Source organism: Gossypium hirsutum, chromosome D10 (genome assembly GCF_007990345.1).
Source record: "Gossypium hirsutum isolate 1008001.06 chromosome D10, Gossypium_hirsutum_v2.1, whole genome shotgun sequence".
Lineage (NCBI taxonomy): Eukaryota > Viridiplantae > Streptophyta > Magnoliopsida > Malvales > Malvaceae > Gossypium > Gossypium hirsutum.
Window position 1 is genome coordinate 46,205,510 of NC_053446.1, and position 72,089 is coordinate 46,277,598.

The 72,089-nt window shown below is 32.8% G+C and overlaps 2 protein-coding genes across 2 annotated transcripts; both read left to right on the plus strand.

Annotated features, from left to right (window-relative positions):
- The first annotated feature begins 348 nt into the window (after positions 1 to 348).
- Positions 349 to 2,119, plus strand: LOC107914949 (ammonium transporter 1 member 1). The gene has a single exon (XM_016844019.2). It carries the CDS (start codon positions 547 to 549, stop codon positions 2,002 to 2,004), a length of 1,458 nt encoding a protein of 485 aa, XP_016699508.1. The 5' UTR covers positions 349 to 546; the 3' UTR covers positions 2,005 to 2,119.
- Positions 2,120 to 25,920: 23,801 nt separating this feature from the next.
- On the plus strand, positions 25,921 to 28,034 carry LOC107914950 (ammonium transporter 1 member 1). The gene has a single exon (XM_016844020.2). The coding sequence runs from the start codon at positions 26,241 to 26,243 to the stop codon at positions 27,669 to 27,671; it is 1,431 nt and encodes a 476-aa protein (XP_016699509.1). The 5' UTR covers positions 25,921 to 26,240; the 3' UTR covers positions 27,672 to 28,034.
- Positions 28,035 to 72,089: the final 44,055 nt, after the last annotated feature.

Here is a 72,089-nt window from a genome sequence, read left to right on the forward strand (position 1 = left end):
CTCCCTAGGCATATATAAGGGAGGTAGGCCCCTAGCCCCCAAAATTGAAAAATTATAATTCTAGCCTCTAAATGATCAAATTATAAATTAATACCAGAGAAACTTATATTTTAACACCAAAATTTAAAAAAAAATTTAATTTAATCCCTTAAAATATAAAATAATAAAATCTAGATTTAACATATAGTTTAATTTTCAACCATAAAAAAGAAATTTGGAATAAAATCTGATTATAGTGACTACATTTCTTAACAATAAAATGTATGGTAGATTGATATTAAGATAATTTGGAAAACCAAACTAAGAGAAGACATTGGGGTACTAATGCCTGCAAAATTAAATAATTATAAAGTATTTTTACTTTTTATATAACTGTTTTTTCATTACAACAACCAGACACACAAATAATTTTATTTGAAAAGTCTTCATTTCTCCCAAAAAGTCCTCTTTGTAAATTAACATCGCTCCATTCCCTTGCCCGCCTGTAACCCTCTCCGTCTTTCTCTCTGTATTTCCTTTCATTCACTTACCTTTTCCTTTTTGGCCATGGCTACTTGTTCAGCGGACTTAGCTCCGCTTCTTGGCCCCAACGCCACCGCCGCAGCCGACTACATATGCAACAAGTTCAGTGACACTTCCTTTGCCGTTGATAACACTTACCTTCTCTTCTCAGCCTACCTCGTCTTCTCCATGCAACTTGGCTTCGCCATGCTTTGCGCTGGTTCAGTGCGTGCCAAAAACACCATGAACATCATGCTTACTAACGTCCTCGACGCCGCCATTGGTGGCCTCTTTTACTACCTTTTCGGGTTTGCCTTTGCCTTTGGTTCCCCTTCCAATGGCTTCATTGGTCGCCACCACTTTGCCTTACGATCCGTTCCTTCATCTTCGTTTGATTATAGCAATTTCCTTTATCAATGGGCTTTTGCTATTGCAGCTGCTGGGATTACCAGTGGTTCCATAGCTGAAAGAACCCAATTCGTTTCTTATCTTATCTATTCCTCGTTCTTAACCGGTTTTGTTTACCCTGTTGTTTCTCATTGGTTCTGGGCGACTGACGGTTGGGCCAGCGCTTTGCGAACAGATGACTTCTTGTTTGGCAGTGGGGTTATTGACTTTGCTGGTTCGGGGGTTGTTCATGTAGTTGGTGGTGTAGCCGGTTTATGGGGTGCACTTATTGAAGGGCCAAGGATAGGCCGGTTCGACCATTCGGGTAGGTCAGTTGCCTTGCGTGGTCATAGTGCAACCCTTGTTGTTATTGGAACTTTCATGCTGTGGTTCGGTTGGTATGGGTTCAACCCCGGTTCATTCAACAAAATCTCCAGCTTTTACACCTCCGGCAACTATTATGGTCAGTGGAGTGCGGTGGGGAGAACGGCGGTGACCACCACTTTAGCAGGATGCACGGCGGCGTTGACTACCCTTTTTGGGAAAAGGATTTTGACCGGTCATTGGAATGTGACTGATGTTTGCAACGGTTTGCTTGGTGGGTTTGCTGCTATCACGGCAGGCTGCTCTGTTGTTGAACCCTGGGCTGCCATTATTTGTGGCTTTGTGGCTGCTTGGGTGTTGATCAGTTGCAACAAGTTGGCCGAGAAAGTGAAGTTCGATGATCCACTAGAAGCGGCTCAACTACATGGTGGATGTGGTGCTTGGGGAATTATTTTTACAGCTTTGTTTGCTTCGGAAAAGTATGTGAGGGAAGTTTACCCCAGCAGGCCAGTTCGATATGGGTTATTTATGGGAGGGGGAGGGAGACTGTTGGCTGCTCATATTATCCAAATTCTGGTCATTGTTGGCTGGGTGAGTGTTACAATGGGGACTTTGTTCTATTTTCTTCATAAATTTGGGCTTTTAAGGATTTCAGCTGATGATGAAATGGCTGGCATGGACCTGACAAGACATGGGGGGCTTGCTTATGTTTACCACGATGAAGATGAATCACAAAAACAGGGGACTCAGATGAGGAAAATTGAAAGCCATCCATCTCCATCTTCAGTCTAAAAACAGTGGAATTCATACTTTTCAAAAGAACAAAAAAAAAAAAGAAGTATTTTTCTAGAAATTGTGTAAGATAATTTTCCAAAAGGTGGTTGGTTCAGATTTCAGAAAATTAAAATGCTTGACTAAAAGGCAGATCAATGGTTTGATTTTTGTTATTATTATTTATTAGAATATGGCAATGTGTTGGTGAAAAAAGTCTTGGGCAGATAGTTAGAGTAGCCCATCCTGGTTTATTCAATGGAAAGATATTGTGAGAGAAATTCCCCATTGATGATGGGGCTTCTTTTTGTCTTTTTCAGTAACCGAAGTATGTCATTAATGGGCATATGACTGACTGCCTCTTGGCTATTCTCATGGCTCCCCATACCTCTTGCTAGAAAATTGGAACTTGTCGACCCTCCTGTAATGGGATTCTGTATTTATTTTGATATTTCTCCATAATCAATCATATGGAAATAGATCAAGTGATTAGTGATTAGCCAATCACACCACTTGTCATCTTATCTCACACCGAGCTGGTCAAGCTTAGAAAGGCCATTATAATACTATGTAGAGATGGGTTGTGTTTTAGTTAAGAAAAACGACAATAACACAAATTTTGTCCTCTCAATGTCTCTGCTTTACTAATCTTTTGATCAAAAAACATGTTGTAAGTATTAGGGTTTAAATTCAGTTCCAAATAATTTTATTTTCTTCCCCCAATTATATAGAAAAAAAATGATCTCTAAATACTTTCAACATCCTCACATTAGGATTTAAAGTTCTCGAGCTTTATCATTAATCAATAAAGATAAATGGTATTTGACGTGGTTGCTGATCATGGTGAAGAAAGCTTATAAATACCAAGCTGGTAGGCGTCGGAGTGTCTAAGTTGGATAGTTTGCCTTGTGTTTTATTCCATACTCTTTCAACTTTGCTTTTTGTATTGTGCAAAGAGGGATTTATACAACCTAGGTGTAACATTGGGCTGCAAATATTCATCAAGCGTAATCTTAGCTTTAGTCAATAATAGATTCGAACAAATATTGAGTGTTATTTTTCCCTTTACTTTGCTTCTTATTTCATTTTATCTTTAATATACTTTGTTTGACTCTCTTTCCTAAAAAAAAATACAGCAAAATTATTTACAATATTAAATTAAAATGAAGTGTAAACCAAAATATGTTTTTTTTATCCACGTTATGTAATCCCTCAATCTATATGTAGATTAGTGATGAGGAAAAGAAAAGGTATAAAAGCAGTGGGAATTTGATTCACCAGTACCTGAATGGTTGCTGGTCAACCATTGAACCTTTAGGCTTAAATAAAGCTCACATAGAAAAGGTAAAGGTCAATTTTAAAGGCGTTGAAGCTGACTTTCGAAAATCCTTTTTTCACCCAAATTTCTAAACACTGTATTTGAGGGAAAATTTTTGAGACTTTTAAAAGGTTAACATTTTACAATTCTTCAATTTAAAATGCTAGTTTTTCTAATTAGCCGATTTAGAAAAAAAATTAGATTATCGGAATTTTATCAATTAAAAATAATTATAAAATATAAATAATATAAAAATATTCAATATAAATATCATTATATTTGTAAAAAAATATAAATAATATAAATAAAATAAGTTTTAAGGAATATTTATTAAAACTGAAAAAAATTGAACAGTTAAATTCCCTCGAATTTTAAAACTCTTCAAGAAATTGACGTAAACAAAAAAAAATTGATTTTAGAATTTTCAAAGCCTTATACAAATGGAATTCCTCCTTCAAACAGTTCTCTTTCATTTTCTATTTATTTTTTAATTAAGAGTTTAGATTAAAAAGAAAAAATAGGGCATGCAATTTGAGAAACTATAAATTCTCTTCAAACTGGACGCTTGGTAATTCGGAGGCACAATTTGGCAGATAAGTCTCAAATTGCTTCATTTCGGACTTCGATATTTGGACTTTGATACTGTCATAATAGTATTTTGATTTTGTAAAACAAACCACACCTTAATATTTTTTATCAGGTGTGATAGCCTTTTTTATAAAATATTTTGTAAAACAAATTTTGGGTCTTTTTTTATTAAAATAATATAAAAAATTAAATACAAAATTGGTATAGAATGTAGTTTATTAGTGAGGATGGGTCATCTACTATAGTAAAATATAGTATCGCCTACAATAACGACATCGTTTAGACAAGTATGGTTATCATTATCAAATCATTAAGTCAACCCTTTTCATTTTTGTTAGCATCTTTGGTTTCCAACAGCAGCAAGCAAGGTAAGCGTTTTATTATTATTATTATTATTACTACTTTACAAAAAACATTATTTTAATTTTTTTCATCCTTAAATTTATATTATTTTTTAAATTACCCTAAATGGATGGAAAAGCTACTGTTTGTTAACTTTGCTAACGTGACAGTCTACGTGTATGGAACATTAAAAATTAATTAATTTTTAAAAATACTAAAAAAGTTATAATTTTTTTGAATTTTTAAACGTGGATGCCAAAGTTTTCCATTCATTTTGGAATGATTTGAAAAATAATGTAAGTTTAAGGGTTAAAAAAAAGCGAAAAATTAAATGGAAGACTAAAATGATTTTTTTTGTAAAATTAAAAGGCCAAATAAGTTATTATGCTTTTATTTTATTTTTTATGTTTAGCTATTATTATATTTATATGTAATATAAATATAATTACTTATTTGTTATTATAGAGTCCATAAAATTTAAAGTGGAAATTTTAAAAAAAATAATATGTAAAAAAATAATTTTAAAAAATGGGATGAGTTCGAAGTTAAATACGAAAATGGTATATATTTTTTTATAACAAAAGGTTTTGTCGGCAATGGTATTTTGGATTAATTTGTTTTAAAGTGTTATATTGTATTAATACGAGTTGTTTATTAACTTTTGTTTGTGCAAATATATCGAAAGAATGTGTAACACCTCTCACCCGACCCAGTTTTCGGGTCCAAATTACGAGATACTATAATAGTTTTCGAAGCAATTATGAACAATTAAAATTAAAATTAAACATAAATCATATAATCATAGTCATTTCAATTCATAAATACCATTTACAACCTTTATCGGGTTTTAATTGAGCTTACATATGCTCTAGAATTAACCTAGAATCAAACAAGGACCATGTTGTAACATTTGTAAAATTTCAGAACGATGTCGCAATGTGAAGGGGTTCCTCATCACAACATGACATGCTGACTTTGCCTCATTTTGATGATGGGATTCCTTGTCACGCCGTGGCATGAAGTCCAAAGCTCATCGCGACATGGACTTTATTTTTGGCTCAATTTAGGTCACTTGGTGCCTGTTTCATGTTAACCTTTCAACCTAACCATTTGGTGCATTTTGCACAATTCCAATAACATACCAAAATATCATTTTAAAACCAACTCACACCAATCGACTCAATATGTCACATTTGGCACCCAAACAAATCAATTCAACCTAATCAAACTCATTCTATTCAATCATGTCTTTTAACCATTCAAACTAACATTTTACCATTCCGTTTTATGCCCATATATGGCATTCAAACATCACAACATGTTACCAAGGCAAACACATATACACATGTAGCCTTTCTAAAATCATGTATTAGGTAAGGTTCAACTAAGTTAATATTCCAAGCTAACACATATAAACACCTATGTACAAGTCACATAACCCATTTAAAATGATCAAAAGACTATTGAGTTAGAGCTGGATAGTATGAGCTTCGAGGGGATCCAATCGACACGTTCCGTAAATCAACAATCTATACGAAAGATGGACGTTTAAAAACAAAAGTTTAGAATATGGGAAAAGTTTGAATTATCTCCCTTTATAAGTTTATGCTTTATATTATTAAAATATGAAAAATCGTTTAATTATAATATAAGGAAAGTGCCATGTGCCATTATTAAAATATGAAAAATCGTTTAAGTATAATATAAGGAAAGTGCCATGTGCCATTAAAAAAGAATGCCACATGTTATTAAAAAAAGTCATCCACATTAATGGGAACTTAATACCTTGTGATATAATATATATGATGTATTATTATATTAAATTATTTAAATATTTCATATATTATATTAAATGAGAATAATTTATATTAGGATGATCCTAAAAACTAAAGTTTTTAAGCACTAATCAAATTTTGCCACATCATCAAAATTTAAAGAAAGAAAATTATTATACACCCATCCATATTCAACCTACTCGTCAGAGTCTCTATTTATAGCCATAAAAAGTATAAATGAGTAGAGATCTACTTCTAATTACTATTAGAATTTAAAATACATCAAAATTTATCTTGATCTTGATGGACATCCATTTAATAAGATATTCATAACACTCCCCATTGGATGTCCATTGGTAGATAATGTGTCTCATTAAAACCTTACTAAGATAAAAACCCTGTGGAAAAAAATTTCTAGTGAAGGAAAAAGAGTACATATATCTATAATACGCATAATATGCTGCCTCATTAAAAACCTTACTAGGAAAACCCAATGGGACAAAACATTGGTTAAGGAAAAAAGAGTACATCGCATATTTACTCTCCCTCATAAAAACATCACATTATATCTCATATTCTACGTATTCAATCTTGAATAATAGTTTTTCAAATTATTATTTAAATGTATTGCTAAGCATTTATATCACCATTCTTTTGAAAGTCATGAGTGATGGAAAATTTTGGGAAAATATATTTTGATCTCTTCAAGAGTTTCAACAATAATCATAGGAAACTTTAATCATAATTCTTCTATAAAAATATAAATAGGTATTTTGGATCATTTTATTATCCTCCTTTAACTACTATTCACTTAGTCAAATTTACCACATATGTTGAAATTATTTCAATTCATATAAATGAACAATTTCTCGAGAATTTCAATATGCTTCTATACAGTGATTTATAAAAAGTTGTAATAACAACTATTAGACGCAAGTTAAATATTTTATGAACTGTCAGTTTAATAATATAGCTAAAGTTTATTACATCCACCACAAAAGAATATTGTATCTTTTCATAATCAATGCTAAGACTTAACGAAAAACTTCATATTTTTATTCCGCTTTTGCAAAACTACTTCATTTGTACATTCACTAGCTTTATACCTTTAGATATTTGGACTACTAGTCTAAAAAATCCACGAATTTAATTGTACTCGAGTTGCTCTTTCTATTTTGAACAATCTATTCCATATCTATATTTATCAATATATTTTATTCATGATCCTCCTTTTATTTCATTATTTCAACAATAATATTGTATACAAAACCATTGTCGACCACTTTTATTATCGATTCCACATTTTCTCAAATTGACATAACTTATCGAGATCTCTTATTTTCACTATTTTAATCTTCAGTTTCAAGTACCTGACTCTCTTCTGGAGTTTTACTTATTAGGTACGTCTTGGGTCTCTTCTAGAGAACCCGTCTTCACTATATGACCATCTAGATTTACAGCAAAATAGGTCTTTAGCGGCATTTTTTTGTCTTTATAGTAGTGCTTAAAACATCAAAGCACCGTAAAAAACACCGCTTTAGATAGTGCCGCTAAAATTTACGGCGTTTATGTTGTAAAACACCGCAAGAGAGTCGAGCATGTTGTGGAGTTTGTAGCTAGAAGCGTCGCAAAAGATCATGTTCTGTAGCAGCGTTTGTAGTAAAAGCGCCACTAAAGATCATGTTCTATAGCGGTGTTTGTGGGAAAACACCACTAACATTAACAGATTTTACCAATCCATTTTATTTCATATAGAACCCGGATTTCCAACATATTTTTCTGTAACTTCAAATCCAACAACAAACTTCAAATCTAAATGATACTATCACGAAAGAAATATGTATATGATCTAAATTAATAACTGAAATAAAAAATATATTCAAAAGTTATATTGTTAAGATATTCTCACAATAAGAAAACAAAAGTTTAAGATGGCGGATTTTGCGATTGATTCTATTGAAACATCTTCATCATATTTTGAAGCTGTAGCTAGAGTTCGTCATATTTTCTTGTTGCCTCTATTGTCCTTGCTGCTGCCTCTGCTTCTCTTGATACTGCCTCTGCTTTAAGTTAAGCAATTTTCTCAACTGTGCTCGCTTGCATCTAAGCCTTCTGGTCTCTTAACATCTGAACTTCAACTTAAGCCTGATTCGCCGAAGGCATGTATTGCTGCGAGCTGGATTCAAAATATTGGGTTGGGCTAATGAAAGATCCTTGAAATCAAACCCGACCATACCTTTCAGGACCCAAAACTTCAGTAATAACTCGGTTATCAATATTGTCCAGATTAACAGAACTACCACTTGAAGCCGTAGCTTCATACCCCACCCTTTTATCCTTTAGTTTCTCCTAATAAATCAATTATGGAGTTAGAAACGAAATATATAATCAAGCAAATGCAACATAACGAAATATATTATTTGCATTACAAACAACGAATTAAACCATTATCATTAAACATGATAAATATTTAAAATAATTCAAATTTTTATTAAGTAAATATACCATAATTTCTGCAGCTTTAATAGTCATATGATATCCATCTTTCTTTCCATGTGTAATGTCAAAAAGTTGAAGGCATCCAACTTTTTTACCAGACGACAATTCCTACAATATAGTAAAAAATATTATTTAGTAGAAAGTAATTAATATTTGACACAATTAATAAATTCAAAATACCTCGTCATCAGCTACACAAACAAAACTTTTCGTCCCAGCTGTGTGCATAAATTTTGTTTTTGCCTACTTATAGTTCCAACTCGCTCACGATCCTACATTATGAAATTATTATTACGTATATAGTAAATACTATAAACTGAAATAATTATAAGAGTTTAGAACTACGTAATACCTCCCCTTTATTTGAATTCCAAAATCTAACTGCATCTTCCCATTGGTACCTCAGCATTCCCAGCGGGACATTTCACAATTTCTCTTCGAGGCTTAGATTTTTCTTAAAATATTCCTTTTTAAAGTACATTTATGGTCTCTCCATTTCTTTGCTAATGCTTTCTTCACATAATTATCCGAGACCTCTAAAGCAAATCTCTCCTGCAAATAACACAAGTTTAGAAAGTAAATATAAACGAAAATTAAACCAAAGTATTATAAATTACATTCACATTATTACCAATATTATCCAGAGCATGATTATTGTTACTATTAGGCATATGATGCCATGACTCGTAGTTGATTGGCAACAAATCGTCATTTTGTGCTATAATGCTCCAGTATCCTACTAAAACTCGAGCTTCTGATCCAATAGGTTGACCATGATTGTTTCTAGATACTTTGACATGCTCCACAGAATTTAGATTGTATAAATCCTTTAATAGCGTACGTCCTCGAGTTTTGCACCTCCCACCATTTTCAGCTAAAAATTTGAATATGATAATATAAGAATTTGAAACAAAAATTAATAATAAAAGTCAACATGCATGTAACTTAAAGTTAATATTACTTTGAATTTCTACAGGTTCGTTAACTGTATTTGGAACATTCGAAAATCCAATAACAGTTTGTTGATCACTATTTGTTTCTTCTGAATTTGGAGGAATTTTAATAGCATTTAGATCTCAAAATCTTCTTCTAGGAATTTTATCTGCAATACATATAAAATAGTTGAAATATTAGTAACTAATTGCAACAATAATATTAGGCATATTATTTTTGCAAGTTATAAACTAATAGGAATTTTGAAATGCATATAAGTAATAAATTTACCACAACCAAATCAAATAAACAAGCAATTTCAAATTTTAATTCAATTAAATTAAAACATGTAAGTAATAAGAGGTACTTACAAATGCAATTAAGGAGAGCTTAAAATGGAGTTGTTTGATTAGGCAATTCAAATGAGCCTATCGAATACTTCTTTTGTAGGGATCCAATTCACTATTTTAATAAAAAAAACATAATAAATAAATGATAATATAAATTGACATTAATATATATTAATTCATGTCATTTAAATTTATTGAATTCTAAGTAGTTAGATGCGTATGCAAAATTGCAAATTGGTGAATGCATAGTGGACTTAAGTTTTGCACATGTACTTGAGATGCTGCACTCAAATCTGAACTCTTCTCAACTATTAATTTAGAATAAAAAAATAATGCACTCTCAAAAGGCTTCCAATTATATTAAGCTATGTTACTCGGACTCCGATGTAAGTGACATAGGTGATTTCAATTTTTTTAAAAAGTTACATATATTTGGAGTGCTTAGGGAAGATCATATCACTACACTCCCCAGACCAATGTTCGGACATGCGTCAAGACATGGATGTTAGGTATAGATGCTTTAAGAAAAAATGATTAGCCGGAGCAGCATTATTTAACTTCCAACCAAATAAAAAAGGCAGAACAAAAACGTATTAAGTTTAAACAAAATATGGAAATTGGATAATTTAGTAAACATTATACCTAACATCTTAATTATCTAATTAAATCAACTGCATAAGCTCGTGTTCAAGAAAGCAGCAAAATAAGAAAGTAGAGAGGAAGAATTATTACATGTTGTAAAGTTTATTCATTATTTGAATTATTCGTGTAACATCACCACCACAACTTCAACCTCCTGTTTGCCTTCTTTAAAGTATTGAACAGTTGGCTGTATCCAAAGATGAAGATCTAGTGATGGAACAAAGAATCTGTTCGTACAAAGAATGGAAAAGACTCTTGGAAACTTAATATGCCAAGCTAAAATTATCTTATTTTAACAATAAAATTGCAACGGTAGACATATAACAAGCACTTAAAATCTAGTTTGGTAATTGAGATGCCCAAAATACTTCAAAAAGTTAACAAGATGAAACTTATAATTAACATTGACCACTGTTATACCAAAAATTTTAATGCACATAGACATGTTATATAAGTACCATATCAAGCATAACTAATTTAAAATTACTAAAAAACCAAAACTAAGATTTCAAACTAAAACTAGATATAAAGATCATGCTTAACTGATTTCTCATCATTCAATAGAAGAGAGTAACAACAAAAAATGTTTGCCACTATATATAAATGGTAGCAAGTGCCTGGTTTGCAGTTCAAGTATTAAACAACCAATAGTTAAAAGAAATGTCATTTACCACAGTTGTGATATTTAGCTCTTTCAGTTTTCTTGCAAGGCCTTCCTGCAACATGTTGACAACATTAATTCCCGTACGTAAAACATATTGTCAGAAAGTGTTTTTGAAATGCAAAATTAATAAAGCCCAATAAAATTGTCACTCAGACTCAGAAGAGTTTCGGGCACAAATATATATATGGCACAAGTATGTTAATTTCTTTCTAAGTTTTTCCATGTATTTGGATATTAAATGGTTCTTAAAGCATCATATCCTAGTACCCATGAATTAGTCTGAGGCAGGCATAGGTGTCCGAAACATGTACTTCATGAAATAAAAATAAGAAATGGCTCGACATAGCAAGAAAATATTAAATCAATAAGAATGAATGCAATAATAAACATTCAAAAGCTTTCTCAGGTACAGTTTTGCAAAGCTTACATGTACAAATAAAATGACTTGAAAAGATAAAAATAACTTATTCCAAACAAATTTTAACAACAAACTCTACATAATATGCCATTGTATTATCAAACATTTCAATCTCAAACACGAAATAGAATCATACTAAGTTTATTGCATTTCCATAACAAATCCTTGAGCAGAGGATTGTTGAGCAGTGATGGATGGAGCAGCGTCAACGAAGGAGATGAAGATTGATGGCAAATGCACTGTCGAAAGTGATGCAGTAGATGGATGACCAGACAGATGACCAGCAGCAGACGGATGGGAAAGAAAATTTTAAGTTAGGGAATTGGGGAAAAAACTAAGTTAGAGATTTGGGGAAAATGATTTTGGGGAATAAGGGTTGGGGGTCAGCTATCAAAACGATGCCGTTTCAATAAAAATTAAAAAATATTCGCGACATTTATGAGAAAAACATCGCTATTTTTTTTAACCTTTTGCAGTATTTATGCAAAAATGCCACTATTGTTTTACCTTTTGCAGCGTTTATGCGAAAAATACCGCTATTGTTATTATACCTTTAGCGGCGTTTAGGGAAAGCGCCGCTATTTCTTTACCTTTCACGGTGTTTATGGGAAAAACGCTGTTGCTCCCATTCGTTGTACCTTTGTGGCGCGTAACATAAAATGCCGCTAAATATGTACTATTTGCAGTGCTATTTCCACAAACGCCACTATATAACGACTTATTAGGCATTTTTCGGTTAGCGCCACAAATATGTTTTTCAATACAAACGCCATTAAAAATTCAACCTTTACTGCGTTTTCGATCCAAACGCCACTAAAAACGCCGCTAAAAGCTTAATTGGCTGTAGTGATTTATTATTTTCTTCTATGAGAATTTTGATATTTGGAACTTGTAATGAGTTATCATTGTTGAACTTCTGGTTCAAATTACTCTCTTCCTTAACTCATTACAAGTTATTATTTCTCTCCCCCCTAATGTCGGGAAAATTATCAAATCAAAATAGTAATCATGAATCATGTCATAATTTGAATCTCTGATACATTCAAAACATCGAATAATACAATGAGACTTGTAATTAATTTATATTCTCAACTTTTGATGGTCACTAAACTAACTATAAATACGACAAAGGCAAGCGCACATATCGAACAATAGTATAGCTATGGTGAGTAGAGAATATCGTACCATGAGGACTAAAAGTACTAGTAAGTATTTTCTTCTTATTATTTATCCGACAAATTGGAGTGCTTGTGTTTTAATCTAAAATTACTAAATTGATTTATCTAAGAACGCAACAGAAACTGAAATGGGAAAATAATCAAAGATAACCAATGAGATAGACAATATCCAGGAAAGAATCCACCTAGACTTCACCTATTATTATGAATCTGAATTAAACAATTTATTAGCTTGTGTCTTGATCCATGAAAATCCCTAAATTATGTTAATATCTCTTTTGAGAGTAAGAACAATTGACTCTAGGTTGATTAATTGAAATTTCTTTCTAATTAAAATCCCTATTGTCGCATTAACTCGATCTGTAGATTCCCTTATTATATTTGACTCTAATCCGGTAGATTTATGTTGTCCTATTTCTAGGATTGCATGCAACTCCATTCAATTATGCTAGATCTACTCTTAAATAGGGACTTTTGCTCCACTGAAATAAACACATTAAAAATGAATTAATATTCCGAAAATATTAAAACAAGAAATAAGCATACATAATTGAGAAAAAGAATCAAGTATTTATCTCATAAAAACAAATATTAAATAAAAAGATTCATCATAGGTTTCATCCTCCCTAGGTATCTAGGGAATTTAGTTCATAATCCTGAATAGAAACATCTCAAAGTCAGAATAACCACAAGACATACGAAACTCAATAAAACTCTGAAAGAAATTTAAATAAGATCTTTGATGTTGATGGAGATCTGCTTCCGAGTTGATTCTAATAGTGTTCTTCTAGTGTTTTCTTCGATCTACTCTGATTGCCCCACTTATGTCTTCTTCTAATGGGTATTGATTAACTTTAAAATGCTCAAAAACCCTAAAATTTGGGTTTTTTCGCCTATTTGGGAAGTAGGGTGCAAAATCGACACGGGTTGGCAGATTATCGTATGTCTAGCCCGTGTGGAAATGTCCAAGCCGTGAGGATCTTGAAAACAACTCTTTTTGTCTAATTTTGGCTCGTTTTCTCTCTTTCGCTCCCAAATGTTCTCCTAAGTATAGAAACATGAATTTAAAGGATTAGGAGCATCAAATTCACCAATTTGCATAATTAATCATCCACAAATGCATTAAGAATAAGATTAAAATATGTTACCTTTATAGCTTATCAAATATCCCCACACTTAAGTGTTTGCTTGTCCTTAAGCAAAATCCTCAGCTCACATTAAAATTAATCTTTCTCAACTTGTAATTCCCATCAATAATTTCTAAAAATAATTCACAAATAATCATGCATTGGCAATTCAACTAAAAGAACACTAAAGATTCAAACAATCCAAGCTAACATTTTTAAACACGAAAACATATGTGTCTCCCCTTATCTAAGTAATTACCTTTAATTCAAAATTGACAAAAATTGACATCCTCACTAGAGATTCACTCAAATCACTCAAAGTGTTTAAGGTTCATGAATAAGCACTGAATAGTCAAACATGAAAGGTCATTACCATAGGCTTGCATGAAAATCAAATCTCCACCACTATAAAATGAGATGATACACAAATCAAAAGATCTTTAAGAGGTTGTAAAGGGGCTTAGGTTAAAGGTGTGGATAAAGGCCAAAAAAGTTGGTTATAATCGAGATCGAATTGATAAATTACCAAACTAGAAAAAAATAAACAAATGTTGAATTAAAAACAAGTGCATAAATCAAGAACTATTCAAGAATAAAAACAAGCTTCTTCTCAAAATATGAATTTAATTGTTCAAGCTCAATCAACATAGAACTAAATAAAAATCAATATTTTTTTATTTTCTCTTTTTTTTTAACTAAACAATCAGGACTAATTTAGCAAATCAAACAGAAGAGCATAGTTAAGCAACTAACTAAATCAAATCTCAACAAAATGGGTGTCGATAAAATGGGAAAAAACCTTAACGAAAAAAGAGTTATGGGTTAACATTAATGGGTAAATCAAGAAACGGTGTGTTTGGCTCAACGGGGTCACTAAGGATTAATTACAAAGGTAGGCTTTTTATGGGATAAGTGGGTTAAAACCTAAGTATCTTTATCATCTCAGTAAATCAAATCAACGGTGTAGTCTCGAAATGTATAGTCGAAGCAAGTTCTAGAATAACAAATAAATTGGCACACTCATAACCAATAATAAAATGAGCAAGAAAAATGTATGCTCTAAAGGCTCAAAATCTCACAAAAAATCATGGTTTTTGATGTCAAACTTACAAATCTCAAATTTCAAGGTAATACTTCAATTTAGGGAAACAACCTAAAAATTTTTAATTTCTGAAAATAACTTATCATGCTTGATTCTTTCATGTCTTAAATTTTAAATCAACCAATCCACAATTATCTACAAATTAATCCAAAAAACATCAACAAAAATCTCAAACTGATAAAAATTCATTCTAATGAGAAAATTACTTAAACACAAGAATAATTCAGGGATTTTCTAATAGTTATATAAATAACCTCCTCACACTTAAGATGTACATTGTCCTCAACGTACAAACAATTATAATCACAATATAAGCAAAATATCATAAGAGAGTGAGAAAATTGAAACTACCCTAAATATTGGACGAAATTGCCAAAATAGTGAAAAGAGAAATTGTAAACAAATCTAGAAGTAGTGCATGATTCTGAGCAAACTAATAAGAAAATAAATAGAAATAGTGAAGAAGATTAAAATGTTACTAACTCGATTAAGAACAATCATAAAGATAAAAATATAGTTCAAAAGATAAGAAACGAAATAAGTCTAAGAAAATAACAATAAAAGTAACTAAAAATAAAAACAAAAATAAACATAAAAAGAAAAAGAAAAAGAAAACAAATAAACTCAATGATACTCATCATCCGAGGCGTCAGTGTCGTGAGTCGTTGGCGCTAAAGAGGAGATATGGAGATTCTAATAAATCTTCTGTAATGTCGCGTCAATACTATCGAACCTCTGAAAGGAGTGCTATTTGAAGCGAGTGAACCGCTCGGAGAGGTTCTCTAAAGTAGCAATAGAAGAAACAGGACAGTGACTAGAAAGTGGAGGATGAGGTGTATCCTTGTGACGGAAAAGGGCATCATCAGTAAAGTTCTCGGGTCCATTCTGAGGGTCAGAATGATATAGTCGATACTGAGGAGAATCCACTCCATGAAGTCGCTCAATTATCCTCATGTAGGTCATACTTGATATTCCCTCTAGGGACATCTAGCCAACTAGTGTAAGCAAGGAGGACTACTCCGGTGTGTCTAGGAGACTGAACTGTTGAGTGAGTCAAGTCACATAAGGGCTTAAACAGATAGAACTCTTCCTGTTGCGCTCTGTTTGATGGTGAAAAGCAAGAGCGACGAAGTAGGTTACATGAAAACATGCCCCGTGGTCATACTCCATAGAAAATATGCATCGGAGATACCGACGACTCCGGTGCTCTCTTTCCTACCGGTCAATATGTGAGCTAAAAGGGCATGAATATACTGTAAGGCTAGAGGAAGAGAAGTCGCCTTTGAGCATCTCGCGTCATAAGGTCTCGTACCTGTCGTGAGGTCTACCCAACAAAGAGATAGTGAGTAGTGGATGTGCCGATGTAAGCGGAGGAAGTTCTCAGCACTCATGAACTCTTCAATGTATAGTCCCAAAGTAACGCTGAACTCAGGGACACTCATGTGCCGCACTGTGCCACCGACTCTGAAAGTGATGGTGCCCGACTCGTCATGGGTCGTCATTACCTGTTGTAGGGTAAATGTAGAACAAAACTCTAAAGTAAGTTCTATGTATGTGGTCTCGATGATGGAAAATAATCGGTTCCACGAGGCTGTAGCAATGATGGCGCGAACATAATTAGCTGTCTGGACCTACTCCAAGGCGATCGAATCAATACATCAGCCTAAGCCGAGTGGCCTTAGTCGAAGAAGCTGATATAAGTCAACCTAAAGACCCTGTGAAAAGCAGAGGAATGATTGTCGTGCCTTAGCAAAAGTGCCTGAAGAAGAGGTCGCGACAAAGGTCTTCCGCTTTTTTAAAGCAGGGACGGTGACTTTAGATTTTCCCCGTGTGTTCGTCATAGTGTACCTGTTAGATAGAATAAGCCAATATAAAAAAAAAACACAAACAAAAATATCACCAATTAAACAAATAGAAAGGCCGACGAATAAATGTTGAAATCAAAATATGACACGAACTATTTGCTCAAGATGAACTTAAAAAGCCAAGCTAAATAAATAGAATATCTACGCCGAAAATAATAAGAAATAATAAGCAAATTAAATAAAATAAGAAATAAAAAATGATAAGCAAAGAGAATAATAATAATAATAAAAGAAGTAAAGAAAAGAAAAGAAAAATAAATAAATAAATAAAAGAAAAGAAAAACAAAGAAAAAAGGGAAAAAGAAACTGATGGAGGTATACACGATGGTCGGTGGCTGACGCGGTGAGGGTCGGTGACAAGAACTCGGGGCTTCAACGAGGGGGGAAGAGTGTGGTGCAAAGGAGAGGACAGGATCGGGGGTGGGGTGGCTGGTTCGACGAGGGAAGGGCAAGGAACAGTGGAGGAGTGAGTGTGTGCGTGGGAAAGAGAGAAGGCTTGGAACGGTAGGGGTGCGACGCGGATGTGGGGGGTTAAGAGAAAGGTTCGATGAGGGGATGGCTAGGGTGCTCAACGATGGAGGAATGACGGCCGGAATGGAAGAAAGTGGGAAAGGCAGCTAGGGTTAGGGGTTAGTTGGGGAAGAAGACAAAACATAAAAAAAGAAAGGGCATGTGCCTAGCCCGTGTGGAAATGCCCAAGCTACGTGGATTCTGAAAATAGCTCTTTTTGTCTGATTTTGGCTTTCTCTCCTTTTGCTCCCAAATTATCTTCTAAGTATAGAAACATGAATTTAAAAGACTGGAAGCATCAAATTAACCAATTTGCATAAGTAATCATCCAAAAATGCATTAAGAATGAGATTAAAATATGTTACTTTTATAGCTTATCAACTTTCTTTAAGGAGTCAATCATTGTTGTGCGTTTTGGTGGATCAATTTGAATATATGTGCACATACAAAAGTTTAAATATGGGAAATATTTAGCTCTTGACTAAAAACCAATTGTAATAGGGAGTATTTATAGCTTATTGGCTTGATGCGTACAACACGTAAATCAACATAATCTCATGTTGAAATAGGAAATTTTGTTCTCATAAATAATGGTTTAGACATTAATCAAAGGCGTTAAATCAATAATTTCTCTAAACCATTATGGACATAAATAACAAACTTTTACAAAATTTTTTCAAACTCAATCAATAAAAGACTGAGATATAAACACATCGGAATTAACAAGATGAATTATCTGAATTGCATGATCTGAAATTAATTATTTAAACAAGCAATCTTACAAACGACAGGTTGCAAGTTGATAACACATATGTGATTATTTTATAGATGCATTTATCAAAATCATATAATATCAAAATCATCCACATGGTGGATGAATGAGCCATATTCATTTCAGAAATGCAAGACATTAAATCTCAACTTCAGCTAGTGAGTTTTTAATAAGCAATTTTCATTGAGAACAAGCAACAAATGAGAATTCTTCAAATTAAAGAATCTTTTGGTTCTTTAATAAATGTCCATATGAATTCTCAATTAATTTTCGCATCATATATGATCCAGGATGGTCTAATTGGTCACGCCAAGTAGTAAATGCATTTGTATCAGTAAACTTCTGGTTTACTTTAACATGCATTTCAATTTTACTAGTAATGTCAATATAAATTGTGACAATTTGATAATTTTACTATTATTCCTTTTACTTTGTATCCACATATAAGTACTATTGTGACATTTACTACTGGAATTGTCTAAATCTGTAATGCCCTAAAATTTTAATTTTGGGTATTGTGTGTGACACAAAATATCTATCTGTTTTAGTGGTTATGTGTTCTAAGTGTGTTTGGGAGGTCTCAAGTTCAAGCCAGGACTTGGGAAAATTTTGGTATTTTTATGAATAAGCCCTATCTTTGGTCAGTAGTGTTTTAAGTAAAAGTTGGCAAATAATTAACAGAATGGGCCTACTGGTCTAGTGGATAAGTGGAGTGTTGGTGTGAAGGAGGTCATGTGTTCGAATCTTGGCGTGGGCATTATTTTCGCTCGTGCGTCCGGGAGAGTTTGAGATGGACTAAAAATCTTAGTAGTGAATTTAGTAGGGAGTTTGATGGAGAGAAATTAGGGATTGGGGTGGTTATCAAATATTCTGTTCATTTTCCCCTTTTTTTTACTTTCCCCAAAATCCCTCCACCCTCTTGTCGTTTTTCTCTTCATTGCTGCTGAATTTCTACTCTCTTTCACCCTTCATCTTCTTGATTTTTCTTTTCCCACTCTGCCTCGTGTTGCTCCACGTTTGTCTGCGATCGTTCGGTAAGTTTTATATAAGTGATTTGTCTCTATTTGTTAACTTTCTTCTAAAGTGTTTTGTTTATGCCAATTGGGGGAGGATTCAAGGGCTCGTAATCACCAATCGGAGTCTTAGTTTGTGTTGAAATTACTGTTCATCGGTTGAAGGTAAGGTTTAGTCGCTTATAGGTTAAAACCTCAATACGAGTTCGATTTGGGATCACTTTATGTAAGATTAAATTAGTGTTATTTGTTAGCTTCAAACAAAACCAGGTGTGTACCCAAAACGCAGAAAATGAGATTCGGCAAAAAGCCGAAATTGCTTGTTATTTGGACAGCAGCAGTAAGTTAACTTTGAAAAATCATCATAAATTTGGAAATCGAATTAGAGGATGAACAAAAGATGGAATTAAAGCTTATTGAGTCTAGTTTCTCATAGAATAAATGGTGTAGGTAATGAAATTGTAAAATGTGAAATATAATAAATTTTGTGAGACAAGGTCAGAATGAGTTCGAGTTCCCCTGTTCTGACTTTGGAAAATGTTCAAAAATTGGAGAAAAATAGTTAGGTGTTAAAATTTACATGTTTAAATTATTAATGAGTCTATTTTCAATAAAAAAAATAGAACATCATCCAAATTTTCTGAGAGATGATTATTTTTTAGCAAAGAAAGGTAGAAGCTATCAGGCAATAGAACAGGAGTAAGTTTGAAGATTTTACTATACTTATTGGCTAGATAAAAAATTTTGAAAATTATATGGTAGAAAGGTATTTAAGTCTAGTTTCAAAGACATCAAGCAGATCTTAGTTTGGAATTCTGTAGCTTAAGATATAAATAAATTAGTAACAGTGACTCAAGTAGAAAACTTTGAAGGAACATATAAGTAAATAGTGAAACATATATGAATATTTAGCTAGCAGGGGTTACATTAAATGGACCAGGCGGCCAAGGCCAATTTGGGCCGAGTGGGCCACACGGGCAGACCACATGGGCGTGTGAGCCCATTTTTAGTGAATTGATTGCTAAGGTTGCACGAGTCGCCCAAGTCGATTGTGAACCTACTGTAGGGTCGATAAGCATCACTTAGACCCCTAATTGTATGAACTAATTGTTTGATTTATATATGTGTTGAGCATGATGATAGTATGCTTGTATACTGAACTGGTTATATGTACTAATGTCTTAAGATAGCATGTCATGACTTGTATGTTGCATTGCATGGGTTGGGTTAATTATATTTAGAGGAAGTGTACTGAAAGGCTCTTAAGCCTAACATACTGGCAGCTCAGCTGCAAATTATTGTTTTGTGCCGCATTCGGTACTACCTAGAGTGTAGGGATGGGTGGGTTAATTTGATCCCCATATAAAGTGTAGGGTTGGATGGAGATGGTGTGTAGAGGCTGGTTGGGTAGGAATTTGTTACCAAATACTGCATGACTGCAACTGATACTGTGATGGGCTAAAGCCCTACTGCATATTTGATACTGTACTGAGATGGGCTAAGGCCCAAACTGTTACTGACACTGAAAAAGGGCTTAGGCCCAAGACTGTTTTAACTGTGCACTATGATTTGATATTGTTTGTTTTCTGTTGGATTACACACTGAGTTTTCGTAAACTCACCCCTTTTGTTTAAATGTGCATAGGTAATCCCCAGATCTAGACGGATCGGTGAGGCAGAGGACTCGGCGGTGACCACGGTTTTGGACTTTCATGATTTTTAACCCATATTTACGATAATTGGTTTTATTTCTATTCTACTTTTACTGGCTAAGTTTTTGGGTTGTAATTGGACTTTCAGGCTATGGTTTTGGGTTATAATTATCTTTACCTTATGGATTACAACTTCTAGTAGTAGGAAACCTCGATTTTTAAAAGAAACAAATGTTTTTCTTAAACGTACGATTGTTTAATATGTTTTAAAAGATTCCGCAAACGAATAACGTTTTAAAACTATCGATTAAATGGGCAACACAATTTTGGAACTAATAATATATTAAGATAAGGAATTCAATGGAAATGGTTTAACACGATGACACGGTTTTCAAACACCCTATCATGTGACATCGCTATATCCAGCCATAACGTCTGGGTCGGGTTTGGGGTGTTACAAAATCAATGTGAAATTTATAATGCCACTAAATCAACAAAATAAATATAATTTTCAAACAATTATATAAAATATTCGCTTCAGGGAATATGCCAAAATCTACAAATATCCAAAAAAAACTATTATATTTATTGCAGACATTCATTTCAAGGAATGTGCAAAAAATAATTCAAACAATAATGTACGCATATATCATATTTCTTACCAATAGGATTATAAAGATATTATCTGCTTCAATGAATGATAAATTAATATAAATCATTGAAAATTTTGTACTAAGAATAAACATTTGGCAATATTTTGAATCATCCATCTTCTTCTTATCTATTTGCCAATAATGGCAATAGGTAATTATCATGTATTGCTACATTCATTTCGGGGAATGGAATAAAATTAGTGGAACGGATAACTCGTTATTTTATTTAGCCATAAGGAGATATGAGATCAATTCAAAATACTTTTAAAGCCCTTTTAACAAAAATTTTGCATAATCAATTAACTACCAAGAATAACTGGCTAAGTCATGTATAAAAACAAGCATAAATTAAATATATCAATAAAAGTCACATTTCAAACATAAAAATATGACATAATAAAAAACTAGTAATTTTTTCTTTCATAACCATCATCATAAACATGCTTGAAATTTAATTCAAAATCCAACCTTTCATACTCATAGAACTTTTCATTTATAGTTGCTAATGTCATTTCTCTAAATAATTAACAAATGGAATAATATAAAACATATGAACTACTACCTTTAACTATTCTTTGAACTAAATCAAATATGAATAACCATAAAATTCCTTGGTTTATTAACACAAATTTGCATATTAGATATGTTTTAATCAGATATATTATTTAATTATAAAACCTACTATAGCAACATAAATAAATCAGCTAACATTCATTTTCATAAACAAATTAGATGCTTAAAACAATATGTAACTCATGTAATCAAAATGAAAAAAGAAGACAATCTCAAATATTTAAACAATATATCAAGTTGATTTAATATTTAAAGATGTGCTTTTTTTTTTCTGCATTGAGTCTTGACTTTTCATACATAAGTTTGAGAGTAATTTATTTTCCAGTTGTACAACAGGTACATAACCAATGACTTTTCATACATAAGTTTTCTCTCTTGCAAGTTCTCATTCGTAATATTTTTCCACATAATCTGAATTGAGAACTTATTCTGAATACTATAGAGTTATGCTCACAGTTTTAAAAAAACTTGCAACTTCAGGTGCATCCAATCATAACGAGCTTTATATAGAATTATCATATTCTATTGCTCATAAATAGATATTTCACAGTCAAATATTTTGCTTTCAACCCTTTAAAGGGGATGATGACAAAAGAATATCACAAAGTTAGTAGCAATCAATTCAATTTAATAACAAGAGTAATCAATAATCTCCTTCTTTTCTCATCTTTTCAAAATAGATATTTATAACAATAGTGATTCATATGAAATATAATCTTTTATTCATTCATAATCTTAATATCATATCCATTATAATGGATATCTTTTAAAACTAATGCATTAACCATCACAAATTTTATGCTTTTTAGATATTAATATATTAGCTATTCTGGAGCTTTCAACTAATTTTGTACTATGAAATATTAGAATAATATTTGTTTGTTTCAATATCAAATAAGATAAATATTTTCTATCTGTAATGATAGAATTCATTACTACATTATTATATCATTCCTCAAAGAATATTAACAGAAACATAATATCTGGGCATACACCACTTTACCCTTTGAAGAGTTATCTTGAGAACTCTCATTGCTATCTTATTTTTTATTATGTTTTTACTTTTAGTGATTCATGATTATATCTTTTATTTTCTTTAAGTTTGCATTCACTTCAGGGAATGCAACAAATCTGATAGGACAAACTTCTAAACGCTTCCATTGATTCTATATTTCATAATCACCATCGCAAAACATACGTGGATTTCAAATCAAAATCTATCTATCATAATTAGTCGCCAATTATAATAAACATGATATAATAAATAAATCATAGTAAAATATACCTGAGATTCTTTAACATCATTGTTATCACCCTGACTACTATCACGAGCACTATTACAAATAGTAAAACAACTTTATTTTCATAATAACATTTATAATCTAATAATAAAAAATTCATATAATTAACAAAATCAAAGTTTTCTTGTAAAATGCTTGATAGTTATCCAATACACATTGTACCAAATTTCAATTCCACATATATGTTATAAAATCTTACATTGCTCTAATCAAATATTTATAAATTCAATTTAAAAGATATAATACAATAATTTCAAGCATATTTAATAACAATAATTTAATTATAAAAAATTTTAATCATCCAAATATCATACATTCTATAATTTAATAAAAGAACCTTAGTTTAAAAGAAACATTAAAGTAATAATATTTTTTTCATAAAATAATTTTACCAAAAATCAATTAATAAAGGAGAAAAACATACCATGTAAGGATTATATAATTTTTTTTGCATAAAAAGGCATAAAAATTTTTAGAGATTTATGTGTACTTGAGTGGTTAAAGGTTGTAATGATTACCTATAGTGTACAGACTTCAATTGAAATAGAGCAACTCTAGGAGGCAATCGACAACAGTAAATTTTAGGATATTTTTGTGACTTATGGAGAAAAAGAATTAAAAGATAATCGTGCTAATAACGTGTTATAAAATAAAAGACAGGAGAATAAAGAATAAAGAGAATGGGAGAGCAAAAAAAGAGCATATTTTATTGATCAATCGGAATATTTATAATGCTTCTCCAAAGTCTCTATTTATAGAGATAAGAAGTATAAATGAGTAAAGATCCACTTCTAATCACTATTAGAATTTAAAGTACATCAAAACTTATCTTTATCTTGATGGACATCTACTTAATAAGATATTCATAATAGAAACTTTAAAATTTACACAATTCTTATTACTGAAGATTCAATGAAATATAATTTTTACTTTGAAAAAATGTATAATATGAAATAGAAAACAATTTAAAATGTATAATATGAAATAGAAAACAATTTAAAATGAAAAAAAATCCACTGCCTAGAAACTAATTTTTTTAAATGAATTGCACAAAAATAAAAAATATTAACTTCAGGAAGAAAAAATATTAAAAATTGTAAAACAAGAAAAGATATTTATTTCAAAAAGCCCCGATAAATCATTGATTAGTGCGTATTTACATGATATTCATCAACTTCTGCTTAAATTCAAGGAGTGTAGGTTTGAGCATATCCCAAGATTAGCAAACAACCTTGCGCATATATTAGCAAATGAAGCGCTGAAGAGTAGTAGAGGAGCCTACCTGATCGGACGAGTCCCTGAAGCGGCAGAAATCCAAGCAGAAACTGAGAGGGCAAAAGAACCAGATTGAAGGAAGAAAGCGAGAAATGAAGGGATGAGAGTATAGAGAAGGGCAGACATCAAAGTTATTTCAGCAGCCCTAGAGTAATCTCAAGCGTCTTGGAAAAGTAAATAAAATTGAAGAGATAAGACGTTTGTAGTCTTTTAAGACTGATTGGGCAGGTAGAATAGTAAACATTTATTAGAATCAGATTTTGTTTCCTTTTTCATTTCTCTAAGAGATTTGGTTTTTCAATTTTTGTCTTTTAGTTTTCTTTTGCTGGGCTCAATTTTTTTAATTGGGCTCGTTGGTTGTTTTTTTCTAGGATATTATGTGTAACATTTATTTATTTTAAAATAAAGCTCAATCTGAAACTTATTTCAAAAAAAAAAGAAAAGATGTTTATTTATAATTTTAAAAGTGAATTATTTTAATAAATTTAATTAAGATTAAATTAAGTTGGAGAAAATAATAAATATAAATAAGTGTATAATAATATTTTGTTAAATTTAAAATTTAATGACGTGACACTATTTTATTGGTGTCTAAAAAAGTATATATAAATTATTCCCTTAAAATTTATACTTCATTCACCATTATTTAAATTTAATATAACTTAACTAATTTTTAACTTTTTACCGATGTTCAAAAAAAAAACATTTTAATTTTCAACCAATAATAGAGAATATTAAAAATTAACAAACACACATTTTTTACATCATATTTCTACCCCTCTTTACAAAAACATTTTTTAAATGGCAACAAGGAAATCAAATTCAAGATTTGGCTAATCTGGTTTGAGGTTAAAACAAGAGAAGGAAGATGGTACTTACAGTACTTTTAATTTCGTGCACTCCCAAATGACAAAAGAAAAACTTAGTGGCTGAACGTGAGCCATAAAAAAACTTTAAACCTTTCGTTCTAATGACAGGAAAGAGTTTTTGTACCGAATTATGAAAGTATTTGCCTCACTCTAGGAAGCACGGACACGGCTCATCTCTCCTCGTACGTGTGTCTGACACGGATACTTGTTGGATACACCTAGATACGTACGGGACATGCTCGAATATGTCAAAAAATAATGCGGACACGGTCCTAACACGGTGACGATGGATAGAGACATCGGATTGAAAAACCCCAGTTGAGAGTGAAAGGAGAAGCAGAGTTTTGGGCTATTTGTAAATTGATTTAAAATATTGGGTTGGATATTAAGTATTTTAACATGAAAAAATATATAAAAATATTTTTTATTGTCATTTCTTGTCTATTGGTGTCCTCATTTTTTTTAAATTATCGTATCATACCTGTATTACGTGCCCATGTCCGTGTTTCATAGGTTACCTCACTATGTTCTTCCCCAAAAATGAAAATGAAAAAGTTCTTACAAGAGTGAATTTATATCCATGCCGATGTGCAAGTCAAATGGTAATTATAAACCCGAACAATCTAGAGTTCAGACATATTTTCCAAATGCTTGAAAGTTGAGACTGATAAATGTAAAGATCCAACCCAGTCAATTGGGATAATATATTATAATGATAATGGATACCCTATTAACATCCATTGTGCTTAATTGTTCCTCAAGTTCATGATTGAGTATTTGAGTGGATATTGCTGCCCATATTAACCATAAACATGAATTTCTCTATACCATTTTAGGCGATGGGAACTTGTTCAGCGGACCTAGCTGCGCTCCTAGGCCCCAACGCCACCGCCATTGCGGCAGCTGACTACATATGCAACAAGTTCACTGACGCTTCCTTTGCCGTTGACAACACTTACCTTCTCTTCTCAGCCTACCTTAACTTCTTCATGCAACTTGGCTTCGCCATGCTTTGCGCTGGCTCAGTCCGTTCCAAAAACGCCATCAGCGTCATGCTCACTAACGTCCTCGACGCCGCCATCGCTGGCCTCTTCTATTACCTTTTCGGGTTTGCTTTTGCCTTTGGTTCCCCTTCCAATGGGGGTTTCATTGGTCGCCACAATTTTGGCTTAGAATCCATTCCTTCATCTTCCTTTGATTATAGCAATTTCCTTTATCATTGGGCTTTTGCTGTTTCAGCTGCCGGGATTGCTAGTGGCTCCATGGCTGAAAGAACCCAATTCGTTGCTTATCTTATCTATTCATCTTTTTTAACCGGTTTTGTTTACCCTGTTGTTTCTCATTGGTTTTGGGCGACTGATGGTTGGGCCACTGCTTTTCGAGTAGATAATGGCTTCCTCTTTGGTAGTGGGGTTATTGACTTTGCCGGTTCGGGGGTTGTTCATATGGTTGGTGGTGTAGCTGGTTTATGGGGTGCACTTATTGAAGGACCAAGGATAGGCCGCTTCGACTCTTCGGGCAGGTCAGTTGCCTTGCGTGACCATAATGCAACCCTTGTTGTTCTTGGAACTTTCATACTTTGGTTCGGTTGGTATGGGTTCAACCCCGGTTCATTTAACAAAATCTCCGGTTTTTACACATCTGGAAACCATTATGGGCAGTGGAGTGCGGTGGGGAGAACAGCGGTGACCACCTCTCTAGCCGGATGCACGTCGGCGTTGACTACCCTTTTTGGGAAATGGATTTTGACAAGTCATTGGGATGTGACCGATTTTTGCAGTGGTTTACTTGGTGGCTTTGCTGCTATCACAGCAGGCTGCTCTGTTGTTGAACCCTGGGCTGCCATTATCTGTGGCTTTGTGGCTGCTTTGGTGTTGATCAGTTGCAACAAGTTGGCCGAGAAAGTGAAGTACGATGATCCATTAGGAGCGGCTCAATTGCATGGTGGATGTGGGGCTTGGGGGGTTATTTTTACAGCTTTGTTTGCTTCGGAAAAGTATGTGAGGGAAGTCTACCCCAGCAGGCCGGTTCGATATGGGTTGTTTATGGGAGGTGGAGGGAGGCTGTTGGCTGCTCATATTATCCAGATTTTGGTCATTGTTGGGTGGGTGAGTGCTACAATGGGGACCCTGTTTTATTTCCTTCATAAATTTGGGCATCTGAGGGTTTCAGCTGACGATGAAATGGCCGACATGGACTTGACAAGGCAGGGGCGACTTGCTTATGTTGACCATGATGAAGATGAATCACAAAAACAGGGATTCAAATGAAGAAATTTGTTGGAACAAAAATGTGAAGAAAATTGAAAGCCTACAGTATATAATATATTCAATAAAAATAATAACATATATATTGAAAAAAATAAATCAAACTAAAAAAACATTAGGGTGCAGTGTGCAGCAGCACTTCATTCTTAATGAGCAGTCAGGTGCACGTCACTGCCTATATTTTCTTTAAGCAACATTTCAATTGGAGTTGAATGTCTTCTCAGAATAAGAATACGATAACTCGTTAAAAACAAATACGCAAATCAACAAACTGTACTTTATATTGAGTGATGGATATGGGGGCGCAGGTCTAATGGGTTGAAATTTTGAGATTTTTAAATTTGGTGTTTATATTGTATAACATTTATCTCTTAATTAAATTGTATTTTATATAATTCATCATCTTAAACCATAAGGTTATACTTTATATTAACAAAGTAATTTTTAGTTGTAATTATATAATTTTAATAATAATCAAATATTAATGTATGATGGGCTTTGAAAGATTAAATTTAGAGGCCCAATATGGACTTTAAAAGGGCTTTTCAGAATTAATTGATTTAGCCTATACCTATACATTATTAGTACAAATCTCCGGTGAAGAAAATTTCGAACACACGAACGAAACTCAAATAAAAAAAGAAGAAATACGTTAAGGCTCCAAGGTGCGTATCAAGTCACTATCTTTAAGGTTATATTCGCCCCCACCTATTTTTGGTATGCAAATGAGTTCCAAGTAAATTAACCTCGAGGATACAATGAAGCCAATGACTATTTGTGTTTTGCACTGACGAAAATAGCCCACTACACACTGAGCAATGTATGACAAAAACTCAATTTCTATAAAGGATTTCTGCAGTAATACTTTATAAAATAATCTAATAATATTAGAAAATGAAGGAATGAAAGAAATAATATTAGAATTTGTTGGTGTGTTTTCCAAATAAAATCTCATTCCTATTTATAGGAATTTTTATGTCTCTTCATAGAGACATATTTCATCAATAGGTGTCTTTCTGAATAATAATGTCTTTAAAATAAACACATAATTATTCATTTAATATTATAACTATTCAAATAATATTATTTAAATAGTTATAATTCTTTTTCAAAAAATCAAATAATATAACTTTAGATTAATTACACTTATTCATTTATAGTTATTGGAACACTATAAATATTTAAAAATGTTCCAACATACATATTAGGTTAGTGACTTTATTATATGTTGATTTGTGTCTCTTGCTAAGGAATTAATTTCCTCTGATAAGGTGCCGACATTGTCAAGAGAAAAAGAAAGGAGTTCGATGTCGAGATTGAGAGCATAGAGTAAAAAAATACATATTATATTTCTCTCGACTCTTACACAAAAGACCTCTTGATAAATATTTTTGCATAAATTATGTTATTTATTTATTTGACTTATTTTTTTCCCTAATATGTTGTTTAATATATTTCATGAGTTTGGTCTTAAGAAAAAGCGGAGAGTGCAATTCAGGATACCTAGTATTGAGAAATAAGACTAAGGCCAAATTTTTTAATTTTATTTTTGAAATTATAATTGTACAGGGCCAAATTTGCCCGGGCCCAATGTAAACAGTCCAATTACAAAAAATAATAAACTATTAGCCCAAATTTCCAATGGCCCAATGTGGCCCAAAACCCAAATCAACCCTAGCCCAAACACATAAACATTTTCAGAAAAGAAAACCTAAACCCTAATGCCTTGCGCCGCTCCCTTTGCTGCCCACGTGCCTCCGCAATGCACCCACCGCTCGAGGTCTGCTACCTTGCACCAAAATGGAAAAAAGCTAGAGCCTCCGTCTCCGTTGACCTCGCTAAAACCTTCAAACAAACCAAAAGAAACAGCAGAGAAACAGTAGCAGAAATGAAGACAAACAGTGTAAAGCATTTGGCTATAAAAGCCACAAATTCAATGTAATCAGGGGACAAATATCAAATAAAAAAACTAAGAATTCCCAAAGGTGGTTTTCTTTGCTTTGTTTTATATTTTTTTCTCTGCGAATAAAACACAAAATAAAAGGGAAAGGTTGAAAGAAAACAAACCTTCGCGTCCCGTCACCATGAACGACCGAGGTAGCCACTTCCGATGAAAAGTGGCCAAAAACTGAAAGTTTTTAACCTTTTGGATTTTTTGTGGGCATTTCGGAAATTTTGGCCTCGGATCTATGTTCAGGGGGGTCAAAAAATGATAAAAATGACCTTTTTATTTTTTTCGGGCCACCGCAGACGGCGGCGCCATCGCCGGTGATCGACGGCCACCATGGTGGTTTGGCACCAGAGTAATGGCTAGAGCCTGGAGAGGGGAAGGGATGTTGAGAGAATTTTGGGTGTTTTTTTTTTGAGAAAGAAGAAAAAAAATGAAGTTTTTTTAAAAAAATTAGGTTTAAATAAGGAAGTAAAACGACGACGTTTTGGGTTAGGAACCCAGGCGCCAAAACAATGCCGTTTAGGGTCTATCCGCGTGCGACCCGACCCGCTCCAGGGGGGATCCTTGTGTTTTCGCCTTCTGATTTATATACACCCCTGGTCCTTCTGCTTTTTTTATTGTTTGCAATCAAGTTTTTTTTTTTTTTTTAATTTTGTCTTATGATTTATTTCAATTTTCAGTTCGGTCCATATCTGAACGAAGCCGTTTTGGAGGAGAAGGGATAATTTCCCATTTAGTCTCTCCCTGTTATTCGCGTGTTCAGATTAGTCCTTCCCTTTTTACTTCTTTCTGATTTGCCCCCGAATTTTGTTTTAAAGTTCAATTTAATCCTTTTTGTTGATTTTTCTATGTTATTATTAAATTATTTATTTATTTATTTATTTATTATCATTGGTATTATTATTTTTCCTTTTATTTATTTACTTATTATTACTAAGTTATTATATTAATTAGTTTTGCATTATTATATTTCCTTATTTATTTATTTATTTATCTAAATATTTTAAATATATTTATTTTATTATGTCATTTTATTTATTTATATTCTTTCATATAATCTTTAAACTTTATATTTCTATTATTATTATTATTATTATTATCATCATCATCATCATTATTATTAATACTAATATTATTCTTAAATTGTTTTATACAATATTTATTTATTTATTTATTTCTCTAATATTAAGTCTTTAACTTTAAATTTTTAGTTTGTTATCCGTATTATTTGTTTTGTTATTTTTAGCTTGTTTATTTTATTTTATTCTTTATATTGTCATTCATATAAACGCATTTGTTATTATTCTGTTATGCATATTAACACCGTAATTTATTTTTACACTTTCACTATCAATTCGTGTTATATTAGTCTTTACCCGATACATAAATTTTTTTAAAAAATAAAGGTAATATTCCGTATTTGGAAATTCGAGAAGCCGTGCCCTTATTTATTGGGTTTCGATTTTTCTCGCGTTGAACCTAAATAACCGAATATCTTTCTAAAATTAAAATAAATGAGGTTTAAATAAAATGTAAGCTTATTCTCAAAAATACGAGGTGTCGTGTCCTAACTTACGGGATGTGACATTTTGTTACTTCGAGATAAGGAGACATTTTACACATTTTGATTTATTCGAGTAATTTTAATTAAAAATAATACAATATAAAGAGGGATCGTATTTTAAATCATTTTCGAGTTTTTAATTTTCGACACCAAGACATTAAGTAATCAACTAGGTGCCAATTTTGGGCTTATCGAGGGTGCTAATCCTTCTTCGTGCGTAACCAACTCCCGAACTCGTTTTCTATATTTTTTTAGACCGAAAAATAATGTTTTAATAAGTTAAATTATTTATTAAAATGATCAAATTGCGAGGTGATCCGATCACACCTAAGAAAAAAGATTGGTGGCAACTCCCATTTTCATTTTTAAAATAAAAGCTGACCCCTTTTTACAAAAAAAATGGTTTTGACAGTTTGACGGCTCCACTGGGGACAAAATAAAAGAGTCAAGCCATGAGTTGATTAGTTCTTGTCATTTTGTCGAAAATTGATAATTTGGGTTAAATTTATGATCATTGCATTGCATTTCATTTTTATGGTCTACATTATTTTGATGTATTTGCTGTATTGGTTCGAGTCTTTTAATCTCTGCATATTGCATCGCATATTTGGTTGACTTTACCCTTTTAAGTGGGAGTGAGAAACTATTTTCTTCGTGAGGTTTTCACCTCCGTGCAAGATAGTGGATCGTTTTCACGATATATCTGTACCTATGTCTTCGTGAGATTTTCATCTCCGTGCAGCCATAGGGAAATGTATCCTCTTGAACTGAACTTGGTCCGTATGACCTTATAATGGGTGAGGATCGAGGAATCTACCGGTTCAGGTACCCTTACTTTAGGACCAAACCACATATAATGAGCCCTAAGAGCCCACCCTAGGTAGAATCGCACCAAACCTCTAGTGGTCATCCAAATAGGTACTCTTTTTGTTATTTATGTTTTTACTGACGTGTTTTTTTTGTTTTGATTATGATTGTATTGCATTTTCATCATGAAAAAGATGTGTTGATTCACGTTCAGTTGCTAAATAGAGAGCTTGTCATGGAAAATGAATTTCTTGATAAAGTGGAAGACAATGCGATCATCCGAATAAGGTTCGAAAAAACGTAACGAGGGAAGGGTAATATTATGATGAATGAATACACGACTTTGCTTCGTTGCCCGAGGATTCAAGCTAACAAAGATTATTCGAGAGCCGTCAACGTCCCAGCTTTCTTAAAGAAGCTAACAAGTATCACGATGATGAGTGAGCAATGGGTCACAGCCTGGATCGAGCAAAAAGAAGCTAGTAGAGGCATCTCTTGGAAGAGTTCACAAGATTTGATCTTAACATACGGATATGAAGAAAAGAATCGATGTCTTCACCTGGAGTATGAGGGCAAGGTCGTATATGTATCCATTGTATATAAAGAAATTTGTTTTCTAGTAAAGTTGTTCTAATAGAATTGAATCAGAATCAACGCTTCTTTTTGCATTCATGCATTTGGATTACATTTCATCATATGAGTTAAATTTCACAAAAAGATCCTAATTAATTAGAATTATGACATTTACCCTGAAATATCGTTACAGTACACACGAAAAAACTAAAACCATGGACCAAAGATTAGAGAGATTAGAGCAAATGCAAAAGGATATGTAAGATCAGCTGCAAGAACAATTAGCAAAAATACAACAAGAGATGAGGGATCAGATGCTAGAATCCCAAAGAAGTATGATGAGCCAATTAACGCAGTTACTAGCTGAAGGGAATGAAAAAGGGAAATGCCCAGTGGTCAACAATGGGGATGATAATGAAACCCCCATATATTCCCCAAGTTTTACCCCAATAAGCGTTCAGGCCCAGCCCGACGCACATCTACGAGGGGCACCCTTTACTATCAAGCGCCAACATCAGATTAGTACCTCGACACCGATAAACTTCCATATGGGTTCAGGCTCCAACCCTGGAGACAACCCAGCAAATCCTGTTGTCCCTGACTTTGATGAATAGCCAAAATAAGGAAAACAATAGTGGAGCTCCCAAAACAACTAGAGGACCGATGCAAGTGGTTAGAAGAAAATTTTAAAGCATTGGAAAATGTTGATTACCATTGCAGGGTTGACACCAAGGATCTGAGTTTGGTCCCAAATCTAGTCCTTCTGCCGAAATTCAAGACTCTAAAATTTGAAAAGTATAACGGGACTAGCTGTCCTGAAGCTCACATCACTATGTTCTGTTGAAGGATGACAGGACACGTCAATAATGATCAACTATTAATCCACTACTTCCAGGAAAGTCTGATCGGGTCTGCAGCCAAATGGTACAACCAATTGAGCTGTGCCAAGATTCACTCATAGAAGGATTTGACACAGGCTTTCATGAAGCAATATGGCCACGTGACAGACATGGCACCCAACAGAATCACACTGTAGAATATGGAAAAAAAGCAAAATAAGAGCTTCAGGCAATATGCCCAAAGATGGAGAGAGGTGAAAACACAAGTCCAACCACTTCTTCTAGAAAAAGAAACAACAATGCTTTTTATCAACACTCTGAAAGCCCCGTTCATTAACCATATGTTGGGAAGCGCTACCATGAGCTTCTCAGATATAGTAATGTCCGGCTAGATGATTGAAAATGCGGTAAGTAGTGAGAAGATAGACGCAGGGGAAAGCGTCAAAAGATCAACCCCGAAGAGCAAGAAAAATGAAGTGAATAACCTGAGCATGTATAATAAAGGGTATTCCAAATCGGTCGCTGTAGGCCAGCCGAGGGTCATAACCACTAACTATCAAAGCACATCAAGGTAAGAATTCAACTCGAGGCCAAACACAAAAAGACTCCAGTTTATGCCCATCCCGGTGACATATCGAGAGTTGTATCAGGATCTGTTTGATGCACATGCAGTTCTACTCAGTACCCGTGCAACCTCTGTTCCCGAAATGGTACGATTCAAATGCCCAATGCGAATACCATACGGGAACAACAGGACACTCAATTGAAAACTACACTACATTTAAAAATTTAGTTGAAATGTTTATCAAGATGGGCATCGTGAAGTTTGATGATCCATCTGGACCTAATGTGGCAAGAAATGTGTTACTCAGTCATGCAGACCCAGGGGTTAACGCGATAATTGAGAATGGAGAAAAAAGAACCAAAACCAATGTTGTAGAAGTAAAAACCCCATTAAAGTGAGTTTTGAAACAAATGATAGACATGGGACTAATCATTCAGAATTTGGAGAAAAGACCAAAAGGGATGAGGAGTTACTATGAGTTCTACGCTGAAGAAGGCCATGAAATCTAGGAATGCATTGAATTTAAAGCTTTGGTGCAAAGCCTAATGGATAATAAAGAGTTGAAATTCTTTGAAGAAAGCCAAAGACCTGGAAGGAATGTTGGGGAATTTGAATGTTAACGCCGTATCCGAAGAGGGAACTAGGAAAGAAAATTTATCAGGCATTTGCCCTTACGCACCTAGAGTGTTTTGAGCAATGGGACTGTGGAAGAGATCCCTGAACTTTTTAGACCTAATTTAGAGTAATGTCCAAAACACGCTTATTGCTTTAAGCCTAGGAGCAATAAGAATTCTTTTGTGACATAGGCTTATGTCTAACATCTTTATTTCAATAAAATGCATATTTGTTTCTCACTTCGAGCAAATATTCTTTTATTGTTTCCATTTCATTCATAATCATACTATACAGATAAATATTCTTAGATTCTTTTATTCTTTGGATCTATCTTCCTCCCTATAATAGGTCTCCAGATATCAATGATATGAGCGACACTACTATTGACTTAGAACTTCCTTTTGAGTAAGATATGTGTCCAAAGGAACCTCGGGACTTTGAAAGCGACCAAGACTGTAGCTTATCTCTTGATTTGTTAATAACGGGAGAATAAGATAAGAAACAGATCTTACCTTACAAAAATCAATGAAAGCCATTGCCTTTCTCTATGTGGGGAATGAATGTCATCGAGCCAATCTAGCCGAAAGCTTCTGGCAGTCATCAATTCATCTTCGTGGTCATCGATTACTTCACTAAATGGGTGGAAGCTGCTTCATATGCCAATGTCACAAAGTCGACAGTCATCAAATTCTTGAAAAAATCATATGTTAGTATAGAATGCCAAAAAGGATCATATCTGATAATGCACTAAATTTGAACAACAGCATGATATCAGAAGTTTGTAGTCTATTCAAGATTAACACCATATCGCCCCAAAATGAACAGCGCGAAAAAACAAGAAAAAACTCTACTGGGCAATTCCTTTCACTTTGGCTTATCACGGTTTTTCCCATTGAAGTCGAGATTCCTTTTCTTTGAATCCAATCTCGATTGAAAAGAAAGTTTCAAAGTTATCTATTATGGTCAAATGCACCAAAAACAAATGATGTGAGCTCACCAAATAAGGTTTGCCCTAGAGAATTCCATGAGGGGGACCTGGTATCGAATAAGATCCTCCCTATACAAAAAGACTTCAGAGGAAGTGGATGTCAAACTAGGAAAGACCCTATGTGAAAGACCTTATTTGGAAAAGTATTGATTTTGATCGGGAGGGATAACAAGGACTTGCCTAATCCTATGAGTTCAGATTCAATCGAAAAAGAAGAAGAATAAGAGAAAAAAAAAGAAAAAGAAAAAGGAGAGTCCAAGGTGAAAACCCACAAAGGGCGCCTTGAGACCAAATGGGTTTTGAATTGAAAACTCAGGAAAGGGAAATTCAAATTTTTGATCAAAGGTGGGGCATGTAGTAGTCTTGTCCTCTCTGAATTAACAAGAAGGAGGGATGCTACATTTTGGGGCATCAACAAAGTCTTCCAGGACTTCTAAACACGTATCAAGTTCAAAGGGTCCTTGAAAAGGGTCATCGAGAAGTTTCGGGCAGAAAAGCTCATGCTACGATATCTGGGGCACCTGTTTTCATCTTATTCATTTCGTATCTTAAAAAAATTTCCTATCTTGATTAACTTATTCATTTCGAGCTTTACTCTCAATAAAATTTCATTTGTCCATTGTGATAATCTTTTTCAAGCATTTTTCATTGAAATAACGATTAATTGACTAATAATATTCAAGAAAAATGATTTTTGCATATTACTCTGAAAGCTTCTAAATAGTACGAGGACCTGAAACATGACTATTATTTAGAACTAACCGAACCTTAGGGTTGGAAACATTTGAGAAAGAATAGTCTAAATTATGGCTATTTCTTCAGGTTTTCTGTCAAAGATACCAGTTGAACAAGAAGGCAGGGTAACACATCAGTGATAGAACCTTGATGAACAACGAGCAATGACAACCCAAACTTTAAAGAGGGATCATTCTCAAAAAATGACATTCTGCATTCATGCGAATATCATTCATACATATCTAGTTAAGAGCATTTGATTAATTCTGATCATGACATCCTAATCACTAGGCATAAATAGATCCATAATATGGATTCTACAGGTCATGTTCCCCAGAGGATAGATCAGTGAAACAAAAAATTCTATACCCCTGAAGTTGCAGTGGGATGGATTGAAGTCATCATGGCGAATCTTATCTCCCTAAAGTTGTAGTGGAACAGATTAAGGCCACTAATCTTACCCCGCCTGAAGTTGCAGTGGGGCAGGTTGAAATTACAAGTCTTATCTCCTTAAAGTTGCAGTGGAACAGACTAAAGATAACAAACCTTATCTCCCTAAAGTTGCAGTGGAGTAGGTTGAAGATACAAGTCTTATCTCCCTAAAGTTGCAGCGGAGCAGACTGAAAACAGTGAATCTTATTTCCCTGGCGTTGCAGTGGAACAGATTAAAGCTACAAATTATGGCAAATCTTATCTTCCTGAAGTTGTAGTGGAGCAGATTGAAGCCACCAGTCTTATCTCCCTGAAGTTGCAGCAGAGCAGACTAAAGACAACGAATCTTATTTCCCTGGCGTTGTAGTGGAACAGATTAAAGCTACAAATTATGGCGGATCTTATCTTCCTAAAGTTGCAGTGGAGCAGATTGAAGCCACCAGCCTTATCTCCCTAAAGTTGCAGCGGAGCAAACTGAAGACAGCGAACCTTATTTCCCTGGTGTTGCAGTGGAATAGATTAAAGCTACAAATTATGGAATATCTTATCTTCCTGAAGTTCCAGTGGAGTAGATTGAAGCCACCAACCTTATCTCCCTGAAGTTGCAGCAGAGCAAACTAAAGATAGCGAGTCTTATTTCCCTGAAGTTGTAGTGGAACAGATTGACGCTATAAATTGCAGATCTTATCTCTCTGAAGTTGCAATAGAGCATATCATATTAAACCTTATCTCTCTAAAGTTGTAGTGGTGCAGGTCGAAGTTATAAGTCTTATCTCCCTGAAGTTGCAGTGGAGCAGACTAAAGACAGCTAGTCTTATCTCCCTCAAGTTGCAGTGGAGCAGACTGAAGATAGCAAATCTTATCTCTCTGAAGTTGCAGTAGAGCAGATTGAAGCCACAAATCTAATCTCCCTGAATATGTAGTGGAGCAGATTGTAGATGCGAGTCTAATCTCCCTGAAGTTACAGAGGAGTAGATCCAAACACTAATTCCTATACCATTGAAGATGCAGTGGGATGAAATGAGGCTACTTGAAGAAAAGAAACACTAAAAAAAGTCGAGATTCGGCAAGACTGGGCAAAATTGACACTTTTTTAGGTCTTTGCTCCATTCCCATTACACGACAATGAGCAAAGAGGGGCAGCTATACAAGGTCAAATTTGCTCGGGCCCAATGTAAACAGTCCAATTACAACAAAATAATAAACTATTAGCCCAAATTCCCAATGGCCCAATGTGGCCCAAAACCCAAATCAACCCTAGCCCAAACACATAAACATTTTCAGAAAAGAAAACCTAAACCCTAATGCCTTGAGTCGCTCTCTTTGCTGCCCACGTGCCTCCGCAGCGCGCCCACCGCCCGAGGTTTGCTACATTGCACCAAAACAGAAAAAATCCAGAGTCTCCATCTCCGTTGACCTCGCTAAAACCTGCAAACAAACCAAAAGAAACAACAGAGAAATAGTGGCAAAAATGAAGACAAATAGTGTAAAGCATTTGGCTATAAAAGCCACAAATTCAATGTAATCAGGGGACGAATATCAAATAAAAAAATTAAGAATTCCCAAAGTTGATTTTCTTTGCTTTGTTTTATATTTTTTTTCTCTGCGAATAAAACACAAAATAAAAGGGAAAGGTTGAAAGAAAACAAACCTTCGCGTCCCGTCACCGTGAACGACCGAGGTAGCCACTTCTGATGAAAAGTGGCAAAAAACTGAAAGTTTTTAACCTTTTGGATATTTTTTGTGGGCATTTCAGAAATTTTGGCCTCGGATCTATGTTCAGAGGGGTCAAAAAATGATAAAAATGGCCCTTTTATTTTTTTCAGGCCACCGCAGACGGCGGCGTCGTCGCCGGTGATTGGCGGCCACCATGGTGGTTCGGCACCAGAGCAATGGCCGGAGCCTGAAGAGGGGAAGGGAGGTTGAGAGAATTTTGGGTGTTTTTTGTTTTGAGAAAGAAGAAAAAAATGAAGTTTTTTTAAAAAATTAGGTTTAAATAAGGAAGTAAAACGGCGTCGTTTTGGGTTAGGAACCCAGGCGCCAAAACGACGTCGTTTAGGGCCTATCCGCGTGCGACCCGCTCCAGAGGGATCCGTGTGTTATCGCCTTCCGGGTTATTTACACCCTGGTCCTTCTGCTTTTTTTTTATTGTTTGCAATCAAGTTTTTTTTTATTTTTTAATTTTGTCCTATGATTTATTTCAATTTTCAGTTCGGTCCATATCTGAACGATGCCGTTTTGGAGGAGAAGGGAGAATTTACCATTTAGTCTCTCCCTGTTATTCGCGTATTCAGATTAATCCTTCCCTTTTTACTTCTTTCTAATTTGCCCCCGAATTTTGTTTTAAAGTTCAATTTAATCATTTTTGTTAATTTTGCTATGTTATTATTAAATTAATTAATTAATTATTATCATTAGTATTATTATTTTTCCTTTTATTTATTTACTTATTATTACTAAATTATTATATTAATTAGTTTTGCATTATTATATTTCCTTATTTATTTATTTATTTATCTAAACATTTTAAATATATTTATTTTATTATGTCATTTTATTTATTTATATTCTTTCATATAATCTTTAAACTTTAGATTATTATTATTATTATTATTGTTATTATTATTATCATCATCATCATCATCATCATTATTAATACTAATATTATTCTTAAATTGTTTTATACAATATTTATTTATTTATTTCTCTAATATTAAGTCTTTAACTTTAAATTTTTAGTTTGTTATACTTATTATTTGTTTTGTTATTTTTAGCTTGTTTATTTTATTTTGTTCTTTATATTGTCATTCATATAAACGCATTTGTTATTATTCTGTTATGCATATTAACACCGTAATTTATTTTTACACTTTTACTATCAATTCGTGTTATATTAATCTTTACCCGATACATAAATTTTTTTAAAAAATAAAGGTAATATTCCGTATTTGGAAATTCGAGAAGTCGTGCCCTAACTTACTGGGTTTCAATTTTTCTCGCGTTGAACCTAAATAACCGAATATCTTTCTAAAATTAAAATAAATGAGGTTTAAATAAAAGGTAAGCTTATTCTCAAAAATATGAGGTGCCGTGTCCTAACTTACGAGATGTGACATTTTGTTACTCGAGATAAGGAGGCATTTGACACATTTTGATTTATTCGAGTAATTTTAATTAAAAATAATACAATATAAAGAGGGATCATATTTTAAATTCTTTTCGAGTTTTTAATTTTCGACACCAAGACATTAAGTAATCAACTAGGTACAATTTTGGGTGTATCGAGGGTGCTAATCCTTCTTCGTTCATAACCAACTCCTGAACCCGTTTTCTATATTTTTGTAGGCTGAAAAATAATGTTTTAATAAATCAAATTATTTATTAAAACGATCAAATTGCGAGGTGATCCGATCACATCTAATAAAAAGGATTGGTGGCGACTCCCATTTTCGTTTTTAAAATAAAAGCCGACCCCTTTTTACAAAAAAAAATGGTTTCGACAATAATGATATTTATGAAATTTTTAGTATAGTATTAGTTATTATTTTTTGCATGTTGAAAAGAAATACTTAATTTTATAAAGTGTGAATTTGTTCTTTTAATTTTTTTTACAATTAAATCATTCGTACTTTTCAAAAAATATTAAATTGATTTGCTTGATAAGAAAAAAAATATTAAAAAAATTAACAGTTTTTTTACGTTAAAAGAAAGTTGTTCAGATTTAGAAATTTTCTAATAAAATCTTGTATATGTACCTGTATATATTCACCAACCTGTTTATGTCAATAAACACGTCATCAAACTCTACAACATTTCCAGCAAATTCTCAACTTAGAACTAGGGGTGAGCATTCGATCGAATCGAATTGAAAATTTTCGAGTTAATCGGGTTTTCGAATCTCATTTTATCATCCTAACTTTATTTGAAGTTTTCTCGAATCGAGTCGAGTGAGATGGAATTCGAATCGAATCGAATATATTTGTTCGAGTTAAATTTTAAAAAATAATTTTGGGTCCTTGTAACCATTGTCACCCATCGTAATAAAATTTATCCGCCTTAATCAATTTTTTTATTAACTTTCATCACTTCATAATTTATTTATTAATTTTTTATATATTGGTTAGCTTCTTTGCTTGCTTAGTTGTTTCAATTATCTTCAGATTCTTGTCACTATGTATTTTAGAATTAAAAAATATATTAAATGTAAAAATAAGATTTTTTAATTAAAGTTATTTTAAAAATAAAATGTGAAATTGATACCAATATAAAATTTTAACACGAATATTTTATGGCATAATTAATAATTCAATTTTAATATAAATATTCAATATGACTAAACAATTCAATAATATAAATAATATAAAATGTGAAATTTAATTTAATAATATAAATAGTAGATATAAATAAAATTATTACTATTTATGTTTAGTGATTTTTTTTGGATAATTTTGATTTTTTATTTGAGAGTAAAGGGTGAGAACTAAAAGTTTAGGGAAAAAATAAAAATTTTTAGGGAATAAAAGTTTGAGGGAAAGTAAATAGGGGGAGTAAAATTTTGGAGGGAAAATATTAAAAAAATTGGAGAGGGGAGAGTTTGGGATAGATGGGAGGTGAGATGGGAAGGAAATAAAAATTTTAGGGGAAAAGTGGGAGGGAGTAAAAATTTTGGGGGAGAATAAAAGGTTTTGAGGGTTTTTTGGAGTAAAATTTTGAGAAAAAATAAATGGGAGAGTAAAATTTTGGTGAAAAATAGATTTTGGGTAGATTGGGGGGTTAGGAGGGGAGGGGAGTAAAAGTTTTGAGGGGAAAGTGGGAAGGAGTAAAATTTTTGAGGGAAAAGTAAAAAGGTTTGGGAGTTTGGGATAAAAATGTAAAATATTATAGTTTGATATTCGAATTATTCGAGTTATTCGAATTTGAAAACTCAACTCGATTTGAGCTCAAAATTCGAAAAAAAATTCGAGTTGATTCGAATAACTCGATTAACTCGAATAACTCGATTCGTTTAACTCCAAAATTCGAATTTTTTTTCGATTTTTTCGAGTCGAATAGAGTTTTGCTCACCTCTACTTAGAACAAGTAATCATTTCACGGTGCTATACAGATCCAGTCTCTATATTGTAAAACACATATTTATTTAATGGAATAATGAATTATTTCATCTTCCAATTTTAAAAAATAAGTTAATTTTTTCTTTTTTCTTTTTTAATCATTAAATTTTTATTTTTTATCAAATCACCAAAATGAATTAAAAAACTAATGTCTATTAACTTTCTGACCTGACAATCCACATGTATGTAGGGGTGTTCAAATGGTTAACTGAACCGAATTAGTATAAATCGAATTAATCGAACTTTTTAATCCTTTAACTATTAACCAAACCGAAATGTTTTCAAAAAAAATTAACCGAACCAAAATATTTTCATTAATCCGATCGGTTAACCGAATTAACCGAAATTTATATTTTTTTTTGTTAAAACAAGTATAAAACATATAAAAAATAAATAATTTGATAATGTTCATTTGACCGAATTATCCGAATTAGTAATAGCCTAATACATATAATTTATAATATTATTTATTAAATTCGGTTAATTAGGTTAATTACCCGATTTCGAACTGAATTAACCGTTAACTAAAATTTCAAAAAACCTTTAACCGACCTCCAACCGAACTAGACCGGTTAACCAATCGATTAACTGAATTAGATCGATTCAGTCGGTCAATTCGGTTTTAACCGAAATTTGAACACCCCTACATGTATGCCAATTAACAATTAATTAATTTTTTGAAATTAAAATATTAAAAAATATATATTTTTAATAATTTTTATAGTTTTTAAAAAATATTTTTTATAGTTTTTTATTTTAAAAAATTAATTAATTGTTGATCAATGTCAACAAAGTTAACAAATGTTAACTTTTCCATCCATTGTGGGATGATTTGACAAACAACATAAATTTAAAGACTAAAAGTGATGAAAAATTAAATTGAGGTATAAAATGATTTTTTTTTTGTAAAATTGGATAGCCAAATAAGTCATTGGGCCTTTTAAAAAAAGGCTTAATTGAACAAGAGGCCTTTAAACTATGCCCTTTGTTTAAGTTAGGTACCTAAACTTTTTTTATCGAATTAGGTAAACTTTATTCTGTAACCGAAATTGGTCTTTGCTGTTACATTTGTTAAAAAAACCCATCCTAGCCAATAAAAAATCACCACATCACTACCTTATTAAAATATAATTAAATGAAAATTTTATATTAATATTAAATAAAATAATTGTATTAATATTAAATAAATAAATAAAATACTCTTGTTCTCAAAGAAACAGATCTAACAAAATAAAGAATATTAAAAACCAACCATTATTTTTACTTGGCTTAAGAGGATTGGTTGTGACAATGATGAATAACAACGATGGAGTGACTAGTGTCGATCTTGAAGGAGGAGAAATCAATGATGTGACCTGAACCAAAAAATATTAGAAAGCAAAGAGAAAAGATAGATGGAATTGAGAAGGAGAGAATAAGGAAGGAAATTGTATTAACCAAAATTGATAACTATTTCCGCTCTCAACAGCAGGTTAAAAGAGCAAAGAGAGTGTCGTTACAAAAGTTAGTTAGGCCATACAACTATGATTGTTACTCACCAAACATACCATTTCAATAAGTCTATGTGCATCGGTTCATTAATACAACACACACTTAAATACAATATTTCACCTCATTTTCATGTTTCCTACTTTCCTATTTACCCCATAACAAATACTCCCTTCTTAAAAAAGATCATTATCTTCAACGATCAAGGTGAGGAAAGTTGTTATGCAACTATTGTAATGGCTCCCAGGTGGCGTCTTTTGGAAATGTGTTGGCCCATTCCTCCAACACTTCAGTGACCGCGTGATTGCCTTTCTTGACCATATGACGTTCTAAGATTCGAACAAGTTCTTTACTCAAAGCACCATTTGTGTCGACCACTGGTAGAATAGTTTGGACTAGAACTGATCTAATATGCTTTTTCAATTAGGAGACATGGAATGTATGGTGCATACTAGAACCCTTAGGCAACTGTAAACGGTATGCCACTTGTCCCAACTTAGCTGCAATGGAAAAATGACCAAAGTACTTAAGAGATAATTTCTGATTTAGTACTCTTTTAACCAAATGTTGGCGATACGATTGCAATTTAAGGTAGACCAGCTTCCTACTCGAAATTGCCTATCACTCTTATGTCAATTTGCTAATTGTTTCATTCTATCCTTAGCCCATTCTAAATGAAACTGAAGCAATTTCTTGGTAGCTTCTCAATGCTGCAAGCTCCTGTCCACACTGGCAACTGAAGATGCTCCAACAATTTATGGCAGTGTTGAGGTGGGGGTTGGCTATAAAAAGCTTCACAAGGAGTGGTATGTATTGTTGAATGAAAGGTTGAATTATACCACCATTTAGCTAAAGGAAGCTAGAAAAACCAATCACCAGACCTTTCCCCAGCCATACATTTGAGATAATCTTCTAAGCATCGGTTGAGAAACTTGGTTTGGCCATTTGTTTCAGGGTGATAAGCAATTGAGAGGTGCAAGTTAGTCCCTACCCTCTTGAATAATTCCTGCCAAAAGGTACTAATGAATATTATATCTTGGTCTAAAACAATAGAATCAAGCATTTCATGCCATTTATAAATATGAGTCAAATACTCCTAAGCTATTATTATAGTAAAAAGGTGGGATAAGGCCGGGAAATCCCGTATTTGGTGAGGCGATCTGACCACGCTCCGGAGTGAGCGAGCCGGGGATTAAAAACATACAATTAAATATGGAAAGTGAAGTGTGATTTATGTAAGGGAACATGTCAAATTGCAATATAGTTAAATTTACAATTAAACACTTTAGAAGTGTTCCGAGGATCATACCCATCGGATTGCTAAGTTTGTGAAAATTGTTATTAAACCAATTATCTGAAAACAATTATCAATCTAATCGAGTTATGAATTAGTAGTGAAAATTTTAAATTAAGATGGTGATGCAACTAACTAAATTAAACTAAACCAAAGTTAAACTATTTGAACTTCTTGTTCTTTGTTTCAACGATGTAAGTTACTTAGCCTAGAGTTGATTGAATTGGTAATTATCAACTAAGCTAGTAATTACCCTTAATTGAGTTATTTACCACCCTTAACTAAGAATACCCTCTCAGTCTCATCCTCGCTAAGATTTACTATCTAAGATACCCTTTCGGTCTCACCGCAGAGCACAAGTTTGCTAAAGGCTTCTTCAACTGGATACCCTTTTGGTCTCATCTGTCTAAATGTTCTACTAGGGTCATCAATCCTAGTATACTAAGTTATTTAGCAAACTCAAATAAATACCCAATTTTAGATGGCTACTCGCTCAATTGATTAATTAGTTAAACAATTGATTCATGTGAAATATGCATAAAGCATAAGTTTATTCTACTATTTATACAAACAATCAATCAATTGAATTAGCGATAGAGATATAAATAAATAGAATAGGAAAGAGAATGCTCATGGATTAATCAAGGTAACAACACACGTCCGGAACAATCTCCTCTCACAATCATCTAACTCCAGAATAGAAGAATTTCGCTTAAGAAAACATAAAAGAAAACTAAACTAATGAATAACTAAAAACTGAAATCAAAAGTATGAAATCTCTAACTAGTCCCCTTAATTCTGGTTATTGTTGGACCTGATGCCTTGAGTGTAGTATATTCATTTGTAAACTTGTAATCCTTTTGAATAAATTGGTTAATAAAATAATTCGTGGATTACATTAATATAATTTGTATAATTTTCCTCATGTGGTTTTTGCATGCAAGGCAAAATAGAAGCAAATATGGGTTCAATGGTTGTTTAATGTTTAAACTAGTACTAAACGGTATTACGTGGTCAGATCGTAATACAAAAAGATAACTTGAATTAGTAGATGAACCTAAACATGTCCTTTGTCTAATAAAAAATGAGCAAACTGATTGAAAGACTAATATGCAGTCTATCAAGTCTAATTTGGGAGATGCCTTGTCTTGGGCATCAGAGCGAATGACTCCCAGAAGATATAGACATAGATGTGACTAACTGGATTGTCAGTACATCGAGTTGGACCTAAGAGGAATAAAACCTTAATCCGTTTATGGATTTATTCACTTGTGACGTTCACAGTGTGGCATATGTAAATCTTGAGTGGATGGCGGGCTATGTATGTATGACTCGTATACTTTGATGTAAGTAAAAACCTGACTTCAAATAGATAAGGAACCGAAAGTTGGTGCGTTGGGTATATAACTTCTATAGTATATAGTGTCATTCACAATAGTAGAACTCATAACTTGAGACATGGGTAAATGATATATTCTTGTTGGCATTACATGGTTGATGAAAAGTAAACATGGCCACATGTCGTTTGTCTTTGTTATGAATGACTTGATTATTATTTAATAGTAATTAACATTTAATGAAGGAAGATGTAATGGTTACCATGAGATAAAATAGGATTATATTGGGAGAACGGATTTATCCCATAGTCATTAAGGATACCCTATGAGGGTAACACACTTATGACAAGGTTATTGGATGAGCATTGATTGAGTTACTTTCATAATGGTATGCCGTTGGGGAGAGCTCAACCACGATACTATAGTGGAATGATATCGTGACTAAGTGAGGTTATAATTAATAGGCGAAAAGCTGGAACTTAATTATAAATTATTTAAGCCCAATTGCATATATCCAATCGGTCCCTTTTCTAGCTCGTTGAAACCAGAAATGAATTGCATGTTGAATCAAATGAACAAAAATGGATAGAAATGGTGAAATTGGAGAAATGGGAACCATTTGGAAATGAATTTAGTTTTCTTCAAAATGAAAATGAAAATGAAAATGACCTAGAATTGAATTTATGATTTTCGAATTAAATAAAGTTCGAAAATAGAATCTTTGGCTAGCTGCTTTTTTAATTCTCAAGCCTTTTTTAATTAAAAACCTATAGCAGTTGGAACTTTATAATTTAGTCCATGTGCCTTAATTAATCACAACTTCGGCTAAATTGTCTAACCAAATTTCAATTCATCAATATAATAACTTTGCAAATATCCCTATTTAATATTTACGAACTTGTTTTATGGAAATGAGGTCTCAAAACCATATTTTCCGACACCACTGGAAATCAGATTGTTCTAGATAATGTCCGCCTACAACATTTCTTGTATCAGCTTCTCCCTTTCATTCTTTTGAACAATTGAATATCAATATGACCTGATCTTGACCATTGAACCTTCATCCTTTAAAACCATTTTGTGATCTTGTAGCCTAAAAGGAGGCAACCTTGTAGGAGTTTGAAAAATGTCTGCATACTCCTCCAAAAGTTCTTGCAGCTCAACACTTATGTCTGCAGAAGTTGTTGATAAAGTGACTTAAGCAGAGGAAGTCATAACCATGGCACATGGTCCTAATTCCTGACCAATAGTGGAGAAACATTTTGAAGACTGAGTAGCAGTCAAAAAGTCGATGGTACCTGACATAATTCATTGCAAATTATAATGGCTTCATTGATAAAAAAAATTTGCGTGGTTAGGGATGCAAAATTCCAAATTATAGACCTCAAGGAAAGCAACCATTTTATTCCCAATACCATATCACAACCCTTCAAAGCCAGAATCATAAAATCAGTGACAAAAATGGAGCCCCGAGCCTCCCACTTGACCCCTTTACAAGTGCTACTAGTGAAAAGAAAACCACCATCTACAACTATCATTGTTAGCTGACCTTACTGCCACAGTGGAAGAGATAGTTTACCAATTAGTTTAGCATTAATGAAATTGTGGGTATTTTGTGAATCTATCAGAATAATAACCCATACAGCTCCAAGTCTGACTACAATATGCATGGTATTATGACCTTGAAAGCCTTGAAGTGTATGCAAAGACAAAATAAGAGATTGAGGTGAACTCTCTTCCAAATGAGGTTCTTCTAATTATTATGAACACTCTTGAAACTCCTCCATCTCACCATTAGAATGAGGTTCTAGCAATAACTAATACTATTGAGACTTGACACACTTATGGCCAATATGGTATTTGGCTCTACACAAAAAACACAGGCCCTTTTGCTTCTTTTCAACCATCACAGCTGAAGTCAACCCTTTAGTAAGCACCTTGAAGCTATTTGTGACAGAAGGAGAACTAATGGTAATAGGGGAAATTGGTTTTCCTAGAGAGGTAGATTGGGGTGACATAGGCAGAAATCGACATGAATTGTCAAAAATAGTGAAAAGACTCTTCTTATGGGAATTAAGAAGAATACTCTCCATTTGTCTCATAATTTGAAAGCCCTCCACTAATGATTTAAGCTTAAATAGTTGCAAATATTGATGAATCTCCAATTTCAAATTACTAGTAAAAATACTCAAGGAATATGACTTAGGCAATTGCAGCTGGTTCAATAAACTTACAAACACATCATGGTATTTCTTCACGGTTCCCTGTTGCTTCAAAGTGACTAGTTCAACCATGGGATCTCAGAAGGAGCTTGAGCCAAACCTCTTCTTCAGGCTATGGGCATAACAGGTCCATTTCAATATATGTAGCCCTTCTTGTTTTGAGTGTAAAAATGGTGCCATTCTAGTGCCCTTCCTTCAAGATGAATCATCACCGCTCAAACCTTAGCACTATCTACTACTCTTTCTGCCTCAAAGTACTACTTGAGCTTGGATCACCACCCTTGAAAATCTGACCCGTTAAATCGTGGACAATCAAGCTTGTGAGATCTATCATTGCATTCCAAAAAACTTGATTGAGACTGCATACTCGTACTCCTCATTTCTAGCGAAGGATGAGTAGTCATAGACTTTTTGGTCTGAAAATCAATAGGAACCTTCAATGGATCTTTTGGAGAAAATCCAAGTGGATCCTCTCCTAGGATCCCCTTATCCTTAACTTGAGCAATTGTATTGGTGGCAATAGGTGTTGGGTTCCTCAAATATTTGTTCGAACAGGTTGTGAAGTTTAGATCTCAACTCATATTTGAAATTGTCCTTGAACTCCTTCAACTGAGTTTTCAACTTAGCATCCCATTGTGACAGTTCACCTTGGAGCTTGGCAACCTCTTGTTGCAAAAGTCGCACATCTTTTTGTAGACGAGTAGTGACCCTATCACAGGCCATAGAGGATCGACGATGTTCTGATACCTTTGATGCGGCCCAAACTAGAAAATATTAGAAAGCAGGGAGAAAAGATAGAGGGAATTGAGAATAGGAGAGAATAAAGAAGAAAGTTGTATTAAGAAAAATTGATAGTTGTTTCCTCTCTCAACAGTAGAGAGAAAAGATATAAGGAATTGAGAAGAGGAGAGAATAATGAAGGAAATTGTATTAACCACAATTGATAATTGTTTCCCCTCTCAACAGCAGGTTAAAAGAGGAAAGAGAGTGTCGTTACAAAAGTTAGTTAGGCCATACAACTGTGACTATTACTTGCCAAATGCACCGTTTCAATAAGTCTATGCGCACTATTTCATTAATACATCACACACTTAAACACAACATTTCACCCTCATTATTCATGTTTCCTAATTTCATATTTACCCCATAACAAATGGGGAAATTTTTTGGGGGATACAAAAGGGAATTTCTTATCTGAGTTACGCCAAACAAGCAATTAGTTCATTTGTTTCATTGTTCATCTTCTTCTTCTTACATTACTGTTGTTTTCCTTTTTTACTGACTTACTATTTCAACAATCAAACTTGCTTTTGCTTTGTATATTCCATCCAAATCTAGGAAGAAACACCATCCTCAGGCCTTTTTTTTTTGACAAAACAGGTACGAGGAAAAGGGACGATGGTGGAGAGCGAGAAAGACGATGGTGGGGAAGAGTGATGGTGGAGAGACAAGGGTGATAGTATTTTTTATTTTATATAATATTAATATAAAATTTTTATTTAATTATATTTTAATGAGGTGATGCTTTTTGATTGATTGAGACGTTTTTAATAGATATAATGTTAAGAGTTAATTTCGATTATGGAATAAAGTTTAAACATCTAATTAAAAAAATTTAACTATATAATTTAAATGAAGGGTATAATTTAAGACGTCGTATTCAATCAAGCCAAAAAAAATTGTGCCAGATAACATTCATTAATTTAATCATTTGCGTTTTATTATAAGTCATAATAATTTAGGAGTCGACCAAAAAAAATTTAGACTGAAATGGGTTTCGTTTTGGGGATGTTGTCACATCAGAATTAAGCTGGCTCTAAACACCAGGATCGACTTCCAAATGAGAAACCACACGGGTTGCTAAAAATCTCCCACTGGGTGAAAAATGTGCACCCATTTCACTACAATTATATGTTTAAGATGCATCAGTGATATTTTGCAGCATACGTAAGAACATAGCGTTCACAATATGATAATATTCTTATTTGACGGTAAAAATATCATGAAAGTCTTTATATTAGAAGACAAATTGCATTCTATTTTCTTTAATAAAAAAAGGGATGAATTAATTATTATACATTAGATTAAAGAATAAATTTGTCATTCTTTTAAAAATTCTATTTATTTCTACTATTAAAAATTGATCTATGTACGTTAGCATAAGGTACACATGACACATTATGTGTAATTATCTGGTTATTCTATCAGCTACACTAGTTTTTAACTGAAAAAATAGATAAAATTTTTAACAAAGGACGAGTTTGCTTTTTAAATTTATGCCCATGGATTAATTTGTTTATTTTTTAATAAAAATGTAAAATATAATCTAACTCCTAATATAAATGTCTCCATAATACTTTTATTTTTTCCAATCATTTCCTATTGATTTCATTCGGTATTCATTGGGCGAGTGTGAAGTACTTTATCAAAATTAGGCCGTAAATAGAAAAACAGACGTGTAGATAAAAGAAGCTGACAGAGGCCTCAATCCTCAATTTCATAAAATGTTTTCATAGCATATGGAATGTTTTTATTATATATATTAGAAAGGATGTATTTCTTAAAGTATAGTGATGTTGGAACACTTTATCTAAATCTCATTCATTAAAATTAGTTCAATATTTTTTATATTTTTATGTTAATTGATGACTTATATTAAATAATTGTATGCATAATTTAATTAAGCTATAATTATTTTTCACAACAACGCAGCAATTCTTTTAACTTTTTAGATATACTACATAAATAATCACTCGATTATTTAAAATTTTGATTCGAATTTTAAAAAATATAAAGTAATCACTCTATTTTTTTTTATAAGTCCAAATTAACAGTCGGTTAATATGGCTGTTAAGTTGGTGACTTCCATTTTTGACAAATTACTTTTAATACAAATCATTTTCATGTCATATAATTTTTAAAAAATTATTAACCCAAAACAAGTTATGTATGGGTAAATAAAATAAAAAAGTTTTGGAATAGGTTAAAAAGAATCTCTGGTAAGTTAAAAAGAATCTCTGGTAAGTCAAAAAAACATGGTTACCCTGTTGCTCCCTCTTTGGTGTCGATTCAAAGCTACGGGTTGGGACGATGGTAGGATTTGGGAAAAAGTTAGTTTTTCTATTACCGGCTTTTTTTTTTTATAAAAATAACTTCAAAAAATAATTTATTACTTAATTTTTTTGATAAAATACGAATATAACCTAAAATTTATAGTAAAGGTTAGTGGAGTCAAAGTATTTGACGCCATCAACATGTCACACTAGCAATCTACATTAAAAAATAATTTATTTTTGTGAAATCATGTACAATGACACCACTTATATAAATATTAAAAAATATTGTAATTTTTAAAATTCTGAAAGGTTTAAATAATTTTACCATTTTTTGGTGAAGCCAAATGAATTGGCACCACCAAATTCTAAGACAATAACTTGTCTGTCTATTTGCCTATTGAAACAGGTAATTTTTTTTATTTTTTTATTCACGTCACTTTTTCTGATTCTTTGTCATTTGTCCTTTTCTTTTTAAGTTTTTTTATTTATTTACTTTTTAAGTTTTTTATTTGTCCTTTATTTATTTTACTTATTTGTTTTATTTATTGGTTTTATAAAATTTGAAATGTATATTTCAAATGTTTTATAGTATTATTTTTTAAAATTATAGTTAAAATTTGAAATTTTGATATTTTATAGTTCCACCACTTTACTACAAGTGTACTTTTTTTTGTTTTTTTAATATAAAAATTTAATATTTAATATTTTATTTTAGTGGAGTCATTCTTTATGGCTCCACCTCTTGGTTCTCTAGTATATATAGAATGGTGAAATTGTTGTACTTAGTAGGAGAGTTCAAAAATTCTATTGAAGATGAATAATGAGGTGTTTTTTGTATACGTTTTTTTTATGGTGAAATTGTAGAAGGTGATGTTGGTTGTGTATTTCAAGGTCGGCAAAGAGTAGGTTTGCGATTCAAAAAAAATGTGAAGCTGGCAAAAATGAAAAAGAAGATCAAGGAGAAAATAGTTATCCGTTGTGGAAGGGCGATGTTCAGATTATTTTACAAGTTTCCAATCTCTACAGATCTGTTCAAATATTGTGAGATACAACTGTTAGATGATGATGACTTGGGCACTATGATGGGAATATAGTGGTCGATTGGGAGTGAGAACCCCCAACCAGTTGAGTTATTTGTTAAGTTAGCAGACTTAGAGCCTATTGAGAATGTTAGTCCAATAAGTTAACATTGCGATTTTGACTTTGATCTTAATGTCGAATGGACAGACCAGTTAGAATGCGGAGGGACATCGTAGATACTCGAAAATCTAAATTATGGTCATATAACAACCCTACCCCCTATCCCTGTCAACAAATACATCCAGAGGTGATAATAAGCACAGAGGCAGATGTCGGAGAAATGACCAATAATGGTGAAGATTCTGATCAGGATGTTGAAGATTTTAGTGACCCTGATGTTGATGAGGTTCCGGATGATATCGGTGATGAAGGCCCGAAGAAGGTTGAAGATGTTCACGGCCCTTCATTTAGTAACTCGAGTCATGGCACTATTTTACGAAATGAACCTGGGGGCGAAATGTTGAACGTAGATCTAGATGTAGCACATGCATCCGAGTTTCCTGAGTACACCGATATAGCACATGCTCATAGATTGACGTCAAATTCACAATTGAAGGAGTTGTTCGTTGGGCAACAGTTCGAGAACAAGACAGACTGTGTGTTCGCCATCAAACAGTACAGCATGATGTTGTCGATTGATTACAAGGTTGCCAAGTCTACACCAACATTATATGTTGAAGAATGTTTGAGAGCTGGCGATGGGTGTGGTTGGCGGGTTCGGGCTGTATTTACACAAAGGACTCAACAGTGACAAATACGAAAATTAGAAGGGCGTCATACATGCACTGTCGCACGTATGTCTCAAGACTACCAGAAATTGGATGCCAAAAGTATTTGCAACTGCATCATGCCACTAGTAAAAGATAGCCTAATCATTCATGTGTTGACATTGATTGTGGACATGCAAGCTCAATTCTAGTACAGAGTGTTGTACAAGAAAGCATGGTAAGCGAAAAAAATGGCCATGCAACAATTGTACGGCGACTGGGATGAGTCATACAATAAACTTTAGGGTTGGATTTCAGTGATGGTGGAGTACGTCTTAAGAACTGTCGTGGACCTGCAAACGTTGCCTTATAGAGGCCCGAATAGACAATTGGAACTTAGGAGAAGAGTTTTCTGTCTACTGTTATGGACTTTCGATCCATGTGTTAGGGCATTCTCCCACTGCAAACTGCTAGAACATGGCTTTATGGAAAATACACGCAGATACTTCTAATTGCGGTTGCACAAGACGGAAACGGAAATGTACTACAGATTGCTTTTACCATCGTGGAGTCAGAGAACTCCGAATCGTGGGCATATTTCATTCGAAACTTGCGGAGGCATGTTTTTAGGCAAAACAACATTGGCATTATCTTCGACAGATCAAAGGGCCTTGTTGCAGTGATTTGGCAATCCGAGGTTCCGTGGAAGTTTATTTACTATATTCGTCACATCGCTGTCAACTTCCACAATGAGTACAAGAACAAAGACTGGCGCAAACGAATACTAAACATGGGTAAAAATATCGTATTTACATTCGTATTTGTAAATATTTCGAGTCCATTTCCTAATTGAGATGATAACATGTTTTATCGAAATACATACGTAGGATTCGAGCTAGAAGCACACCGATTCAGACATAAGTTGGCGAGGTTAGAGACTGATATGGAAGGGTCTAAACCTTCTCTTAGATAGTGGTTGGGTAGCATGGAGTCGTGACAATAGGCTCAATGTTTTGACAATGGGTACTGATAGGGTCATATGACAACTAACCTCGTTGAGGCCATTAACTCCGTCTTGAAGCGTACACATCACTTACCAATTTTAGCAGTTTTTCAGCCACATTTTATAGGATAACAACCTTAATTCTAAAAATGAGGTTGAAACAAGCAAAACAGTTGGAAGCAGGACACGTGCACGTTGAAAAAATCAAGGACGCCATAAAAGAGAATGCTCAAAGGGCTAGGTCGATGAGTGCAGTACTACATTCCTGAAACTTGGAAACTTTTCTAGTGACAGAGTACATCTGTCATTGGTCGAGGATCCCACCACGGTCCTACGGAGTTGATCTCCAAAATAGGCAATGTGAGTACGGGATGTTCCAAACACTACGGTACTCATGTGCGCATGTAGTTGCAGTGTATGCTACTTACAGTTTGACTATCAAACAATATATCAACGATGTGTACACACTTAAACATACGTTACGTATTTGGGGTAACGAGTTCCTCGTATTAAGGGATGTATTGACATGGGAAGTGCAACTGTTTGCATTCGAGATGCTTCTAGATCGGTCACTACGTAGGAGAGTCAAAGGTCGATCTACAACAATGAGGATTTGGAACGACATGGATATAAGAGAACAGATCAATCTAAAGCGTTACACCATATGTAAAACAGTTGGCTACAATCGAAGCAAGTGTCCCTATGGAAACGTCTATACTAGTTAATCTTCATGGTCTGAAAGAAATTAAATTTGTACCCAATGTTTGCATTTTATGGTCTTTTGGAAATAAAGTTTGTATTGTTTAGTGTTAAGATTTTATTTAAAATTAACAGTTGCAAATTTTAATACTTTAAAAAATATTATAAATTATACAAAAAAAGACTAATACATAAGTTGTGGAATTATAAACCAATACAACAAATATTACATAACACTTGAAATTTACATGACTTGAAATTGGAAAGAACCGGGAGTGGTATTGTCGTTCGGGGTATAACGATTTACAGGCCATCATTAATAGGGTGGACGTTGGGGTGCACTGTACACATCAGGAGGATCGGCAACTGGATCGAACGTGGCTTTAGGCGGGGTAGAGTACATGTTATTACCAAACATATCAAATGATATCGGTTGTTGCTCTGGGTGAAATAAACTCAAACCGCCTATGGCCAGGTGATATGAACTTGAATCGCCCATGTTGGGTGATATGAACTCAAATCGCCAATGTCCAGGTGATATGAACTCGTACTGCCCATGTCTGGGTGATATGAACTGCTCTGCGACTCATCACAAAAAGCATCAACCCATTGGTTTGATGTGTTCAAAGGTTGGTCCTCTTAGTCGGGCTCTGCCATATGTTAATCCTCTAGCTCCCCTATAGGTTGATTTCCACGTTTGTAACAGTGATCTAGTACTATCATAAGTTGTCTACCATATAATAAATGTGCCATCGAGTCATGTACCACTACATGTATTCAGTTGAGGGACTGAAGTCAAACATGCAGGAGTGCATCTCAAGCCGCCTGTCTTACTGGGCATTCCATAGTGCTACATAACATTGATGTTCCATGCTCCAATCTGTTGTATGTTTCCCCTATTTGGTCTTACCATGGACATCAGCAAATTGTTGTGGCTCGACTGACACAAATTGTCTACACCCAAATTGTTGCATAACTTGATCGCCGTTGTACCACTCGACGGTTGAGAAGTTGAGCACCGGCGTGTTAATGCACTACACATGGGATTCGGCGTGAACCCACTTAGGAATAAGGGTTAAAATGTTCGATGCAGAATACTGCATCTACAAGAACTGCACAATATAACATAATGAGTCAAGTCACATCACATGCTACAAGTGGATAAGTTAAATCAACGTTACTTAAACCATATTAATATATATTACTTTGTCTTCAGTGGATGCCTCTATCATTTAGCGGTAAATGATTAATGTTTGGCTCGTACCAATTCCCAAAGATGTGGCTCATCTGAAACCGAAACAAACACGTTAGCAGTTAAACTTGGAAAAAATATTATCCACACTTATGAGTCATTAAATGTTAAGTATAATTTTGTTTTTACCTATTTACAAGTGGCCAGGAATATGGTTGGTGCCTAACAGCCGCTAGAAACGGCATCCTATATATAGCCCGAGATTGCAGCAGACCCTAACAACAAACCATGTTAATAACCCCATGTTTTGTTGCTCGGCAAAGCTTATTGTACAATATGGCCAACACTGTCGATCCTCAGCTATAACTACCAGCACGAGAGAAATCCTTCAATAGAGGCAAGCACTTTAAGTGGATCACCCCGATTAGCTGCACAATATAGGCTCGAACAGCACACATGACCTCGTGCTCAGTGGCAGTGCTCGATAACTCCTTAAAATTTGCTCTCAACCATGCCAATGTCAAGCATGTGAAATTCTGTTCCCCATCACTAGGGGACCGTCCAAGCAATCTGTGGCATAGTACTGAAGGTTCGAACACTTTTCTTCGACCCATGACCACAGCATCGTCAACTCGTAACCTAAGTTGCATAGCGACGTCTTCTAATGTGATAGTGCACTCCCCGCACGACATAATGAAGGTGTGGGTCTCCGTACACCACCGCTCAACCAATGCGGATATTAAGTTTGCCCTTAGGTCAAACCTTTGGATCAATGCGACGTCCCCAAATCCCGCCAACTTTAAGTATGGCATGATCCTCTCGTCCCGGTCGTACTTGGGAAAATGAAACTGCGACCTCAAAACCCAATACCCATCCTGTATGGTAAAATTTTTATAAAAATATGATAAATCAATTATTTATATAATTATTTTGAAGAGTAAAATCGAAAGGTTAAGAAAACAAAAACATCACACTTATACTATACCAACATAGCCATTCTAAGTATTTTTTATTTAAGTTAAATTATATAAGTAGTAAAATATTAATAATAGAATGAAGATTTGTCGTAAAATATTAATAATAACACGTAGAAATCAAATGTGATTATTATGTCCTAATCATAGTTAAGCATTAAAACTAAAGGCAACCATATAACTACAAAAAAGTACATAAAAAAATAATAATGTCCTAAAAAAACATAGGTGGTATGGGTAAATATAAAAATAAAAAGGCTTATTTTTATTGAATCCATATCTATAATAATACATAGAGTTTTACATATAATATAAACTAGGTATATTCAAACTCAAAAATTTATTTTACATACGAGAACTTTTATAAAAATATATATAGTCACTCGTTAAAGACAAATATAACTTTTTTGTACCCCACAAATGGAACCAAGCACAGTAACAATGCAAAATTAAGCAGAAAGATCGTCATATTAAAAAATTTAATATATAAATTTATGAATGTGTTATAAATTAAAAGAAATTATAACTAGCACGTAGATATCAATTTCATGCAAAAAAGATTTTAAAAGTCATAATAACAACTAAATAGAGATCAGTTTCATGCAATCAAAACCCGTTGAGCAAAGTAGTGCTTAGCAAGAAAAAACGAGAAACTAAAATGATTTTTTATTTAATTTATAATTAATTTTACTGTTTCGTTAATCTTCGATGAAGTGTGATCCGTATTTTCTCCAAAAGACATTTTGATATATGCATAATATAAAAAAAATACATAAATTAAATATAATTAATTATTATATTACAATAACTATTAAATATAAAATTACAAAATAAAAACTATATATAACTTACTTTTTTTTTTCTCTTTTCTTCCTTCCTTCTACAAATATTTGAAGGAGACCAAACCCCACCTTCTTAAATAAGACGTTCATATTTTTTTTTCTTTTTTTTTAAAAAAATTTAACAATTAGGCTAATGACTGGTCACATTGTTGATGTCATTGACACGATGTGACTAGTTATAATATATATTTTTTATTTTCTAATATAAATTTTTACTTTTTTAATATATATTTTAAAAAGCCATAATTCTTTTAACAAATAAATCTTTTTTTTCCAATCAATTCAATTATAACTTTTTTAATAAAATATTATTTTTTTAAATTTTCAATAGAATTTTAAAAAAAATTGAATATCATTAAAACAATTTAAAAATCATAATTTAAAAATTATGTTTAAAATTAAATAAATATATATTTAAAAATTTTAAAATATACATTTAAAATTTTATAAAAAAAATAAATTTAAAAGGTCATATCTTTAAAAATAATATATTTTAAATGTTTTATATTATTAAAAAATATTTAAATTTAAAAATATATTTAAAATTTTAAAAAATAATATTATAAAACCTTTGAAATATACATTTTAAATTTTATAAAACCAATAATAAACAAATAAATAAAATAAATAAAGGAAAAATAAAAAACTTAAAAAGTAAATAAATAAAAAAACTTAAAACGAAAAAAAAATGAAAAAGGACAAAGAATCAGTAACGTGAATGAAAAAAAATAAAAAATTTACTTGTTTCAATAGGCGAATAGGCAGAGAGGCTACTGTCTTGGAATCTGGTGGCGTCAATTTATTTGACTCCACTAGAGAAAGGTAAAATTGCTTAAACCTCCCCATACGTTAAAAAATTATAGTATTTTTCTAGTATTTATAGAAGTGACGTCATTCTACATGGCTCTACTGAAAAATTAATTTTTAATGCAGATTGATAACGTGACATGTTGGTGGCTCCAAACACTTTGGCTCCACAAACTTTTACTGTAAATTTTGAATTACTTTAGTATTTTATAAAAAAATAGGTCATTTAAGTAATTAATTATTTTTATAAAAAAGCCTCAAAATTGAGATGTCAATTGGTTAGGCAAATTCGGGTATGTTGTTTATGGGTTCCGATTTGGGAAAAATAGGTTTTGTTATTTTGTAAATTTAACAGTCATATCAGCTAGCTATTAAATATTTAATGATTTTGGACTTAAAAAATAAAAGATAAATTGAGTGATATTTTGTAACTTTTTAAAGTTGGATGGCTTAATAGTGTGTATAATTGTTGGATGCAGGAGAAATAATGTGTATAGCAATTAACGTAAATGTTGGTAAAAGTTTGTTTAAAACATATTATTGAAAAATTGTTTTGGTGTTGGAAAAAAAATTATTTATTTTTTAGGTGTAAATTCTGTAAGAATAATTTAGAAATATTTATAAATTAGCATATAGTCAGGTTTTTTGTTTTATTGTGAATATGAAAATCGATTTATCGTATGTTATTAAAATTTGTGTGGAATAATGGAAATAATTAGGGTGTTGTGACGAAAACTAACAAATGCTAATGGTTGTGATTAATAAAAGAAATTTAATCTAATTAATTACATATTTTGAAGAATAAAAATGATTTTTTACATGTCATTTCACTTTTAATTAATGGTTTGGACTGATTGTAGTAAGGCTTGTGTAATATGGTAACGTTGTTCTGCCATTTTTGTTGAAATAAAAAGTTATAGTTTTATATATTGTTGTGGATATTAACTCATACAATGTTTCATAACTACCATTCTCCTTCTATATTATGGATAAAAAAATTTTGAAGGGCGAAATTAGAACAAATTTTTAAGGGGTCGAATGAAATTTTAAGTTTTTATACTCTATTTCTTTATAATTTTTAAAGGATTAAATCAAATTTTTATAATTTTAGGGGGCCCAAAGTGCAATTTTACCTTTACTAATTTAAAATTTTAAAAAATTTTAAAGGGCCTAGATAGTAATTTTTCATGATTTTCTGATTTGATAACTACCGCAATAAGTTTAAAAGTAAAAGATATGATATAAAGGTTGAAAAGTTTTCAAGTTGCGTATTTGACTTAAGATTTTAGATAAATCGAAAGAAATTTGGTATTTCAACTCAACCTAAAAGGCAAGACACATAAGTCAAAATTTAGTTCTCAAAGCAGCAAATAAATCAAACAAAATTAAACAACAAAGAACAGGTAAACTGAATGTATCAATAAATCTTGGAGCTCAAAGGTTTGATTTTGATAGGGGAATCCTTTCTTAATGTTTTCTTGTCAAATAGCCCAAACAAGAAACAAATAATTCGAAATGGAATAAGCTAAAGAAACAATGAAGTTGAATGAAAATATTAGAGATATTTGGAAAGCAAGTAGAACATAAGATTTAGGATTTTGGAAGGACCTTGGAGCTATTCTTGATGTCCAAGAAAGGTGTCAAATCAGATCTGAAATAAAAGAGAAAGCAAATTAGTAAAATGGATTAAAAGAATGAAGAAAACCACAAAGAAAATCAAGGGAAAGAGGGGCTGCAAGAAGAGAGTCCAAGATGGAGTAGATAAGGTCTCTTGAATGAAAAAAAAAATCGATCTCAACTCTAAATGATTCCCCAAATAAGTTTTGAAAATTATCACACAAAACAAATTCTTAATTTGATGTAATTCAAGCATAAGCAAGTTGTTTTGATGAATAAAGAATCGGAATAAGCATGAAAGAGAAATCTCTTGATTTTGGCGATTTCTTGACGAACAAACAATGAAGAATGCTCCTTTCTTGACTTTCAAGATCTAAAATCAACAAAAAAATATTTATGATAAGAACAAAGAAATTCGAACAGCATTGCATATTGAAGAAAGAAAAAGGATGAAAAAAGAGTGAAGATGGTTGAAGAAGATGTCTTAAGAAGCCTTAGATTGGATGAACCCACAATTTAAAAAAATATATATTAAACATAGGTTAAAAATTCACATTCGTTCTTCTTTCTTCAACCAAACCACCACTTCTAAGAAAAGAAGAAAACACTTGAAAGTTTTCACTATTAGGCAAGTAATTTCAAGTCATTTTCTTATAATTTTTATGTTTTTGAGGTCGTGGGAGCTCGATTTAGCTAGCCCATGTACTAATTTGTAAAACTATTAAATTTTTTTAAAGTTTCCATGATTGATTTCTTGAAAAAAAATAAGTGTTAAATTGATAGATTTTAAGCTTAGACGTGAAAAAGGACTAGATTGTAAAGTTTAATTGTTAGTTTTGTTCAAAAGGATCAAAGTGAATAAATTGTATAATTGATGAGAAATTTCTTAATAATAGCTAGTAGAGGGTCCTAAAAGGATGTAATTGAGATTGATTTTGAAACCAAAGCTCAAAATTGAAAGTTATGATAATTTCAGTTTTAGCGACTAAATTGAATAAAATAAAAAACTTAAGGGGCATTCAAAAAATGAAATTAAATAGGTACATGCATATCATGGAATGATGCAAAATGTTTGGTATTGATAAATTAAATTGAAAACTTGTTTAGATTGAGAATTGGATCAAACCGGTGATAATCGGGAAAAGCCAAAATTATCGATTAGTCCTTACAAATTCAATTTGTTTGCTGATTTGACTAGTTAAGTTCTTGTGGTATAATTTCATTTTAAATTGTTATGTATTTGAATTATAATTACGTGTATGTTTGGTGATAATTTGAATTGTTTATGAATTGGTACAAAAAGTGAGATATAGACTAAATTGTAATGAAATGGATATATGTGTTAAAGATGCCCATGTGAACTTAGTAAATGTTAAGATACAATTAACATGTCAATAGGTTTATATGCGTACTTGTACGAGATATGTGATTGTACGAAGATCATTATAGATTATATTGGGATCCAGCATTTGTTGCGGATCACTGAGTTTTATATGTCTCTAGGGAGACCCTGGTGTGGTTGAGGGACATATTGTTATATGATTATATGTGTGATTGCCTATAGGCTTTGCACTTCGATTCCCTGGTGTGTATTTATTGTTCAAATGAACAATCTGGTGTGGTGTAGTTACCCATGTATCTAAAATCTATTCACTAGAGTTCATCAAGCTAAATGGTTAATGGAAAGTGAAAAATGGAAATGGAATAATATGAGTTTGATATCTGGATGATTGAATGTTGTTTCGATTATGAGGTTGATATTGTAATCTTGATTTTATGTGAATTGAATTTCTATATGTTTGAGTTACCATATTAAGTGGTTGTATGTTAAACTCACCTTATTGATATGTAATTTGTTATATTTAGGCAAACTTTTCCAAGCTAAGTAGCTTGTTGTATTTGTTTGTAAAATGAGGTAAATTTTGTTGAATACCTATGAACTTACTAAGCATTCAATATGCTTACCCTATTATTTATTCCTTTCTTTGTAGATTGTTACCGTGCGGAACACATCAAGCCAGATCATTGGAAACTCACACTATTCTATCATCCAATCAGTAGCTATTTGGTGTTTTTGAGTCGAAGTGTGTTGCATAGGTGCCATGGAGTGTGTATTATGATATGTGAATATGTTTACTTATAGCAAGTTTGTTTTAACCATTGATTAGCATGTTTGAAATGGTTTTTGGATTGCAAATGGTGTCAGATTTATATGTGTTTTTATGCTAAAGATATGATATTTAAAAAAGTGTATAAATGGCATGTGAAATGGTATGAATGAAGTCGGAATGGTAACTTGGCTAAAAAGGTGATTGAGATGAAAACATATTTTAACCTTTGTAATTTGATACATGATTGTAAAATGTGGCTTAAATTTCATAGTTGACGATTATGTCTAAGGATTATAAGCCATAGGTAAGCATAAGGTGCTCAAGTTTAGGTAAGTAAAGTGTAATGACATGTTTGAATATGAACTTGGAATGGTTAAGTTTGGTATTTGGCTAGTTGGCTTGGATGATATTTGTTTGAATATATTGAAATGGATAAATTGTAATAGGTTCAACTTATATTAAATTGGTTTTGGTTAGAAGTGATTAAATTTCTTTTTTTGGATCAAAGCATAAAATGTTAGGTATGGTTGAAGGCATTGAAATAGGCACCAAATGGTTCATTTTTACAAAAAAAGATGGGCCATCTTGCGACCTCAAATTTTGGACGTCGCAACATTGTCATTACAGTGAGTGTTGTCGTGGTGAGCTTAGGCTTGTCTTCATGACGTGATCTACTGTAATTGTCACATCGTGGCAAGCACTAGTTGAAGTCATGACGTCGATCCAAACATTTTGAAAACTTTGTAATTTGGTCATATTTCGTGCTCAAGTGAATAGAAGAGCTTTCGTAAGCTCGATTAAGACTCATTTTTTATTGTTCATCAATATAATTGACTTGTAAGTACATGAATGAATGATTGTTTTACTGTGAATTTGACGGTAGTTACTCCAACAACGATTGTAGCATCTTGTAGCTTGGACCGAGCGATCAAGACGAGCGAGGGTGTTACATTGATTTTCTTTATTATTGAAATAATAAAAAATAGTGAAATTGGACCAAGATTCTATAACGACCCAATATTCAGAGGTGACAGAAAGTGATGTTCAGAACTCCATTTCCATAAAACGAACTCGTAAATATTTTTATATAGGGGTTATTAAGGTACAAGGACTAAATCACGTAAGGGTTAAAAGTTGAATTATAGATTGAAATAAATAAATAGGGACCAAAATAGCAATTATACCTTTGTTCTTTTAAAGTGGACGGTCATGGGTTAAAATAATTAATGTTATGTTTATTATATGTATATATATGTATATGTTATAATAATAAATAAAATGAATCTAATGTATATATTATAATATAATAATAATGAATGAAATTAAAACAAAATAAGTAATATTAGAAGAAAGTGGCACGAAAGAGAAAGAACATTCTCTTTTACATGCAATTTCGAAAACAAAAAGGGAGAAGAAGCTTGGATGACACATAAGGGTTTTAGGCTTCAAACTTCAATTGGTTAGTGCAATTTAGTCATTTTCTTGTAATATTTTTGTTTTTGGAATCCCGGTACTTAGAGCTACCCGACTCATATTACAATTTTTAATATTGTTTAAGATTTTAGATGTTGATATTATTCAATAGTTTAAGTACTATGTGTTAAATTGATAGATTCTTAAGTTAGAAGTGGAAAAGGACTAAATTGTAGAATTAATTGTTGATTTTAAGCAATAAGGACTAAATTGAGAAAAATTAAAAATTAAGGGGTAGAATTGAAAAATAAAGAGTTAAATTAACTCAAGTGAAATTTGTATAAAAATTTGAGGTTAAAGGTGGGATTAAAATAAGTTTAAATTTAGGGACTAAATTGAATAATAAACAAAATATAGTAGAAAAACTGAAACTCTTGTGAATTAAGTGATATGATATTAATTTATTGTAATTATTCTATTCCGCAGCGAACGTCGTTCCGGAATCCTCGAGTAAGAAAGGGAAAAACAAGGTCGACGTTGAGTAGCTCAGAGTATACTGTTTGTGTTTCTATAATTCGAATTAAATAGTAGTTTGTTGCATATTTAATTGTTTGCATATGGTAAGCATTTGAGGTGAGTGCATTGGAACTTTGGGATTGAATTGAATCCATAGTTGATTTGAAATGGATTGATTTTGTATATTATGAAATATGTTGATTAAATGAATATTAAATTAACTAGATGTGATAATGTGTATATATGAAATTGAGACCTTGGTTGTATTGAAAAGTAAAATGAAACTCTATTAACCATTTCAGGATGAGTCGGATATAGATGGTATGCCATAGGATAGAAAGAGTTGGTGATTTCTTTGACCTCGAGTTGATGAGGCACCGGGTGCCAATTTGCTTCGATTTAACTGATAAGGCACTGGGTGTCAATTTTATAGCGCTGGGCGCAGTTATTACTTTGGATTTATCCGATGAGGCACTAGGTGCCAAACTGGTGTGTTCGTTGGATCCGTGTATCCGTTCGAGTCTGAGTCATGTTAATAAGGGAAATTAAATAATAAATTTATGTGTTTGATATTGAAATGGCAAATATTAAAAATGAATATGAGATGAGAAATGAAATATGAATTGATGAAATGAGATGTGAATATTGAAATGAATTCAAGTATGGATCAAAGAGATAAATCATGCCATTGCATGAGTTGAAATATTCAAATGCCATTGTCATGTACTAAACATGTGGAATCTAGTAGATGTCAATAAGAAATGAGCAAATTTATATTATTGATTTGAAACATATCTACATAGCGTTACTTGTTGCATTCTTACATTTTAATTACTTATATCAAGTTTATATTGTTCGAATTATAGAAATACCATTGAGTTTTACTCAACGTGCGGTTTTATTTTTCGTGCGCAGGCTAGGTACTTTTTAAATTATCGTCGACTCAGCATCTAACCTCAATACCAAGCTCAAGTGTGGTGATATTTCATTTTGTAATGGCACATATTTAGGAAGTCTTTGTTTGAGGTTGTTATATTGTGATAATATTTGGTTTTCTAGTGAAATGATGATTATATGTAAATATGGTAGTGAATGAGGCTATGTTGGTATAATAGCTTAGCTTAATATTTTGGTATGTGTTAGTTTAAATTTTAGTAGCTTAAGTAGCTAAGTGTTAGTCCAATTATGGTAAAATTTAGCATGAAGGAAAGATTTGAATAGTTAATTTCTTTGCTAGTGTGTTTAATGATATAAAATATGGTATCAATGAGGGTGCATTGGTTAGGCACTTAATATGGTTGTTTTGGCATGTTTTGAATATGTTTAATTATGTTTTGAATAGGTTAAATGGCTGGTAATTGAGTTGCTTAGTGCCCAAGTAAGTAGGAAACGGTAAACTTGAGTTTTAAGGTACATTTAGGTGCACACGGCCTGAGACACGGTCTGTCACACAACCGTGTGCCACACACGGGCAACACATATGGACGTGTGCCCCGAATGTGTAGAATAACAGTATAAGTGTAGTTTCCACACGGGCTGGGACACGGCTGTGTGTCTCAAGTTAGTGAGTTACATTACCGTGTGTCCCAACTTCGAAAGTTACACGGTCTGGGGCATTCCATATAGTCGTGTGTCCCCTATTTCTAGGCATTTTGAGATTTCACCCTAAACTTCTAGAATTTTTTCAAATTAGTCCCTACCTATTTTTAAACTATTTTTTAAGGTCCCATAAACTTGTATTAAGGACTGTAAGATTAAATTTTACTCTGAACTAGTATGATATAGCATGATTCATTATTAAATTGTATAAGACACGACTATGGAAATATTAAATTAGCATACATTGCTCCTGTATCATGTGATGTTAATATTTAGCTTGCACCATTACTTGTGATGAAATTAAATGTTTTGAATGGTTAGTAATGCCCGTGACCCTAATCTGATGACTGTGAAGGTTTAGGGGTGTTATAGATTCGACTTATTGATTTTCTTGAAAATAAGAAAGTGAATCTCGATTTTCCTTTTCCTTTATATGTGCATGTAGGGCATTCGTGATGAAGTCTTAGACAGTCTTGTTTAATCTTGACTTGATTTGCTTTACTTTTGACCTCGTTATTGGGCCTTGATCATCAAGATAGGTATTATTCTAAAACCTGTAAGTCTTACCTTTTTCTCTGGGTGAGTGCAAGTTAATTTTGCCTTAAGTGCATGGTTTTTTTTTTTTGCATAGTAAAAACTTTCCTTTCTGCTTAGTCATTTTGTTGTTTATTGTTCTTTTATAATGGAGTGGAACTCAAAATTTTTCCCTTGAAGAACAAAAGGAAGCAAAATTGGATGTTGTTCTAGAGGATCTTAATGTTGTTGATATAGATTATGATTTATGTCCCATTGGAAAATTCCTTAGGAAATGGTGATAATTTTTTTGGCTATGGAAAGAGCCCACTAGTTATTGCGATGACCAATATGTGGTGCCAATATTAAACTGATTGGTAGGAATGGTCTATACTTGATTCAGTTTTTCCATATTATGGATATGCAGAAGATGATTTTCGGTGGTTCGTAGTTGGTTAATAACTACCTTTTAGTCCACAAATTGGCTCAATGAGAGAATTTAGAGGGTGTTAGTTTTTTCTTTTAAAATTTTTGGGTTTAAGTATACGATCTCCCATTGGGTTTTGCTTTTGAAGGAATGACTAATTGGTTATGGGTTCTATTTTATAATATGATGCTAGTAATCGATGGAATGTTCTAAACAATTTTATGCAGATCTTGGTTTAGTTGGATATTCGTCAAGCTTCGATGAGGAAAAAGAAGATACACAAGTAGGGGTTGTCTTTCTTTGAAGTTAATTTCAGTTATGGAATAATTCCTCTTGTGTGCTATTTGTGTGGCTTACTCGGGCATCATGACTCTATAAGCTGAAAACTACTTGATTCACGAGAGGAGGAGTTGGTAAGTGGATGGTCGGAAGAAATACGAGTTGAGGCTCAACGGAGTAAGTGGCAGTAGCCAATGTAGTGGTAGCTTGAATTTGGAAAGTGGAAGAATCCTAGGGTAACAAATTAGGAAAATTTTCAAAAATCAGTAAGGGATGTGAGTAAATCATGTATACATAATGTAACACCCATATCCAACCCGATCGTTGAGCCCGAGCTACAGTGTGTCACATTCATTTTTTGAGCAACTATGATCAATTTGCAAAAAATATACAATTTAATGGTAATATCAAACAAAAATACATTCCTTAAACCTACCGAAGTAAATTTAAGTTCCATTTTATATATGCACCTAATAATGTATAATAAATTAACCATCATATATCTCACATATTTATTGGCTATGAGAATTATAATTTGCATATACTTTTATACATATGCATATCAACCATATATATTACTACTAGAATAAAAAATACAACATTTGATTATAACATCATTCATCTACCACAAAACCTAACCACGAAACCTAACCTATTAGGTACATGCCAAATATAAATAAAAGTTGGAAACAACAAACATTGCTGAGTTCATTTGTAGCACCCCAAACTCGGTCGAGTAGGTTCGACCTGACTCTGGCAAGCTGCATTAGTCACCGAAGTGACTCTCTGTTAACTCCGAACCTAACCTCCAACATACCACTTAATAATAGCAAATAATGTGTTAAGTTAAAACACACCAACGAAAATAATTCACACATAGCGGAAAACATGCAAGCTTATAAAACCACAAGGGTAGGTTAGCATGTCATCTATGAACAAGTTCAAGCTCGCACATATGGTAAAAAAATATAATAAAAGTCCGCATAACACAAATAATATGAGTTCGTAGAAGATTACAAGTTCAAAAATCAATATAGGTTCGCAAATAACAACTTAAACTAGGTTCATTCATACAAGTTCACAATACAGATTAAATCATCATTCATTTAAAACTTAAGTTCACATTACAACAATTCACATACTAATAGGCTTCACATATAAGTAATTATACATGCAAAAGGTTTCATACTCTTACAGGGTTTGTATATGTGCATGGGTTCGCTAAATTAGGGAAACATATAGGGATCTCGATTATACATGCATGTAATTTTCGAACTTGCAAACATACAGGGATTGCAGGAAACGATACGTAGTAATAAATTTGAATCGCATATCTTAATAGCAAATCAACGTAACATTCATGCATAAAAAACATCGATTTTATTCATGATACGAGTCATAAAGGCCCAACTCAAGCTCAAGAACGTGATGGGCTCAAATTACCACAAGACCCAATAACGAGGTCAAAGGCCAGGCAAATGCATATGAAACTAAATGGAATCATTCAAGACTTCATTAGCAAGGCCTTAGATGCGTATACAAAGGAAAAAGAAAATCAAGATTCACTTTCTTGTTTTCAAGAAACTGAATCTTGGTCCAATCTTGTTGTTTTGAGTGATTTCAAAAATTAAGAAAATCAAGTTTTCAAATCTTGAAAATCTTGGCCCAATAAACCGAATCTTGCAGCTAAGGCGCATTGGATCTCAGTTACGAGCATCAACGAACCAATTTCGGGAGAGAACGGATTACAAGCCCAAATGCTTGAAGAAACGGCCCAATAAGATGTTCCAAGCCCAATCAAGAAATTTAAATTAGACTTAGTTGAAAATCAGGCCAATTTGTTAAAGTGGCCCAATTTGTAAAATTTTATTTTTTTAAATACTTAGTTTAATTTTTAGACTTTATGATTAAATTCCTATTTAAAAAAATTCAGCCCAAAAAGCCCATTAAAAGTCTTGGCCGAATTTCCCTTGAAGTTAATAATTAGGTTTTTTTTAGTTTTCCTAATAGGGTTAGGAAAATAGATAAAAGGCCTATAATAAGGCTTGGTCGGCCACCTTATACACAATTACATTGAATTATACATTGAAATCAGATTTTGTTGAGTGAAAATTCTCTTTGAGTTTTCTCCAAGAATTTTCTCTTGAGTTTTCTTTGGAAGTAGTTTAACAATCTTTTTTATTGTGGGAGCCATCTTCAGCCTTCTTCTTGCCATTGTCCTACATTGGAGGGGAGATTAGAGCCGTTTGAAGGGAGTTGTGAAATCTTTCTCGATTTCAAGGCTTCTTAGGACTTTTCTTTATTTTTCTTGCTGTTTATTCCTTTTTAAATTTTTCTGCTTGTGCCGATTTATTGATTAACTTGTCTTAATCTCTTTTGTTGCGTTTCCAGCCATTACACTCTTCAAGAATCTGATCAGCACCTTTCTTGGCAGTAAGAAACATTCATTAGTCATCCTTTTCTATTAATCTTGTCGTCCTATCATCCTAACTCTAATTCAATTCGTTTTGCTAGACTTTGAATTTAATTTGCTGTTTTTGGTGTTATTCTTTTCAGATTCGGCTGTTTGGAGTCTCTCTTGAATTCAATTTCGTGTTCTTGGCTTCCAAGAATAGTTATTCATAAGTGTTTTTGATTCTTGGCTGATCCTTTATTGTTTGGGTATTTTCGTTTCAGATCTAATTAATTCTAAGTTTAATTTTCTATTTCATTTCAGATCCAAGCGTTTAGCGTGTTCATAGGAGTTTCCCGTGACTTGACAACTCGATCTTGGTCCGCGCGCAACCCTTCTATCAATTCATAACAAAAGATAATCTTGATTTTATTCATAACAAAAGATAATAAAAAATTCTAAGTTATAGTTCGCAAAACAGAATGACGAAAACTTTAAAGGAACTATATGGATAATAGAATCAAACTATAATAATTCTGAAACCCTCATAAAATAAACCCTATCGCCTATATTCCCAGGTTCGCCAATATGTAGTTAGGAGTGAGTCTCTCCAAGTCATCTACCTCGCCACTGTTATCCACTACCTACTTACCTGCGAAGTAAGAGAGGAATGGATGAGTTTATTGAGAACTCAGTGAATAATTAGTAATCAACTGGGTATTTTTTTTAAAATTGAGCTTTTAAAAACAGAAAGAAAACTTAGTCATAAGACCGTTTCACGTGCTAGATTCATGAGTGAGGTTACGAGATCTAGTTCGTAGATCTTATCAAAAAAGAACAGTTGTAAAACAATTTCGCATGTGCTACTGAAAATCATATTTAAAAACTTAGCTTGTGCTTTCTTGAAAACAAAACTCATTCAGCATGAAATCATGCTCACATGCTTCTTTTATTAGAATGGCTGAGAAACATAAAATATGTTCTCGCACTTAACACACTTATCAGAATGGTTGAGGAACATAAAATATGTTCATGCCCACACTTATCTTAATCTCGTTGGATATGTGAATCTCCTTATAACGCCTCAGAATGACTCAAAGAGTCCTTATAACATGTCTCATTAATGCAGCACGAGGCAATACACTCTCCTGCAAACCAACATGTCCTAGTGAATAGAGCATAGCTCGACATTCCTTTATCTCTCTACATGTCTGAGGGCCTCAATGCCCAAAATCACAAAAACAGAGAGGTGAGTACTTACAGTCATTTGGTATACCAATATATCCAACATGGCTCACAAAGGAGCACGCATGGAGTTTTATCACAAAGAGCTCGCATAAGGAGTTTACTTATCACAGAGAGTTTGCATAAGGAGCTTGCTTGAAAACACTTGTAAAAAGCTTGCACAAAAGATCGTAAAAACACAATTTCTAAAATTGTTCTATAAAATATACTTAAAAACATCAACTCATTTAAAAGCTTGCATAAAACATGTCTTTCAAATAAAGATTAAAAACATGTTTTGAAAACAGTTTCAAAACTTAAAAACAGGGTTTTGTTGAAAACTTTCTTTTGGAAGTTAGTTTAAAAACAAAGTCTTGAAAACCATTATAGTTTGCATACAAGATATGAACCTTAAATATTCATACTGAAAATCATGATAGTTAACATACTTATGACGATCCAGATCACTCACCGAAAATTGAGAAACTAAACAAGTTTGGCTTTGCCTTTATCCTTGCTGGTGGATGGTCCTACTGGTTCGCAATATAAACAAATATACAGATTACTTAAATAGACCATACTTATATAATTCACAAACTCAAGCGAACCTAGCTTTCTGGACAATCACCTAACAGGAGAGAGACTTACCTTGGATGCTACGAACTTGACTCAGAATAGAGATTTAACGGTAGAATATTCAATAAGATAATTCTCATGAAGTAAGGGTCGTATTTATAAACCTAAGTGTCTTGGAAATCTTTAGGATACCTTACTTGACTTAGAAAAGGTGTTACTTGCACATAAAGTATTCTTAGATACACCATATATTTATTTCCTAATTTGAGTCTAACTCAATCTTGGACTAGTGAACACTAGTTCGCCAAACACACTGGCGAACACCCGGTTCACAACTTACCTGGCGAACCCTAGCTCGCCAAACACACTGGTGAACCCACTTATAATGAATCTGGCGAGCCCCCTTACCACATCTTTTGGCGTATACTGTTACACTAAAACACTGGCGAACTCCTTGCTATTACTCTTTTGGCAAACACCCTAGTTCGCCGAAACATTTGCGAACACTTACTTGCAAGGCCGAAAATTCCAAGCTTGATTTTGGGATGTTACATCGACTATAGATTGGATGCTAATTTTGATGCTCGATTATCTCGAATTAAATCTAACCTGAGCATGAAGAAAACAAACCATACGTTGAGTAAAGCACTCAGTGGTAATTCTATAATTTAAAAATATAATATTAGCATTAACAATTCTATTCTAATTATACAATTATATCTATATGCACGTATCTACCATATACTTATAACTTGGATTTGTCAAGATTTACATTTTCTATATAAACATTTTAAACATATCAATATCAAAACAAACCCTTATTAGTCCTATCTCTGATTTACCGCTTCTAATATCACTTAATTCAATCATTCC

Coding starts and splice junctions, on each gene's coding strand:
- LOC107914949 (XM_016844019.2), top strand. CDS start 547: ATGGCTACTTGTTCAGCGGACTTAGCTCCGCTTCTTGGCCCCAACGCC.
- LOC107914950 (XM_016844020.2), top strand. CDS start 26,241: ATGGGAACTTGTTCAGCGGACCTAGCTGCGCTCCTAGGCCCCAACGCC.